The sequence below is a fragment of the Acipenser ruthenus genome, chromosome 9 (genome assembly GCF_902713425.1).
Source record: "Acipenser ruthenus chromosome 9, fAciRut3.2 maternal haplotype, whole genome shotgun sequence".
NCBI classification, from domain to species: Eukaryota; Metazoa; Chordata; class Actinopteri; order Acipenseriformes; family Acipenseridae; genus Acipenser; species Acipenser ruthenus.
Window position 1 is genome coordinate 2,271,505 of NC_081197.1, and position 69,913 is coordinate 2,341,417.

Sequence of the window (69,913 nt, forward strand, 5' to 3'; positions counted from 1 at the left end):
GGAAATCAGATTTCCAGATACGTCAGCGCTGGAATACAATGAGAGGAAATCAGATCTCCAGATACGTCAGCGCTGGAAAACAATGAGAGGAAATCAGATCTCCAGATACGTCAGCGCTGGAAAACAATGAGGAAATCAGATCTCCAGATACACCAGCGCTGGAAAACAATGAGAGGAAATCAGATCTCCAGATACACCAGCGTTGGAAAACAATGAGAGGAAATCAGATCTCCAGATACACCAGCGCTGGAAAACAATGAGAGGAAATCAGATCTCCAGATACACCAGCGCTGGAAAACAATGAGAGGAAATCAGATCTCCAGATACGCCAGCGTTGGAAAACAATGAGAGGAAATCAGATCTCCAGATACGTCAGCGCTGGAAAACAATGAGAGGAAATCAGACCTCCAGATACGTCAGCGCTGGAAAACAATGAGAGGAAATCAGACCTCCAGATACACCAGCACTGGAAAACAATGAGAGGAAATCAGACCTCCAGATACGTCAGCGTTGAAAAACAATGAGAGGAAATCAGATTTCCAGATACGTCAGCGCTGGAAAACAATGAGAGGAAATCAGATCTCCAGATACGTCAGCGTTGGAAAACAATGAGAGGAAATCAGACCTCCAGATATGCCAGCGCTGGAAAACAATGAGGAAATCAGACCTCCAGATACGTCAGCGCTGGAAAACAATGAGGAAATCAGACCTGCAGATACATCAGCGCTGGAAAACAATGAGGTGAGAGGAAATCAGACATCCAGATACGTCAGCGCTGGAAAACAATGAGGTGATTGGAAATCAGAACTCCAGGGGCTCTATGTTCAGCCTCAGTTAGGAGAGTGGGCTGCCAGAACTCGATCTCTCCAACCGTGGAATTGTGGGTCCACTGCCCTGAAGAGGCATGTTCTAAATCTCGGACTGCAGACAATCATGCAGGCTAAACCGTGCATATATTATACTGTCAGGGAAGTACTGGAGGCATGCAAGTGAATTTCAATTCAAAGCAATGTGACCAAGGTCTGCACTCATAAGAAAAACTAATTCATTCCAAAAAGTCATTTTCATGATTTATTCTTACCACTGATGAAGGCTTTTTGGCTGAAACATGTTTGTGACTTTCCTTATGGATTAGAATTTTAATCTCTTTCGTCTGCAAAAAATGAAGCTGTGAAATGAAGAGTAAATAATGAAAATTCATTTGTTTTTCTTCTTATTAGTTTATTTAGCAGACGCCTTTATCCAAGGTGACTTACAGAGACTAGGGTGTGTGAACTATGCATCAGCTGCAGCGTCACAATTACATCTCACCTGAAAGACGGAGCACAAGGAGGTTAAGTGACTTGCTCAGGGTCACACAGTGAGTCAGTGGCTGAGGTGGGATTTGAACCAGGGACCTCCTGGTTACAAGGCCTTTTCTTTAACCACTGGACCACACAGCCTCCTATGTCTGCGAACCTTCATCACATTGCTTTGAATTGATATTCATTTTTGGGTTGACGCACCGATGAGTTACAAAAGAAAATTGGAAATTGAGCGTGGTAGTATCTGTTGTATAAATTGTAAGCGAATTTAAAAATAGCAATTATACTAAAAAGTGATGCATTATGGTGATCTTTGGCTTTGGTGTGAAGTCCAGTTGCAGATTGGATTGCATGCTTCAGATGGAAGCTGGCGGAGGGCAATCCCAGTTTGATACTGGGAACGAGATGAGATCAGACTGGTTTCACAGTGCAGATGGAAACGCTGCATTAGAACCACTGCCACACAGATGATGCCGAGATCTGGTTCCTGTTGCAAGTGCGCCTGCTTCTGCATGCAAGAAAGCACTGACCGTGCACTGCACTTCTGCTTGCTTATCTTGTGCTTTTTTTGCCAGCCATTGTCATTTAGTTCCAGAAATAAACAAAACACATTGCGATCTGATGTATTCTGTACAGCCTTTCAAATGGACTTCACTGATTTCCTCATATTGTGTTCCTCTACACTAAAACAATAGCAGCCAGTGTAGTGCACTTGTTGCTGCCTCTAGAATGTTTTCTCCTGTCTCTCTTCAGGAGCTGAAAGGCTGGAAACTGCACTGTAATTGGGGCCAATTAGGCTTTAATGCCACACTGGTTACAGTTAGTTTCCACATATTGTGTGCAGAACTAATTGTGCTGAAAGCAAACGAACGGGCAGGAAACAAACAAGCTACTAGAAAATAATGACTTGGAGTGTTTCTTTTCAGTACATGTACAGCAGATTTCATTATATTCAATAGCCTCTAAAGCTGCTTGAAATGGTGGTAGTTGTCATTTTCATAGAGACTTGATAATGACATTAATTTGTCTTAATGGTCTGCTCTATTGTTATAAATAGCGAGATTAGCTTAAATGGTCTTGCTTCTGCTGGCTTTGGATGGCTCCAAAGGGCCTTGCAACAAGAGATGAGTAGATAATTTGGTGTGCTTGTCAAATTTCCAATAATTTGTTATGTGGAACATGAGTAATGCCAGTACCATTAATGTTCATTTTCCTCGTAATTCATTACTGCCCTTTTCCCTTTTATCTTTTATAATGTCTCCACCATTTTTCTCTGTTTCAAGTGGATACACAAAGTCTGTCCGTACACACACACACACACAGAGCCAGCTATTAACATTCTGCCCACAGAGGAAGGCTCTTTATGGAACAATGAGACCTGCCAGTGCGAGTTGTTCAGAGCAGAGCCAATAGCAACAGAGATGCTCCATTTAGAAATATCAGGAGCCCTTTCTTTTTTGTGCTTTGGATATTTTATAAAAACCTCTTTTTTTGTGCAAATGTTTCAATGCTGGAAACGTAAACAAGCTTCAAACAGACAGAGGCGGGTAATAAAAGGTAATTATCAGCCATTAGGCAGATAGATGCTGCTGTCTAAACCACTGCTTATCGTGTGCCTTTGCTTCAGACCTGCTCTCAAAGTGGCCCCTTTTAATTGTCCCTTTCATATAACTGACGTTTATTCTTCTTCGGGGAGGGCTGTAATCCATTTGTTTGTATTTCCACAATGTTGTATTAAATCCCCGAGGTTAACATGGACCTAACTGGGCTGCCATAGCATGAGACTTATTAGCAGATGTGCCTTGAGGATGCGTTAACATGAGTCAGACAATAACACCCCAATAGGAGTCCGGAGTAACAGACTGCTCAAAACACCTGGCTGTGTGTATTGTGTGTTTGAAACAACATGCACATTGCGTTTACTGGCACTCCGCTGCTTCATGAATACAGCGGCCCTTTTGTGTCTTCTAGAGGACGAATTGCACGTCCTCCTGTCAGTGTTCATATATTTTTAGCAGGTTTTGTTTCAGGTTCTCAGCAGCGCTGGTGACGAGTCTCCTGCTGAGACAGATTCGTTATCATGTGCCTTAAGAAATACAGTGATTTCATTGTGAGGGGTTTGCACTGGAGCCCTGCTCGTACATACCCTCCAGACTGGATTACTGCTGCTTGTTATGTGCAATTCCTTCTTCAGCAATAAACTAAACAGCTGGGGCATATAGTAATACATTTAAAATAAGCGTTCATTTCATTCAGATTGGAGCCTTTGCAGTCCGCTTTCAGAGGACAGGAGGGGGTATTTCACAGCCACTCTACCACAATACGATCCCAGTGATCAAATAGAAAATATTTTTACAGCATTGTGACTATTGAAATGGTATCACGATTGAGAAATTTCACAACGAAATGAAAAAACAAATCCTCTTAGAAACAGTTCTTTACTCCCGGGCACTGCTCTCTCCTCTCTGCTTGAGATCACCCACAATGCCTCAGTGGAGTCTCTATGCTGACTACCTATTCTAGGAACGCATTATTGAGAAACACAGGTTTTAGTACAGTTGCAATGTGAAAGTGAGGGGGACATGCCCCTGCGCCCCCCGTGTAAATGACATCTATGACTCAGATCAACTCTTAACAGTACAGTTCCCTGTGCTGGCTGGTTCATTCCGTTCTGAAAATGTGGAATGAAAACTGAGTAACGCTGCCGTTACAGCTGCCGTTTTTCAGGATGTCCTTGATATAGAACAGAGCATGGATAAGTGAGAATGAAATATCTTTAGACATATTTATTCAAAAATGCATTTCAGCTCAGTACCTTTTATTCCAGTTTGCCCTTTACAAATTGAGTATCATATATATATATATATATATATATATATATATATATATATATATATATATATATATCTGAAACTGTCAATACATTTAGAAAAACAAACATCTTTTTCTTTTTTAACGGCATAAATCGAAAGCTTTTTAGAACAGGCATTAAAGTTTTCAGTCTGAATTCGCAGTTTTTGCTCTTGTATCTGGAGCAAGCATTTCATCTCAAGAGTTTGATCTCGCTGAGGAACTTGGCCCATTTCTTTTAATGCACACCTGAAACGCAGTTAATGTTCTGTAATTGCACTGCAGCGGCCAGCACAAGCTTTTAATCCAGGCCATTTTAGAGAAGAAGGATCAAAATAACATCTAGGATGTGATCTTTTGATGTTCCATTATTGTGAAGAGTCTTTGTGGTACGGAGATGATTGCCACTGTGGAATGGCTAAATGCATGTCCCGGTTATTGCATTAAGCTGACTGTCATTTCAGGCACAATATGTACAATTGCACTCTGATATAAAAAAAAATGTTTTAGAAAAAAAAGAGAACAAGTTTTTAGCTGACATTCAGCAGATAATAGACCGAGATTGTCCCTGATCAGGTCTTTAGGCTTTGTGCTTTCTTACACGGTAGCATTCAGTTAAGCAACCTGTGCAAAGCATGAGCAATTAGTATTTTTATTCACACACAAATCAGCTGGATCCCTAAATTAAAGCATTTCCTCCATTCTTTAATTAACTCCTATTTTTTTTTGAAAGGAGAGAAAAAAAAAATCATGTTCATTTTACAACATGAAAAACCAAACCCTTTGAGAGTGCCGAAGAGTACTTAAACCATCTCACTTAGCTGTTTAGTTCTAGTTTTGTAAAACTAACAGACCTTTTACTACTTTCAGAAAACAGGAGTTAAATAAAGACTGGAGTACACGCTTTGAAAATACGGCTCATCGTGTATAGAGTAATGCAGTGTTTAATTAACTCCTGTTTGTTTTCCCATGTTAATGTTACATAAGAATGGAGTGCTTAAGAGATCTGGAATCATACACACTAAGTTGTTTAGTTCTAGGCTTGTAAAACTAACAAGCGGTTTTGTCTTCTTTAAAAAAACCCAGAAGAAAGCACATATGCATTATAAAATGGATACATCGATAGCAACGTTAACATGGGGAAGTTCTACACACTGTCTGCATTGGGGCATACTGTTTATGGATCACAGTCCCTGTGGTCTTTAATGATTTCTAATTGAATACATACGGCATGAAGCAGAACATCAGCTCACTTTGCAACCCCACCCCCCTCCCCTTAATTACATTAATCAGGGAAGCACAGCAAACACGGGCACAGCAGATATGAAGCCAAGCTGACAATCTGGAACAGAATGCTTGTCCCTTGGGTGTCACATATAAAAAATGTTAAGCCTTTTTAGTTTAGAGTGTGATGAATCATTTTACCTCATGATGGCCACACGCAACCCGCAGTTTCAAGTGATTATATTTTCGAAATGTGCAGTTGGAAAAGGTCATTTCTGAGCCCACAATTATAGCAATTATGTGGCTTTAAATGCCTATTTCATTATGAGCATTATTAAATATCATTCTTTCCCCTGTGATGATACAGATGGCATTAATATTCATGGGGCTTCATATCTGAAAAGTGCAATTTGTTTATAGAGCTTTCACAGGTTGCATTCAAACATGCTTTTTTAAAAGACATAGGCACACTATGCAAAAACAATGCCATGGTTACATTTATATTATGTCTAATCAAGTGATCTAAACAGTGGGGCAAATACAGCCACTGTTTACTAATTAAAATAAGACCAAGCCTGGCATTCTGCTCACATTCACCGACAATAAATACACAACAGACTCACACACAGTTACAGATGCTGGTTTTCAGAAAGCCCCCTTCTTATACTATTGAAAGAACGGCAGTATTTAGGTCAGCTGAACAGCCCCCAGTATGTCTCATTCTATTAAACAGATATACAGCTGCAATGCAATCATTGTTTCTGTAAAATGACTGGGATTTTGAGTATTCTTCTGGGAAAGCATCTGTAATGTAATCCTGTTAGGAAGTGGAGATCTTTTTCTTGTAGCACAGTTAGGGTCATATTTCCAGTTCTCCTCAGCGCTCTTAGTGTTTTGTTTTCCATTTTGTAAGATGATTTTTTTCTGCCTTCCATTCCTGGTTTTACTACGAGTTTAGTAAGACACACCTGAGGTTGTTACCTGTACACTATGGCTAATCAGGCTCATATTAAAACCTGGCATGGGTGAAACAGCTATACAATAGGAGTCTTATGCCCATGCCTGGTAGTAGCAGCATGTTTATAACCTCTTATCATGGATCCTTAAAATAAAGCATTACCAAAACTGCATGTGTTTGCACTTTGTCATTATTTTAAACGGAAAAGACCACCCAATACATTTTCCAAACCAGAAATAAACAACTCAGAGATTTCATTTAGGAACTGGTAAGTAGATCTTTTTAAAGTGGTTTTAGAATTGTAATTAGTGTTTTTTTCCTTTGAGAAAAAAAAGTGTTAATAACAAATGAATGATCTTTATCACAGTGTTTGTTTGGTTTGATAACGTTGCTGAAAGCACAGTGGGGCCTCAATCAAAGCTGGAGTTTTCAGCAGGGTAACACAGATTGTAGAGAGCCCATGTTTTCTGTAGAACAGCTCAGTGACTGGTGTGTTTACAGTAGTTAAGCGTTGATTCCATTTTAGGTGTCGTGTATGAGGAGCTAAACATTACGAATTCTATTTAGAATGAGTCAAAGTGACAAGCTGGAAAAAAGATCAATAAAACGTTAATGGACTGAGACTATTATGTACCAGGTTAGAAAATGGGCTAGATTCTCAAAGATACTTACCCCCCCCCCCCCCCCCCCAAAAAAAAAAAAAAAATTAAAATAAAATAAAAATAAAAACACACTATAAGAACATAAGAAAGTTTACAAACGAGAGGAGGCCATTCAGCCCATCTTGCTCGTTTGGTTGTAGTAGCTTGGTGAATATATTAAAATGCTGGCTTTTGAACCTGAACTGTAAACACAATGGACTCTCAAAGCTATTTACTCCAAATCATCATGAGCATTATTTTTGTCTGACTGGAGAAAACACAGTTTACAATAACATTAAAACAAATAAGAAATGCAAGACTACTCACAACCCCTGGTATCCAATACCTGGGTTGTTTATTTCTGTTTCAGTAACTTTAATATCATACTAATGATGTTTTGGAGTAATGAGCTTTGAGAATCTAGAGCAATGTGTAATAACTGGAATAAAGCGAAGTAAACAGCATTACAGACACTTTTTTAAATAAATTATTTATTTCATACAAATTTTAAATAACAGGGATTTTGTTTTTCTTTATTAGTTTTCACAGAGAACCTTACACTGAGCAACACTCCACCCCCACTGCCCGCTTATCCCTAACCTTATGAAAAAGTCGTATGAAATTAAAAAACAAACGTATCAGATGTACAGAGCAGTTACTGGACTGCAATCAAGAACAAACATTTACTGCTTGACTTAAAAAAAACCTACTCAGGACCGCTGACCAGTTTTGAATGATGCTTCTCATTTCTTACTGACAGTGTTAGAATGACTGGCTCCTGTAATAATATGCAAGGAAAACAGTTCTGAATCTTACAAGAAAAGTGCTTGAAGAATCACTCACACTGGTCTCTAATTTAAATACCTCATTTACATTATTATTAATTTGGATTTATAATACCCATGTGTCTTCAAACGTGACTTTGCCAACTTACCTAACTTTTTTATTTATGACACTTATTTTTACAGCGGCTTTTTAAGAGGAATCAAATAACACAAACTATGTTAAACTGTGTAAAATCCCTTTGAAGAAACCCATCAGTTATCCTCATCACATGTTGCTTGTTTTGCTATCTGGAAAACTTCCACAGAACAGAATAATATCTTTTAAAAAGACTTGCTAGTACTGCAGCCCTTCTTCAGAGTACAGTACCATGCCACCCGTGCTCTCCATTCACCACGCACACTTTATTAACAAAGACCCGAACCAGTATACCAGCTCTGCTCGAGTTTTAAAGGAGACTGATCGCTTTCCCTGGTATTGCCTATACACTTCCAACTGCTTTAAGACAATGAAATATTACAAAAGATATGATACGGAGTGGATCTTAAGAAACACGACACATGTAGGCACTCGATAAAGCTTAAGATCGAACCACAGGCTCCACCCGCAATCATTTAAATTTAACTGAAAAGCAGCAGGAAGAATCTGAAAATGAGACCCTTGTTTGAAAATGTACTAATGGCTGGTTTCACAGACCCTGATTAGCACTAATCAGGGTACTGTGAAACCAGACACTCAGGAACACTAACTTCTACATCTAGACCTCCGTTACCTGGCTCACTGTGGCCACGAAGACACAGAGAATATGAAACTCACACAGTAATAAACCCGCAGTGCTTCTGCACTCATTCTCATCATGACACAGACACAATGGGACAGGGATTGAGGACTGTCATACTCTCAGCGCTATTGGGAACTAGTGCAGTTCTGTGGGTGAAAGTAAATGCTGTAAGGCTTGAATAGGCTCTGAAGCTTATGGGTTGTTTTTTTTAATTAGATATAAGGCCTTCGTAGATTCAATGAAATGATCGGGCTGTGTGAACATGACATTTTCAAAACCTGTGAACCGGATTAGCATTCTCGTAGTTTTGGGATAAACGTACAAAATATTTGGTAGAAAAATTGCAGACATTTTTTTTTGTGTCTGGGAAACAAAATAAAAACAAACCCAGCACATTATGTCGAGAATGTTTGACGTCGTGATTGTGAACGCTCCTCTGCGGTTCCTCGTGGCGGGGCTGGTTTATATGAGGCTCCCAGGCCACGAGACCACGGTTAACGCCACTTTGTTCCTCTGCTCCTTCAGCATGGGGACCAGTGCGGAGTGGCTCATTCCAACAGTTGAGAGTCCGTTCACAGCAACAATCATATCCCCACACCTGAAACACAGCGCAGACCACACCGCGGTCAATACTGAGCTTTTAATACAAATCAGCATTTAATCCAAGCTAGCAGCTGACTCACCACATATCTGATACGTCCTTGATTACTGCAATTGTCCTGAAACATTCAGTATAATAATAATACGATTTGTAATTATTTTGACATAAAATGTAAGGAATATTTGACACGTTAACATGTAAAATGTATTGTTGATCATTATCACTGGTAAAATGAAACAAACACTTCTCAATTTGTGTGGGCAGTCTCACAGAAGTTCCACCTTGCTTAAGCTTGCTCGGAGACTGTGAATATCCCATTACTTACACTATCAATAGAAAAGTACAGCCACACTCATGCATCTCTTACTTTAGCCTGCCGTCATAGTAGGCAGGTGTTCCCAGCACAATGGTTTTGATGAAGAAAGGCTGGTTGGCGTGGTTCTCTTCGTAGCCTCCCACAATGCTGAAGCCCCAGCTTCCCAAGTGACTCCTCCGCAGGACGATGTCATGGCAGCTGTGAACAGAGCTGCAGCACAGACAGGGAGCCGGTCACAGGGAGCCCAGACTCACATGCTTCCACAAGGTCACAAACTTAACATGAACATACAAATCCATTTCGGCCGCTCTCTTAGGAAGGCAGTGGTTTGAACCCTGGTCCTCAATTCCTCCAATGGTCCAGGTTTTCATTTCAGGCAGGAATTAAATGTTTTATACATGCATTTTTTTTCTTATAAAAGTTTAGCACAGTATTTTTGCAGTTTTGCCATGCTTTTCCCATCGTTCCATGTTTATTAATATCCTTTACCATACCTCACTGGTCGTTACAATGCTTACCTATGCTTTACCATGCTTTCACTATGCTTTACTATACTTTTACTATGGTAAACTTTTATAAGGATAACCATGCATTTAACAATACTTTACCATAGTTCCCAATGATTCACCAATGCCTTTGTGCTTAAACTTTATAAAAAACTTTTAAAACTTTCTTTTATGCAATTTTCTATCATTTCAAAATTGAAACACAGCCTGCAACAGAAACATATGTTTTAGCAAACATGTATTTTTATTTAAAAACATGATATCACTGATACACTGCTGAGGTGAAAGGACCCAGGAAGTCCGGTGCAACACATTTCCACAGAGAATGGCATGGAAACTGAGAGATTTCTTGAAGCTACGGTTGTACACCTGCATCTCATGCTTTAAAATAAAAAGCCGTCTTTCGCAGCTGCACATTTCAGATCTATATAGTGAATGGAAGTGCAACTGAGCCTGCAGGCAACGACATCACTCCAGGAACGGGTGAAACCTCATGGAATTACTGTGTTACCTACACTCTCTTTAGAAACAGCAAGGTGAAGCCCTGCTCTACCCTGATGCTCACCAGATACAGAGAATGCATTAGGCTTTGTAATGCAGTACTGCAGTTATCTGGAGGTCTCAGATAGGTCCTCACCACCTAATCATACAAGCGCTAGAGCTGAATGGAATATCATATACAAAGCCATTATGTTTCCTGCTTGTGGCCGTCTGCTTTCATTCACGGCACGTTTTTCTTTTTTTATAACGACGGAAACATTTTAAAAGACTCATCTGGTTTCTGTTTCCACTAGTTGAATGGCATTTTGTCAATCATTCTGTCAGCCAATTGGAAAGTTAGCTGAGGCTGTTTCAGCAAAGGAGGGGTCACAAGACAGAAAATAAGATCTTAATCTAAATAAAAGAAAAGAAACTGAAAGGCAGATAATGGGCCCTATTTGCAAAATGTACACACAACAGATTACCTTATACAGTAGTGTGCACATGTACTAGAACACCTCAAGATGTGTCATTGATAACCTTTATATACCTGCCTGCATAACAACCTCTGGGAGTGAGCATTTCAATTTCCGCTCAGTAATCACTGATCTAGAAACAATAGGCACTCATGTGTCAAAATGTTAGGCCACTTTGTGCTAAACAATCACTAATTTGCCTATTTTGACAATTTTCAGTTACAGTGGATTGATTTCCCATGCACAACAAATCAAAGCAGAAGTAACGGTGTGTTCTAATCAATTTGCACACTATGGTATAAATAAGGGAAGCACATGGATTTTACAGCACTGGCTAGCACTTCCTGGGTACCTATCCCAACATGGATCACGTGACCCATTCCCTTATTGCAGATCCAATCAGTTAATGAACCCTGTATATATAGTTCAGGACCTGCCTGGCATAAAGACCTGAATGGCAATGGGTGTCTGTGTCTCAGAGTTGCTGTGAGCTGGCGCACTGTACCTGGGCAGCCCCAGCCACATGACCCAGGAAGGGGACCAGCTGGCGTCGTATTCGTTCTCATGGCTGATGCTGAGCAGCTCCTGGGTGGCTTGGCCCTGCTCCTCCACACTCTGCACCTCCAGGGCCTGGAGCAGCACCCCTGGAGAGGCGGCGCTGGCTTTCAGAGTGGCCACGGCCTCGCTGTGGCTCAGCTTGGTCAGGTCTATGCCATTGATGCTCAGCAGGACGTCCCCTGTTCCAGGAATAAGAGCATTGAAACACAGGAGCTGCGGGCAGGGCATTGCAGAGCAGCCAGACATTTATAAAACAGGGTTTCAAACACTGTACCCCTCCTCTTATACCTGTGACATTCAACCTGGCTCAGTTTGCTGTGCCCATTAAAAATCACTAACTTTAATGACTGCTATGTGGGGTGTAAATCACACAGCGTAGGAGCTGTGCCTCAGACACATAAGAGAGCTGGAAGAGAACGGGATGCTGGGAGGAAACAGGGCAGTAGTTCGGTATGCATTGCAGTAAACAAGCTGATGGAGCCCAGAGCAGTTCATTTACATTATTCCTCTTGATTAGAGAAACGCAAGACAGAGCCACAACGAGCCACAACGAGCCACTCGGAATGCTTGTAAACACCACAAAAAGTTAAAAAAAAAAGAAAACAATATTTCAAGCTACGTAACGTTTAACATGAGTGGAAGAGAACAATGGCTTTTAAAAGGACATAAAGTTACCAAGTTCGGAGGTTTCACAATATGATTAATTTGGATTTTTTTTTTAATATATAAAAATGTAGTAGTCGCCAATTATTTGTTGTATTTTCTCCCAATTATGAATTTGGAGAAAATTATTTTATTATTTTTAGGCTCAGCTCATTGCTACAGCTCACCGTGCTGACTCGGGAGCGGCGAAGACGAGCACACGCTGTCCTCCGAAGTGTGTGCTGTCAGCCAACAACTTCTTTTCACACTGCAGACTCACCATTCAGCCACCCAGAGCTACAGCGATGGCTTTGCTCGACAGCCATCATGATCCCGCCCTGACACTGACAGTGATGAGCCCTGACACCCTGCAGCATGGCACCTGAAAGCACTGTAGAACAATGGTCTCAATGCAAACACTGTGTGGACAGCACAGCTGCTTACTGTGCAACAGTGCCACAGTCCGCAGCCTGGGGGACGCGCTCACGGGAGAGCAGCAGGAACACGCTGTGTTTGAAAGCAAACAGGGGAGGTCATTATTTATCCCTAGCTTCAGTCAAGCAGTAGCACCACAATGAAACTGAGCTATAAAATGAGACAACATTTCCAGCTAGTTACACTGACAGATATTCTCAGAGCTTGTATCATTTTACAATGGAAGATTCTTCTTAGCACTTCCGTATGCATATTTTGATGTCCAGTGATAAAACAAATACAGCGTCACTGTAACGATGCAGTCTGTAAACGACTTGCTTAGGGAGACTCCTTCTGTTCCTCCTGCTGCTGCTGAAAGGGTTAAGACCGTGGCTGGTCTGTTTGATGCTGCTCCAGCTCAAAGCGCCTGACATGCTTTCTCTGGAGCTTAAAAGGCAGCTCAGTGTCTTACCGCGTTTAATCCTGCCATCTCTGGAGAGACAGCCATGTGGCTGCACGCTGGTGACGAAGATAGGCAGCTCTCCACTCTTACTGCCCCGGCCGCCAGCCACCGTCATCCCCAGGGACTCGTGGGGCTCTTTCGTCACGTCGATCTGCTTCTCTTGACAGGTTATGCACTGAGACAGGTCCTGCAAAGAGCCCCGGAGAGAACACATCAGGGCTCGGGCAGCTCAAATATTTATCGGGTAATCATGTTGCAATAAATACACCTTAAATAAGGCAGGGTGCTTTTTTTTCAATTTCTTTTACGTTGAATGACACACAAACCAGTTTTATTCTTGGATATACTGAAGCAGGTTGTATGGCTAGCAATCTTTCCGTTTGATTTTCAGTTCTTCTCTGTCTGTCTCTCTTGTACCGCATCTCTGTATATTTCATACTCGTTTCATATTGGTAAACTTTTACAAATGTTCAGCGTACACGGAGCTCATTAATCATCTGTTTAGCTGTGAGAAATGTGATTACAATCCAATGAGAACACTGACTGTACACACTGTAACCAACCAATATAACCAATTCTAGACTGACATATGAAATTAAAACACAAGCTTGCAAAAGCGTGCAGTCTTTATTATTGGTATGGTCAGAGGTTAAAACAATGGGGCAGTGAAATTTACTGAACTTAAACAACACTGAACTACTTCATCTGCTTAACTACCGTTAGTCTGTGTCCCATTCCTGGTTTTAATAAGACTTTAACAAGACACACTTGCGCTTGTTGCCTATAGTGGCTAATCAAGCTCGTAGTAAAACCCGAAATGGGTGAAAGTGCTGTGCAATAGGAGTCTTACTTCCATCCCTGCAATAACAATGTATTTTTAAACTGGTGTGGTGTTGATCCAAACGAATCGTTCTTTTGATAAATCAAAAAAACAGTAGTGGGACATATTGAAACCATGTTGATTGAGAAAGAGGCTCAGAGGGCTTGTAATACTCCAATTGCTCCAATAGGGGGTGATCACTCATGTTTGCTGCATTGGAAATTCGCTAAAATCAAATCCACACACTGCACGGGGCTTCTGACTCCTCCTCGGAAGGGCTTGTGTATAAACACAGCTGAGGATCAGACATTAACAACAGGCTCTGCAATCATCAGCCAATTTGTTGAAGTGAAACGAGACGTGTTTCAGAGGCATTGTTTTGCCATTGGCAGTAATTGAACAGTGAAAACAGGATTACTGAAGGCACTTGTGCTTTCTATTAGTTCTTCCAATACAAACATGTATTTGCAACTTCACTTCGGTTTGTACAATTAGTATTTTTTTTAACCTGTAACCCCTGCAACATAAAATAATAACACTACGAGCAAACGCAGTACTCGGTTAATCTAGCAGCTCAAATACAAGGTGCATATATTATCTGTGAAGCAGAGGACAGCTATTGTCTCCTCAGGGACTTTAAACTGGTAGAATTCAAATAGATTTCTTTTCAACGCTGGTGTAAAATAGTCTTGCGTACAAGCAACAAAAAAAACAAAAACACATCTCAAACGATTAGGGGCCATATTTACAAAGAGTTGACTCCAGTCTGTTTAACTCTTGTGTTCTTTTTTTTTTTTTTTTTTTTTTTAAAAAAGGAGAACAGCTATTGGTTTTACACAGTTAGTATCAAACATCCAACCAGTGGAATTGGAGGTCTTTAAACACTCTCTCCAGTACAGAAGTTAATTAAAGACTGGAGTAAACGTTTTGAAAATATGGCCCTAAGACTGAGCACAAATTTATAATATTTATAATACCAATAACAGAATCACTCAAATAGAGCTTAAAATAAAAGAACCGATTACAGTAGATAACAGTGTTACAGAACACCCTGCACACTGGAGAGTTACATTTTAAACATCAAATAAAAGAACGGATTACAGTAGATAACAGTGTTACCTCTTTAGAAAACCTTGGGTCACAAATCAGCTAGGCAATACATTTCTCATCATTTACTCGGGAGCGTATCCAGATCACGCTCCCTCATGCAACACTGCTGCTTTTCAGTTCCTATTTCAATCAGAGCACCAGCATTGTTGCAGGAGGGAGCATGAACTGGACACACTGCGATGTTTAGAAGAGAAAAAAATTCCTGGCGAATGTTCTCTAGTTTATTTACCAAGGATGTGTGAACAAAAGAAATAAAAAAAACCATAAAAATTATCGGGAATATGCTGAAAATAATTGCTGCGATAGGGATAACATGGGACAGTGTAAAGATAAAGTAATGTGTTTCTTGTACACACTGCAGGGGGTTCTGGAACACTTTGAATAGACTACGTATAAATACTGAATATTAAATAATAATACAAACTAACACTGTATACTTACTACTGTATAAACATGAAGGCCAACGTCTAGATTCCACATGCATATTTCTGATGACGTTTAAAAGATTCTTTGGATAATGTTAAAATGAACATTCCTAATAAGGACGTGCATCCAGTCGCAGGGATGTACGGTAGCACCCTGGTACAGAGTCACCGTGCTGCTGCTATGCACTCACCCTGTGGGTGCTGGGCCGGGCGTGGGGCAGCGTGGCGGGCGACGTGGAGTGCTGCTGGTGAGTGCCTGCCTCCCGTACTGCGTTGGTGCTGGGTAGGGGTGGGGGAGGAGGGGGCTGCTTCCCAGCTCGGCAGACCACCAGGTGGACCCTCTCCCCGCTAGCCTGTGTGAGAGGAAGAGCGTCAGCAGCTGATCAGTGTACACTTACATGCATTTCCAAACACTGAACAACACAAAGCACGCCGAGGACTGAAACGTGGGCGTGTGCAATCCACGCCACTTCTTTTTAAAATCAAACTATATGGATAAATAATTGAATGCAGAAATGTAAGAATTTTCCTTGTTTTTATTTACATTTTTTTTACTGTTTTGGTGATTGGAAATGAATTTTGTATTCTTAAAAGGGACAGGGTTTGGAGTTGTGCCAATGCTTTAAAGAACTAGAGCACACTTTGTAATTTCAACATTCCGATACACTGTCGATCTCAAAACTCGTCTCATTTTTTCCATTGCAAAAATAAAATATTTGTATTCGCATGTTCCATACTTACCTTTACCACGGTATTTCCGCATGGTATTTTTGCAGTTTTACCATGTGATTACCCATGTTTTAAAATCTACCCTGTTATTCTTTAGAGTGCTCACCTATGCTTCACCATGCTTTCACTGTGCTTTATTACACTTTGCTGTGCTTTTACTATGGGACACTTTAGTAAGGGCAGTCTCTACTCCTCAACACATTACTGTTCACACAACAATCTTTCTGGCTCGGGACAAACCAGGACATTTATAGACACAACGTTGCATTCCCACATGGTACAGTATGGTACCTGAAAAGGAGATGCTGAGAAATCCCTGCCCAGTTCCGCTCAACAACAGCAGCAATCCTGAGTGTCACAGGGCTGCACATTGTGACTGACAGCATCACAGTTATTTAGCTCAGCATATGCCCCCTTTCTAGGAGGCTGCAAAAAATACAAATGACAAAGTGTTCTCAAGCCTTCCGGATACTGGCACCCAAAGACATCTGTCAACCTGTTCTTGTGGTCCTGCAAAAGTTACACTGTGTTCTCCAGCACGCCAATGCCAGCATAGCAACTGAGGAAAACAACAATCCAAATAATACAAAAAAAACACACAGTAAAGAGATAGAGAGCAGGTAACAAACTCATCATTCATTGTTGCTTCCTTGTGCAGTCTAAATTATTGCTGTATTTTTTTGTATGTTTGAAAATAAGCCTGCATTTGGTGGACATTTATATTTTAGTACAGGTACAGAACTTTCTTTAAACTACTTTTCTTTAGCCAGTATGCACGCACACACCTGCATCGCTTCGCAGTGCAAAGCCTCCTTTTCGATTCCTTTTCAATTTCTGCGCTTGTAATTTCTCGCTTTGGGGAACCGTTTTTGTTTCTGTAGGACCTGTGTTGCAAGCGTGTGTAAATGTTCCGGGACCGCTCCCCGTTGCCTCACCTGTATGATCTGTGCTGCCCGCTCCCCGTTGCCTCACCTGTATGATCTGTGCTGCCTGCTCCCCGTTGCCTCACCTGTATGATCTGTGCTGCCCGCTCCCCGTTGCCTCACCTGTATGATCTGTGCTGCCCGCTCCCTGTTGACTCACCTGTATGATCTGTGCTGCCCGCTCCCTGTAGACTCACCTGTATGATCTGTGCTGCCCGCTCCCTGTTGACTCACCTGTATGATCTGTGCTGCCCGCTCCCCGTTGCCTCACCTGTATGATCTGTGCTGCCCGCTCCCTGTTGACTCACCTGTATGATCTGTGCTGCCCGCTCCCCGTTGCCTCACCTGTATGATCTGTGCTGCCCGCCCCCCGTTGCCTCACCTGTATGATCTGTGCTGCCAGCTCCGGAGTGCCGTGCCGCAGGTTGTGCCCGTTGATGGCCAGCACCCTGTCGTTGCTGCAGAGCCGCCCGTCCTGCGAGGCCAGCCCCCCCTCCAGCAGGTCCAGGATGAAGACGCCCGGCTCGTCGGTGCGCCTCACCAGCTTGATGCCCAGCTGCTCATTGGAGCCGCGCTTGTGCAGCGTGACACGGAGGCTGTCATCCCGCGGGGAGTCGGGGGCGGGGGGGGGCCCATGCAGGCGGCTGCCGAAGCGCCGCTCCCGCAGCACGGTGAGGTGCAGAGTGGAGCAGGGCTGGGACAGGGTCGCTCGCGCCAAGTTGTGAGGCACGTTGCTGATATCCACGCTGTTCACCTGGGGAAGAGCAGGGAAAGAGCACTTCAACACGGGCGCATTCACACCACACGCTGACATTTAATACAGTCGAGGAAGGTAGGTAGCAAACGCCTCTACTACTGTGAAATTCAGAATTGACCTATAACAGGGATTGAAATAAAGACTCCTATTGCATAGCAGTTTTACCCATTCCAGGTTTTACAACAAGCTTAATTAGCCCCAGTGTCGGTAACAAGCTCAAGCTCATAGTAAACAGGGATGGAAATGAAACCTCTTCTGCAAATCATTAGTTTTTTGGGTCCTTGTTCAAACAATGGGCACATTTATATGCTGAATGTGCCTGTCTCTGTCTGTCTGTTGCACTATACCGTTGCTCCTCTTAATTCCTATTCAAATACCCATGTAGTCGACTCCTATCAATGAATACAATGCATCTACAGGGATGCAGTCTGTGGATCACACTGCTGTGTAATGCAATGTGAGTCTTATTTCCATGTCTGTATAACATTCTGGAATTCAGTCTACCTGCTTATTTATCCGCAGGTCGGTTCCTATCATTGCCTGCCTACAGATTTATATATTCAAGACTTTTTGCTCTCACTCGTACCATTTTAAAAAGCTTAAATCTGCTTTGCATTTCAACTCCTCCCTGTTGGGATGTGCAGACGAGGGCAATGCCAGAGCCTCCTGTCCTGTACCTGCAGTATCTGGTCCCCTGCGAGCAGCCTCCCGTCCCGGGCGATGATGCCGTCTCGGTACACCTCCTGGATCACCATGTTGATGAGAGGCGTCTCGTTACCGCCCACGATGCTGATCCCCAGCTCCATGTAGGGGTTGGAACGCTGGATCTCGATAGTCGTGATCTCCCCTTCCGGCAGGCTGGGGGGCTTAGGAGAGGCTGCAGGAGAGGGGAACCGGAAGCAGTGTAAAGGAGGGGGCTGCTTACTGCTGCTTACCCGATACACAAGAAAATCAAAGCAACGACACTGAAAACGGTTCAACATTCAACAGCAGCACAAAGAGGAACCGTGCAAATCTGGGACAACTTAGACAGAAGCAAAACCAATGGGGTGGAATGCTGATTATGACATCACAATGGTGACACGTCTGTAAGAACATGCTGATTATGACATCACATTGGTGACACGTGTGCTAGAACATGACTGAAGGGGACAGCATGATATATAAATCATTGTCTAAATCGATTTATTGCTGCAGATATAAAAAAAAGGAATATATAGTGCTGCTGCAAACCAGTTTAGTTCCTTATAATATCCATAACACAAATAAACAGAAAAAAGTGCAAGGCAAGCCTAAGTCGCATACTCTGCAGTTCATCCCTCCTATTGAAATGGCAGCCAATTACACTTTATTTATTTATTTATTTTTATTTCTGTCGTTATTGTTCTGGCGGATTCAGAAAAGGTTTAAAGGAAATGGTACAGTGCTGTCCATTGTATGTCAGCAAAGCTGGCATACCACTGGTAGCATTCACTTGATTCCTGTAACGCTAACGTTTCTTGGCTTAGTTCAGAAAGGATGAAGGCTGCATCGACCCCTCAAAGTACAGCATGCTTTCAAAAAGATTACACTGGATGGGATTAGTTTCAAACTGCTGTTTTCTGTACCAAGATAAAGATTTCTATTCTGGAATGCCAGCTGTGTATTCCAAATAGAACTGTCACTGACTTCTAAAATCAGTTGCAGCTTGAATAGTTTAGATGTAACTGTACAAATAGAATTTTTCAACTGACTGCAATTGTGCTGTGATGAATTTGCAACACCACAGCTTACCTTACTTTGCATTTGCTATCGTATGCATTTGCTAGTCTGCTCTTAGCATGATTCACAATACACTTTCATTCAGTAGCATGTGCACAGAATGGCACTTTATAAACTTAACTGTTGTGTATTAGGAGGCTGTGTGGTCCAGTGGTTAAAGAAAAGGGCTTGTAACCAGGAGGTCCCCGGTTCAAATCCCACCTCAGCCACTGACTCACTGTGTGACCCTGAGCAAGTCACTTAAACTCCTTGTGCTCCGTCTTTCGGGTGAGACGTAATTGTAAGTGACTCTGCAGCTGATGCATAGTTCACACACCCTAGTCTCTGTAAGTCGCCTTGGATAAAGGCATCTGCTAAATAAACAAATAATAATAATAATAATAATAATAATAATATTACTGTCCGCCTACTACAGTGACTTTGAAAACAACGATTCCTATACTATACTATGCTGTTCCTATGATTTAATAATTACTTACAGTACAGTGTGTCTACTGAAACCTGCAGGGTTTGAATCGAAGCTTATACAACGAGGAGGTGAAATGCCAGGAAAGACAAAATACAACATGAAATCACCAGCAGACCAGGGGTTAAATTACAATTACGCAGCTGTGCCAGGATCAGCTTCAATTCCAATTACACTGTGATTGCAATTCATTACCAATTACACAATTACAATTACGCAGCTGTGCCAAGGATCACCTTCAATTCCGATTACACTGTGATTGCAATTCATTACTAATTACACAATTACAATTACGCAGCTGTGCCAAGGATCACCTTCAATTCCGATTACACTGTGATTGCAATTCATTACCAATTACAATTACAATGGACCACAGGGAGCACCAGCAACCCAATATTCCCCAGTGATCGGGGCTTTGTTCTCAATGCAATGGGACAATGATCACCGGCACACCTACGCAAGCAAGCACAAGCACACGGAGAGGCACGGACACGGAGCGCTGGGGAAGGATGCAGCAATCACTCTGTGAACGTGTCACAAAGGGGGAGGAGCAGGAAGGGGATGAACCACCTTCCTCCATGCCGAGAGCCCCGGTTTCCTCTCTGAAGTCCCAGCTGGCAGAGTTGGTGCTGTTATTCCAGTGGAGGTGGATGCAGGAGCTGCTCAGGGGTCTTTTAGCACGAGCTGGATAGCAGTCGATCAGGTGCGCACCTGCAGGGTCAGGGACACGCTTACACTAGACAGACACACAGCTCTCCAAGTGGAAAAGCTGGATCCTACTTCAATCCTGCAACCATCGCTCTGGTCGGGCCACTGTCTGGCGATCCAAGGGAGACTAGTCGCCAGAGTTTAATTTTTCTTAGCTCTAGTTGGCAGCATGGATATTTTTCCGGAGCTCACAAGACAGAAGTATGAACCAGCCTGTTATTACGTGCGATCTCTAGCATTCTCCATGTTGTTTCACCTTAGTTCATTATCTACCAGGCTTACTGATAATTCCAGTCCCTTTACAGCTGCTGGGTCTGCTTCTGTAAGAATTCCGAAAAGCAGATTGTTTTTAATTGAGGGTGTTTGAACAATGACCATGAAGGATGTGCAGCTGTAATATTTTTGTACAGAGGTTTTCTATTTCCTTTCTATTTCGCTGATGTCACAGTTGCAGAGAGGATGGAAATACAAGGCAGTTGAATATCCCTAGTGTATTTTCATAAGCAGCCCTCATAGTTTTAAATAGGGATGTACAGCAAGCAGAAACAGCAACAGAGAGGAATACAAAACACACCCTATAAAAGACTAAAACAGGTAAGAAAAGAAATATTCTGAAAATGTAATATAAAGTGTTGCTTTAAACTGTTATCCAAAATAGACAATACATTGTTGACTATTGAAATACACAACATTCACCAGAGCTGTGAAAACTAGGTTTCAGCTTTGAGAATGAATGGCTGTTTTTGATTAGGGCTTCTGCTCTGTTGGCAATTCTGTGTAAATCATTTTCAATTAAAATACAGCACTGCTCCTGGCTGCTGTGCATTGTGTGAAGAAACCTTGCTACACAATGCTTGAGAAGGGTGTGCTGGGAATGCGAGCCAACCTTTGTGAAGCACCTCCTTTCACCAGCACCTGGAGCTTGAGCGCTGTGCAGAGCAGGGATATAAATAGCACTGCATGAGAACGAGGTACCTGCTTACCAAGCCCATCCCACTGAGCCACCAATGAGCAGGGATATAAACAGCACTGCATGAGAACGAGGTACCTGCTTACCAAGCCCATCCCACTGAGCCACCAATGAGCAGGGATATAAACAGCACTGCATGAGAACGAGGTACCTGCTTACCAAGCCCACCCCACTGAGCCACCAATGAGCAGGGATATAAATAACACTGCATGAGAACGAGGTACCTGCTTACCAAGCCCACCCCACTGAGCCACCAATGAGCAGGGATATAAACAGCACTGCATGAGAACGAGGTACCTGCTTACCAAGCCCATCCCACTGAGCCACCAATGAGCAGGGATATAAATAACACTGCATGAGAACGAGGTACCTGCTTACCAAGCCCATCCCACTGAGCCACCAATGAGCAGGGATATAAATAACACTGCATGAGAACGAGGTACCTGCTTACCAAGCCCATCCCACTGAGCCACCAATGAGCAGGGATATAAATAGCACTGCATGAGAACGAGGTACCTGCTTACCAAGCCCACCCCACTGAGCCACCAATGAGCAGGGATATAAACAGCACTGCATGAGAACGAGGTACCTGCTTACCAAGCCCACCCCACTGAGCCACCAATGAGCAGGGATATAAACAGCACTGCATGAGAACGAGGTACCTGCTTACCAAGCCCACCCCACTGAGCCACCAATGAGCAGGGATATAAACAGCACTGCATGAGAACGAGGTACCTGCTTACCAAGCCCATCCCACTGAGCCACCAATGAGCAGGGATATAAATAACACTGCATGAGAACGAGGTACCTGCTTACCAAGCCCACCCCACTGAGCCACCAATGAGCAGGGATATAAACAGCACTGCATGAGAACGAGGTACCTGCTTACCAAGCCCATCCCACTGAGCCACCAATGAGCAGGGATATAAACAGCACTGCATGAGAACGAGGTACCTGCTTACCAAGCCCACCCCACTGAGCCACCAATGAGCAGGGATATAAACAGCACTGCATGAGAACGAGGTACCTGCTTACCAAGCCCATCCCACTGAGCCACCAATGAGCAGGGACATAAATAGCACTGCATGAGAACGAGGTACCTGCTTACCAAGCCCATCCCACTGAGCCACCAATGAGCAGGGATATAAACAGCACTGCATGAGAACGAGGTACCTGCTTACCAAGCCCATCCCACTGAGCCACCAATGAGCAGGGATATAAACAGCACTGCATGAGAACGAGGTACCTGCTTACCAAGCCCATCCCACTGAGCCACCAATGAGCAGGGATATCAATAACACTGCATGAGAACGAGGTACCTGCTTACCAAGCCCACCCCACTGAGCCACCAATGAGCAGGGATATCAATAGCACTGCATGAGAACGAGGTACCTGCTTACCAAGCCCATCCCACTGAGCCACCAATGAGCAGGGATATCAATAACACTGCATGAGAACGAGGTACCTGCTTACCAAGCCCATCCCACTGAGCCACCAATGAGCAGGGATATAAACAGCACTGCATGAGAACGAGGTACCTGCTTACCAAGCCCATCCCACTGAGCCACCAATGAGCAGGGATATAAATAACACTGCATGAGAACGAGGTACCTGCTTACCAAGCCCACCCCACTGAGCCACCAATGAGCAGGGATATAAATAACACTGCATGAGAACGAGGTACCTGCTTACCAAGCCCATCCCACTGAGCCACCAATGAGCAGGGATATAAATAACACTGCATGAGAACGAGGTACCTGCTTACCAAGCCCATCCCACTGAGCCACCAATGAGCAGGGAGCCCTTTGTGTTCAACTTCTAAAAGCAGAAAGCAGAAGCACAGCTTGCATTCCATTAGAAACAGAAGCAACAAAAATCACAACGATCAGAAAGATCTTTAACATATGAAAAGGGTGGAGCAGTGACAGTACTGCTGGTGCTTATGAGAGGTAAGAGAATGCAGGGATTTAAACCCGGGTTACCACTCCTTTAAGTGCGTGCAGTAATACAGTATAAAAGTACGACTGGTAATAAGGTAGGGTGACAGAGCACAAGCAAGTACCTGAAATGAAGTTAACTCTGGTAAAGAAACACTGAAAGTACTGGAAAACTTCTAATAACAGACCCTGGCACAGGTGGTGTGGCCATCGAGCCAGCAAATGAGATAACTGAGGGGAATTACAAAAACAAACAAGGGAAGAAAGACAAAACTCAGAGGCAGCTGTTTAGTGCCTCTGTGGGCTAATTTATAACCACAGACCATTGTAACAGGCAGCTATGCAGATTAAAATGATACATAAGCGAGTCATTTCTATTAATTAGGGTTAGAATGAAATACAATAGATGAGTAGAGTGATAAAACACTCATGAGAGAGAGAGAGAGAGAGAGAGAGAGAGAGAGAGAGAGAGAGAGAGAGAAATACAGCAGAAACTGTACATTTTCTTTGTGTCACGATAGCCCTGCTTCCTGGTCAAAAGTGTCCTGTTTAAAACCAAGGCATGTTTCTAAAAACTGGAATCAAACCATCTTTCTAAAACATTTACATTAAATACCCAGAGTAGGTGGGAACTCGAGATTCAGAGAGAGGATGTTGTTTGTTTGTTTTTAGCCCATTTCTCAAGTCTTGCCAAGGCTTTTCATTTTCCTGTTCAAGAAACATAATGCAAGCTTGTTTACCCCGGCATGTGGGATTGATTTTAATGGTGGAGGAAATGGAAGATGAACTGGGATGCGATGCCACAAAGCAGCAGCTAAATAGGAAGAGCTGGGTCTGCAGAGCATATTGGAGTAATGGTTAGGGCAGCAGTGTGGAGTAGTGGTTAGGGCTCTGGTAAAACTGCTAGTAAGATTTTAAAGACTTCAGTGAAGTCCCCTCCAAGTTAAACACAGAGTTCTCAGTGCAGTCTCACCAGTACCTTTTGCAACTTCATCATAACCTCCTTGGATCTGGACTACATTTCTGACTCTGTTTGCCTTTGTTTGATCACTTCCCCGCACTGTGGTTGTTGACAGCGGTGAGTCTATTACAACACCACGGTCTTTCTCTTTGTGGGCCTGTTCTAATTCTATACCACGCATTTGCTATCTGACATTTCTGTGACCGTCGTCTGAAACAGGAATTAATAAAGAAATCAATAAATTAATAAAGAAATTAAGAACAGCCCTGTGTCTTCAGATCACAGCCAGTGTTTGCCACACAATGACCTTCTGAAGCTCACAGGCGCTCGCAGCATGTTGAATTATTATTCACACTGTCTCCAGCGCCCCTGCTGAGAACACGGGCAGGAGAGAGGACCTGCGGCAAAGGGCAGGTCTTCACAGAGCACTGGATCTCAAACAGCAGACTCCGTGGGGGGCAGGTCTTCCCAGCTACGACGCCAAGGTGCAGTCTTCATGGACGGTAATGTTTCCTGAACAGCAGCATACACTCTCATGCTGTGTTTGAGGATGGTTTAGATTACCAGCCTCTCGCAGGGTTTCCAGGGAGGAAAAAATACTGGCCATTTATACACCAGAACACAGTTCTTCAACTACACAGGAAGACACACGCGATCTACGATTGGAGAAGAGTGAAGCGTTTTCAAGTGGCAGGTCAATGTACTGTAGAGGATTTGTGATGGTCACGTAGAGAGATGGGAAACCCCACCACCAATGGACAAAGCCCCAGTGCTGCCTACACCATTCCTGACAAAACCATTACTTGTGAACCAACTCAAAAATCAATACACTCTTGGATACAATACAGAAAATGATTGGTTGGTTCTCAATACTACCTCTGAGATCTCACTGTAACACTACTGAACTGTACTGATCGGTCCAGTACGGACCCTGGGAAGCCGATAGTCTGGATGCTGCCCTGCCCCACCCTGCTGTACTCGCTGTCCTCCTTGTTGAACTGTACTGATCGGTCCTGTATGGACCCTGAGATCCGATACAGTCTGGATGCTGCCCTGCCCCAACCTGCTGTACTCACTGTCCTCCTCATCGAACTGTACTGATCGGTCCTGTATGGACCCTGAGAAGCCGATACAGTCTGGATGCTGCCCTGCCCCACCCTGCTGTACTCACTGTCCTCCTCATCGAACTGTACTGATCGGTCCTGTATGGACCCTGAGAAGCCGATACAGTCTGGATGCTGCCCTGCCCCACCCCGCTGTACTCACTGTCCTCCTCGTTGCTCTCTTCGAAGGCCGGGTTATCCAGACCGTGCTCATCTGTCCACATGGGCACGGGTGTGGCGGAGGATGCACTGCCCCCAGTGGGCAGCTTGGGGTCTGGCAGCACGGCAGGGTCCGCAGGGTCACTTGCCATGGTCCTGCTGTCCTCCCCCGGCTCTGCCTGCTGCTGCTGCCTCCCTGACCTGCGCCTCTCCAGCCCGGCTCTGTGGCACGAGGCGCCGGGGCACCTGCAGGGGACAGACAGAGTGACAATGATCAGGATACTACTACTAATAATCAGGGTTGGGGTCAATTCCCTTTTTTCAATTCCAATTCCATTACCACTTCCTTTTTCAAATCAATTCCCTACTCCAATTCCAATTCCAATTCCTTCAAAATAATTCCTTCAAAGGACTTGGAATTGGAATTGATTAAAAAAGGAACAGGAATTGGAATTGGGATTTGAGATTAAAAAGGAATTGAAAAAGTGGAATGGACCCCAACCCTGCTATAACAATAGAAGACCCTTACTTTACCATCAGCAGAGCTGATTTTACTGAACTGCTGGACAGCACTGCTTTGTAAAACAGTCTCTTTGGCGGAGTTGGGACAGCAAGCTATACTAAATGATTACTGTATGCATGTGGCTGTATTTGCTTATTTCTTATTATTTTTATAGCAACAATTCATTTTTCTTCCCTTCATAGAAAAAACAAAGTGCTATACTGTTAAAACACAAAGGGGTCTATTCATTTGATATGAATAGTGGCAGCTTCTAAATACAGCTCATTAAATTATGGTTTGATTTTCATAACCTTTGCACGCAAAGCAGGGCCCTACACAGTGTGACACAGTATCTTATTTATTTAAACAGTAGCAGCATTGAGATCCACTGCTGTTCGGATCAACTGAATAGATCTCCAGACAAAGAAATATGAAATACAGAGATGAGTGGTCTACTGTTCAGTAACTGAGACACACACTACCGTCTCAACAAACCGGAATGGCAATAAGACTCCTATTGCATAGCAGTTTCCTCCATTCCAGGTTTTAATACAAGCCTGATTATCCACAGTGTATAGGTAATAAGCTAAGGTGAGCCTCACTGAACTCACAGTAAAAACAGGAATGGATCACACTGATATGCATTGGGAGTCTTATTTCCATCCCTGACAAAGGTGGTTCTTTTTTGATTTTTGACATCTTACTGTCCACAGTTTTCTGAAAGCAGCCTGCGACAAACTCTTAACAGCTAGAGGAGTGAACAGCTGTTCATGACTCTCTTTCAAGCACTGCACAGAGTCTGGTCATGCACGGAGAACCATGTGACTGCTCCAACATGCAGCTTTGAACAAGCCAGAGAGACTTTCTACTTGCATCAACCAGCTCTTAATAAAAAGGGAAAAATAAAGTTCTTGAAACAGGAAACCTGGAATGTTAAATCACCAAGAGTCTCCCCAGTGCTCCTTTTATATTTCTTCTTGTACTGGATTAAAAACGATACAGGATTAAAGTAGAAAACAGCTCTGCACACGAATCTTGAGACAAGCAGAGCGCTAGTTAAAATCACACTGGTTTGACTGCTGTGAGTGTTTACTCACTACAAGTCAGGGTTCCCTTTGGCGGTTTCATAAAATAAATAGTGAAACAGGCTCCTCGAATTGAAGCTCCCTAACATGCTGAGGTGTGGGAGCCGGGGTCGTATGAATAGTGAAACAGGCTCCTCGACTTGAAGCTCCCTAACATGCTGAGGTGTGGGAGCCGGGGTCGTATGAATAGTGAAACAGGCTCCTCGAATTGAAGCTCCCTAACATGCCGAGGTGTGGGAGCCGGGGTCGTATGAATAGTGAAACAGGCTCCTCGAATTGAAGCTCCCTAACATGCCGAGGGGTGGGAGCCGGGGTCGTATGAATAGTGAAACAGGCTCCTCGAATTGAAGCTCCCTAACATGCCGAGGTGTGGGAGCCGGGGTCGTATGAATAGTGAAACAGGCTCCTCGAATTGAAGCTCCCTAACATGCTGAGGTGTGGGAGCCGGGGTCGTATGAATAGTGAAACAGGCTCCTCGAATTGAAGCTCCCTAACATGCTGAGGGGTGGGAGCTGGGGTCGTATGAATAGTGAAACAGGCTCCTCGAATTGAAGCTCCCTAACATGCTGAGGTGTGGGAGCCGGGGTCGTATGAATAGTGAAACAGGCTCCTCGAATTGAAGCTCCCTAACATGCTGAGGTGTGGGAGCCGGGGTCGTATGAATAGTGAAACAGGCTCCTCGAATTGAAGCTCCCTAACATGCTGAGGTGTGGGAGTCGGGGTCGTATGAATAGTGAAACAGGCTCCTCGAATTGAAGCTCCCTAACATGCTGAGGGGTGGGAGCTGGGGTTGTATGAATAGTGAAACAGGCTCCTCGAATTGAAGCTCCCTAACATGCCGAGGGGTGGGAGCCGGGGTCGTATGAATAGTGAAACAGGCTCCTCGAATTGAAGCTCCCTAACATGCCGAGGTGTGGGAGCCGGGGTCGTATGAATAGTGAAACAGGCTCCTCGAATTGATGCTCCCTAACATGCCGAGGTGTGGGAGCCGGGGTCGTATGAATAGTGAAACAGGCTCCTCGAATTGAAGCTCCCTAACGTGCTGAAGTGTGGGAGCCGGGGTCGTATGAATAGTGAAACAGGCTCCTCGAATTGAAGCTCCCTAACATGCTGAGGTGTGGGAGCCGGGGTCGTATGAATAGTGAAACAGGCTCCTCGAACTGAAGCTCCCTAACATGCTGAGGTGTGGGAGCCGGGGTCGTATGAATAGTGAAACAGGCTCCTCGAATTGAAGCTCCCTAACATGCTGAGGTGTGGGAGCTGGGGTCGTATGAATAGTGAAACAGGCTCCTCGAATTGAAGCTCCCTAACATGCTGAGGTGTGGGAGTCAGGGGCGTATGCAGAAGATCACTGGGACTTTACTAGACAGGCACACAGACACCGGGGAGAGTTAATTCCACAGTGTGCTGCCCATGTGATGGTGTATCCAGAAGGAAATCCACGCCCACCTCAAATGCGTTGCACTCCAACAAATCCCTGGATTTTTGATGCTCATTAAAAAGCATAGCAGGTTATATGCTGGGAATGTCAACGCACTACCCTGCACTATCAAGACTTCAAAATGCTGTTCTTACATTCAGGGATATGTTAGACCTGTGGTTGAGGGCACAGTAGTTACATTAACTGAGAGCTGTGAAGATCTTGGACACAAGAAGAATGATGTTTAGTGTTTTACAGACACTGTGTGCAGTGTGTGCGAGATCAAAGCCTTGCTTTGAAATGAATTCAGCATTTTAATTACACCTTACACTCTCAACGGTTTGTGCTCAACCCATCTTGATTATTTTAAACAAACAGCAAGCTCTGTTCTTTAACACTTTCAGTCCTGAATTATGTTTGTCAAGCTGAAGAATAAACTCCTTTATTGAGTATACAAAAGGACAGGACAAAATATTTACATAAACGTAAAACACTTATTGGGACCGAGGAGTCCTGTGAGGTTCCAGCGTGATTTCTACACTACATCAGACTGGGACCGAGGAGTCCTGTGAGGTTCCAGCATGATTTCTACACTACATCAGACTGGGACTGAGGAGTCCTGTGAGGTTCCAGTGTGATTTCTACACTACATCAGACTGGGACTGAGGAGTCCTGTGAGGTTCCAGTGTGATTTCTACACTACATCAGACTGGGACCGAGGAGTCCTGTGAGGTTCCAGCGTGATTTCTACACTACATCAGACTGGGACTGAGGAGTCCTGTGAGGTTCCAGCGTGATTTCTCCACTAGCTCAGACTGGGACAGAGGAGTCATGTGTTAACATACGCCGCTAACCTTGAGGTCCCGCTGACTGGGTATATGCGGGTTTCACATAGTAGCGAATAGCAGTCTTAAACTTCCTTCTTCATGGTATCATAAGGTATGGATTGAGGGACTGTCCACAGCCCAGTGCTCCACAGAAATACATTGTGGATCAGCAGTCTTCATTGAGGACTATCCCTGTCAAAAGTCTACATTTCTTAAACAAACTAGGAAACAAACAAAATCAATTTAATCCAAAAAAGGGACATCTTTTAAGGTCAGGGTGGAGGTTCAGAGTTGTATTGTGTCTGGCATTCATGACAAAGCAACTGTTACCCTTTATTACCCTGGTCCCGGAGAGCCACAGTCCTGCAGGGTTTCTGGGAATCTTTAAATCATCACTGGCTAAAAGACCTGGAAACACACTTTGTGTTGACCAATTAAGAAAACAAGTGGTTCAATTAAGTAATTGAGAACTGAGGTGGAACGAAAAACAGAAGACCCTGCGGCTCTCCAGGACCAGAGCTGTCCACCCCTGCTTCATCACATTCAGCCGTGTGCTGTATAAATAGCCCTGATCATGCAATAAAAGAACTGGTATATTCAATTGGCTGAAGTGGAGGAAATAGACCATGTGGTAATATATTGACATCTTCTAGTGGAAACGATAGTCATTAGGGGTTTATGGTTATGTAGGAGATGTACAGTGCCATGCATGCTGTTCTCTCACCTGTGTTTAAGATGCGCTTCCAAGTCGCATCGTTGCATCACGTCCTGGCAGGCAGAGGTGAAGGGGCAGGATATCACCAGCTTATCCAGGAGTTTGTGAACCAGGATGCTGGATTTCTTGCAGAGTTTAAAGTGGAGCTTCTTGCGGTCCAGGGGACAGAAGTCCTTCTCCTGCAGGAAGTTGCGGAGGCACTTGGAGCAGAATGTGTGCCCACAGGGGGTGTCCAGGGGCAGGAACAGAGGCTGAAGGCAGATATGGCACACCAGGTCATCGTCCACTTCGTGCTGGTAGTTATAGAGGTGGTTCTCTCGGGTCCAGTGCTGCTGCCCGCACTCGAAACACAGGGGGTTCAAGGAAGGGTCCTGCTCCACAGGAACAGCGTCGCCGTTCGTGGTCCCCATGCCGCCTCCCCTCCCCCCCCCCACTTTGGCACAATCACGCAGTCTCCAGTCGCTACAATGCTGGAAAACCTACGCAGCCATCCATTGAGAAGTCTCACGGTGATGGGCTGAGCCTAGGAGCTGGCAACCGTTTCATAGTTCTGGAAGAAATCATAGAAAAACAACAACATTAATATCTTGATATCAATATGTTATCTAGATTAGTTATAGTACTTTGTCAAAGTCTCTGTAATACAATCATGCAAACTAAAAAAACAAATAAGAGTCTTATTTCCATCCCTGGAAATTCTCTTATAGTAATAAAGAAAAAGAAAACAAAAAAGGGACCAACAGGGTGGATGTGAGGCAAGAAGCTTCCTGTAAAATCGGGCTGAATAAACTGCTGGCTCCAGACTGAACAAGGTGCAGAAAAGAAACGTGATCTGCAAAGAGGTACCTGGGCAATCAGCCCCTACAGGCCGAGGCTGTGACGCGGCCGAGTCCTTCCTCTCTGCGCCACATAAGCATTTATGTCAGTTTAACTCAAAACCGCTCTCAGAGAGACTATCGACACCCAAAGAGAGGCTCCTAATGGAGAGAATACTACCCTAGCAGCTCCATCACTCATTTTCTCAGACGTTTCAATCAGTGAATATCTATTGAGCTTTATATAATGTACTAAAGAGGCAACACATTCTACCATCACCACAGCACGCTGCTCCACTGTGCATTATCTTATTACAGTGTACTGTACACATACATCATCAAGAACATCTGTATCCATGTCTATCAATAATAGAATTGTACATACCAACCCTGTACCGGGAAGACACTGTCCAGCACAGACGCAACACACAGCTTACCGATTCATACTGATTCACCAGGAAGCATGTACTGTACGTTGCTTAAGACGATTTATGAATTGAGAGAAAGCCAAGAAACTGATAGACAGACAGACACATAGTCTAGACTGAGAAGACAGCCAGGCAGGCAGGCAGGCAGACACAGATGATTCACACCAGAGATTAACCAACACTGATAAAAGCAGCACCTGTTGCCATAATTTACCATTCTTCAAATATGGACTGCGAGAAATAAATACAAAATATAATCATCATAATAATAAAATTCCAGCACCGGCGCGGAGTGCATTATTATTGTTATACATTTTATTGTCATTCCTTTATCATCTTGCCTCCTTGCTTAAAATTCAGTCCGCGCTCTTGAAACAAACGCATGCTCTGCAGCAGCATTCAATCATTAGGCTGCTAACAGCGGTTAATGGCATTCGTACCCACCCCCTCCCAGTCTCGTTTGTGACTCCGCTGCCCTGTATGAAGGATGAACACGGAGGAGACGAGCCACAAGGACACTCAGGAGACATAATTAGACAGAAATGCCGGCTCACTGTCCCACGGTGCCACTTAAAGTGGGGCATCCTTCCCAAGGACTGGGATGGCTTGACTGGTCTGAGCAGAAAGGAGCTGCTGTGCTATACAGTACCACAGCCAGCCAGCCAGCTTCTGCTGTGCTGAGAACCTTCACTCCATCTTAATGATAATTAAGGATGCAAATATTTTAAATGCAACACTACAGACAAACGGCTACAGTAAGCCATTCCTTATTAAAGGAATTCATCCTTAAAGTGTAGTGGAAGCGTCCGCTGAAATTCAGCTACAACAGCACGGCAAACAGCAGCGTTATTGTTCATCTTTACAAATTGAATTCTGGGTCTGTTTTCAGCAGAGCGTTGCCCCGAAACTTGTCCTTCTCATTGCAGGAGCTTTCGTTTAAAATAAAATAAGGGAATGAAATAAATCCATTAACCTTCCTTACAGTGCACTGGTTTTACTCATACAGTAAGGCACAGGACTCACATCTGACAGCAAATGTGTATTTTGGATTTTTAAAAATTCGGTGCCCTACTGTGATCCAAGGACAAAGGCACAGCAGGCAGTATAACAGTATAAAAGGAATACTATACAGTAAAACAGCACACACATATAGAGAGGGTCCTCAGCATGTGTACTAAAGCCAATCGAATTCTAGCCAATTACAATCCCAAACCTCTACAGGAGCGTATGATACAAGGTCTGGTGAAGATTAGTGCTAAATCATTGTGTTCACCATGTAGAGTGCGACGGAGGGACGGACGTGATCAGTGCATAAGAGGTTCTGTTTTGTGAATGAGGACCCTAACCAGAAAGAAACCGTGCACTGCAGTTTCAGAAAGGAGAGGTGTACTCACCCAGACCTACTGTAGGTGAGATCATCCTCCTCCATCCCATCTTAGACCAGAGATGAAGGATGCGTCCAGTAAAGACCCTGCTTTCAACCCCGAGTTGAGCTCCACTAGGAGTCTGTAGCATGTCCGATTTGAACAGAAAAGTGTCACGCAACTTCATAATGTAACTCGGCAGTTTCCTTTCTTGGGGGATTAACATATTTCCTCTCCTGTGGATTGCTGATTACAAGGATGAAATGTGCTGCCGTTTAAGAATTTCCAAGGAGGCGGGGGCAGATTTATGTTCATTCTGGCAAGCATGTACTGTACGGTAATAATCAATGTTTTCAGCAAATCCACTTCCAGACTACACCAATAGGGCACCGAAATGAGAGTTTTTAAGGATTGATTTTAGATTGTTTTAGAGAAACGGAACCTGTATACACAACCTGCCTAGAACCTCATTCATAACGCAGTCACAAACACATGTTAAAAAGAGCCTTTACTCTGTACGTTACACATCCTCCACCAGCGAACAAAATAAAACAATACAGGATATGTTATTTAAGCCACTAAAATATTATGAAGATTTTGCATTCAAAACGTCATACTGTATCATACAAATACCTTTATTATATTATTCATCGTGACTCTCTCAGCCAATCAAAACGCCAGATTTCAGAACATTCCAGCACACCTTATTTTGCCATACAGTACCATCTTATGCATGGCACATTCTGGCTTGCTGGTGGCAGATGAGATCGGGTTCACCCAATGAATGATCTTGTTGTATCCTTTCCACCTGGGAGACCTGCGTCTCGGACCATGAATGATTCTCCCTGTTCTGCTCTGTTCGCTGGTGGATCACAGGGAGTACAGTACAGTACACTCGGATGTCATCTTCAGGCCTGCCCTGTTTGCACAACAGTAAATGCAAAATGACTGCTGCAATTTCTTTCCTCTAGAGGGACAGGCCTGAGAACAATGACTGTGTCTCTCCAGAGCAGTCCGGGGAGTGGCCACCTGCATAAAAGCAGGCACAAAGCTTGTGCTGTTTCTCAGTTAAAATACTAGATGCGTGTGGAGTGAAGGCGAATGCCCAGCTTGACATTTTGGTGGTGTTTTGTTAACCCTTTATTTCGGCCCGTGTGCCTTTTTGTTTGTATTTTTGTGTTATTTAGTGCATTGAAAGCGCGCTTTAGCTCTTAAACTGCAGCCTTCCTTGCCTTGGAGTCTCTGTCTCGCCGCTACCCTGAAACATGTGCTGTAACATCGTGTGGGATGCCATTTAATAGAAATGATGTTACTATTGTCTTCTGCTACTGTTATTCAATACTAAAAAAGTGAAAAACTGGAAAGGAGAGAAATGTCCTACTTTGACAGAATGGAAATATCGAATGATGTATTACAGCTGGAGAGGCTCTAGCAGACAGATAAAAGAACATTAACATTACTTCCTTAAAATGTGGGGCTCACTTATTCATGAATTACAAAAATAGATCTAGTATATCCATTACTGTCCGCTTACTACAGTGACGTTAAAAAACGCTGTCACATTTGTTATCGTGCTATTCCTATGATGTAATAATCATCACTGAAGGTCTGGGTGTGGGTTTAGATTTCTACATGCATGAATGTTAAAGTTCTAGATTTGAGAATATGTTTATATTATAAGATTGCATGTATGTGCGACACTTGCTCTGTCACTACTAGGTTAGAAAGCAAAGTGTAATGTGTGTTGAGCACCTGACAGTTTACATATTCAGATTGAGCAGGTTTGATGATAAATAAAAAAAGACATGGAATTATTATTATGGGTTCAGTACCTCACAATGGATAATTAGTTGCAGCAACCAAAATACTAATGTGCAAAAACTGCAACCGAGTAAACGGCACCAGATAAAATGTATAGGCTTACGTGTTAGAAAGAACAGCAGTAGAGACTCTCACATTTCCTGGCTGGGTCTGGTACTTCATCAAACCCCAGAGTCCAAGCTGAAGTGACACCGGCCCCTGAGGCAGGAGTCGAGGAAGAAGAAAATTAAAACAATTCTATAACACAACTCCTCGACCACCTGATCAGAAAGCATGCGCCCCTTCACCCTCCCACACGACGCGGCTCTGCTTCAATCAACACATTGCAGCTTAAAAATAGCAAGGCAAACAGTATGCTTGATGCCAGCCACTTCACTGCAAGCTACTGCAGCGCAGTCACACACAAAGTGACCTCAGCACCTCCTGACTGAGCAGCAGCAGCAATAGTCACAGCTGTATTAAAAAGAAACACCTGTACTGTACACTGTAACAGGACCGCCAGAAACTACTCCCCACGTTACTTATTTATTTTGTTAATCAGCTATACTGCAAACACCACTTTTATACAGTCCCTTAAAGGGAAGTCTCATTGTGGCTTTTCTAGATCAACACCACATGTAAAAGAAAATGTGTTGTGAATGTTTTCACTGGAACTACTGCATGTGGGGACCCCAGGCTTTGTTAGCCAAGCATTATACCCTGCGTGGGTGAGTAGGTACTGTGTCTTCACAGCTCACAACTGCGGGGGCTCCGAGACACCCCTCGCTTGAATTCCTCTGGGGTCCCCAGTTTGCAGTACTGATGAGATTACACACGTATTTCAAGGTGATCCAGTGGGATTCTGGGAAAGAGAAGCAACCCGCTCTTCCTCAAGGCAGCAGGGAGGGACTCATTAGCGGCAGGCAGCACATGCATTTACACACGCTGCCTTGACTGTGTAGGTCTGCTGTATAGGTCTGCTGTTTTTATTTGAGCCGACGAGTTGTTCAATTGTAGCAGCCAGGCAGTGATGTTGCACAAGGCACAGGGCAGTGACGTCACCTCCCTAGCAACAAGCCTGACTCCTATGTTGGGAATGGGTTCTTTCAATGCAGCGGGTTTGTGCATTTCAGAAAGGAGAGGAAGACTCATGAAATGAGTTAAGTTGATGATAAGAAATTACCCCTCGCAGTACGAATTAAAACAGTGTGCTGCTTTATATACGAAAAATGAGAAAAAGCAAGTCAACTAAGTTACAAAAAAAATATTTATATTCATAAGTGAAATGGAATAAACCCACTGGGCCGCAGTCAGATGATAAACGCGCCGTATGTGGCCCACGGGCCGCGGGTTGTCTGTCCCTGGGCTCACAGGACTGCCTTGTCAACGAGGCCTCGGTCTCAATGGGTATATCTTCTGTATGAATACGTTTTAAAACATGAAATTGTGGTGGCTCATTAGTAGCAGGGATTTCAGTGCTGCTGCAGTCCATACTGTACAGGCTTATGACATGCACTGTTGTTATGGCTCGCTGCCAAAGTGCATGTTTGTCTCAGGACATCAATCTTTCTGTGCCTTGAGGCAAACCACCTACGTCTCTACACATAACCCTGATTTTCCCCGGGCAGTGACTTAAATAGAAATAGTATATTATCCTTAAAAAAAACAACAACAATGGAACAGATTAATTTAGATTAGAATGTATACAATTTATATAATGGAACGGTGATGATGTAACCCTTACATAATGGAACGGTGATGATGTAACCCTTACATAATGGAACGGTGATGATGTAACCCTTACATAATGGAACGGTGATGATGTAACCCTTACATAATGGAACGGTGATGATGTAACCCTTACATAATGCTTCAGGTCAAAGTCGTATTTAAATTAAGGCAGCATTTTCACCTCTGGGTAAAACAACACCGGTTCTAAAGCTGGTTGTTGATTCTGCACACAGTTCCATTTAGAGTGCTTTACAAAGCATTACCAACTCCCTGAGAGAGGAATCAATAATCAGAACAATGGAGGCTTTGATTCTCAGATGCAAATGCAATGCAAGCTTCTTACTGCACATTACAATAAAAAATGAAATAAAGACACATGTTTTATTTAATGAATTAACATAACAGGAAATGAGACTTCCATTGCATAGCAGTTTGATCCATTCCTGGTTTTACTACTGTACAGTTTAATAAGACACACCTGAGCTTGTTACCTCTACACTGTGGCTAATCAAGCTCGTAGTAAAACCTGGAATGGGTGAAACTGCTATGCAATATGACTCTTACTGCCATCCCCAATATTAGTAGGACAAGAAATTAAAATACACGTTAACACACACAAATAAATCACAAAGTTTAAATATAATAGACTTTTCGTATACTGGAATAAAAATAAAAATGGTTTTCTAACTTGGAGGGGTGTGTGTTTGTATGTGTGTGTGCGTGGGATAAAAACTGTACTGAACCACAAGTACAATAAAATGCAGAATTATTGATTTTTCTTTTGTAATTATGTTATTATGCTGGCTTGAACAACAGACAGAAAACAAATCAAACTGGCTACTGAGCACAAAGCAATACATGAGCTACACTGTCCATCTCAGATCTACCATCCCTAATGTATTCAGTCGTTAAGCCCTAAGGGTGGATTCTAGGAAACGCAGAGCGCTGTTCCTTTGTTCTACATTATGGGTCATATTATCACAAATCCTACAAGCACTGTGCTGTACCTACATTTACATAAAATGGACAGGAAAAAAGGAAGGCACTCCAGTTGTTCTTTGAGAGCAGCAGTGAGCGAGCGAGCATGCAGACTATCAAGCAGTTCTGCAGTGTGTTCCCCTGATTAGCCGTTACTGTGAGCCCCTCAGCCCATGAAAACAATGGCTGGCTGATCAACAAACTACTACCGCACACAAGTGTACAGTATGTGCGGAGAGAAGGAGGGATCACTGCTGTCTGACTTGTTAAAAAAAAAAAAAATGAATTTTCGCCATGCTCGAGGTGGGAGCGTTCTGTGATGTTGCTAAAACTAGGGGTGATGACTTTTGCTTAATAAGAGCAACACAAGCTTCACTTCCACATGTTCCTGTCTTGATCTGTCTAATCAGCGGTCGAAGCCTGTGCAACCTTTTAGCGTGCAAGAGCCAGGGTTGGGGTCATAAAAGTGGTTGAAATGATCAATGATCGAATTACAGATAACTGCGTAACTGAACTGTAATCAAACCGATTATATGATAGAATTGCAATTACACTCATGCCGAGGTTCAACTGCAATTACATTGGAACTGAGTGAATCAGAAATTGCACAATTGCAGCAGTAATTGAGCCCAGGTCTGGCCCACAGAAAGACAATGCTCTTGTGTGTGCACCACATCTTAAATGTGGGAGTGCATTTCATTTACTCTGTAAAAGGCATCTCAAACAATTTTTGTAAAATGCTATCAGTGTAACAAAAACACTGCATGGAACAAAGCAGCCGCCACATGTATGCTACAGTACAGTACTAGTCACCTGATCCTCATAGCCTAGCATGTCACTCAAGACTGCAAGGCAAGCGTTCCAGTCTAAAAGTTCCTGCTATAGCACTGATAGAAGCCAGCAAGCTAGGAGTTTTCAGAGGACGAGTGGAATCAGTCAAGCATCCCAATTCCTCTGTTTTTACTCTGGGACAAATTCCACACAGAAGTGGTCAAACTCGGCACTAAGCCCAGATAACACTTTCCAGTCAACTAAATGAAATCGACTATGTCCATCACAGCGTTTCACGCACTCATGAAGAGCAATGTGTAAGAGAGAGGCCGGAAGGTTTTATATGAATTGTATTCATTTTAGGGGCCCCTTTAAATGGTAAAGAAGTGAGAAATCATTGAAAACCTGTCTCTGAACATTGTGTGATTTGCCTGTGTGTAATGTAAGCTCTAAATCAATGCAGGGCCAGTGAACTCTTCAAATCAAGCTGTGCAGAGCTGGTTTACATCAGCAGTTTGCAATCACCAGCCTTGGCGTTCGACCTGCCGATGCGTGGGTACGGTGCTTTGCCGTCTGTGAGAATTGAGCAAAACACATACCATATCAAGCTGTTAATTATTTTTGCTAAACTGCCTGGAACCTTACAAGATTCAGTAGTCTGTGCCTCCTTAACCTAGCAATTCATGATTAATTTTTTATGTGGGTTTCTGCTGACCTTGGTGAAGTGAAGAAAAGCAGTTCTTAACTGTTAATGGCTGATTGTTGTTAAGAAGAAAACGAACCTCACAAGGCTGTGTCCTGGATTAACTGGGGGTAACCCAGTGCAGTCAATTATCTGACCCTTTCCTTTGACACACTGCAGCTCCTTTTGATAGTGGCCTTGACATTCAGACAGCTTTTCTGCATATTGCATACCCAGATGTGATTAATACTGTACAATCTGCGCTGATTATTCCTCTTGACGAGTATAACAGATTACATTTTCCACTTCAGGTGCGAGCGCTGAATGAAACGCAAGATACGTTTCAAGTTGAACTGCTTTAAAGTCAGTTAGGCACACCTTGTGATGATGTTCACAGTACAGTAGAGTATTTAAACTGGGATCCAATCAGAGCGCAGGTTTCCTCTACAGCACGCCCTGTACTGTACTGTAACATGGCCAGTGCCCAGCTCCAGGGATGCAGTTTCCTACCATACAGCCCCTGTGATGCCCGCCCTCTCCCCGCAGCTGCTTGTTCTGATCACATCAATCAGCCGTGCTCCTCTCCAGGACTGAAGCGCAGCGGGACATGAAGAGAGCAGACAACAACCTCACATGACAGACTACTCCAGGGAGACTGACCGCGCTTCAATAAGACACACAGCAGAATCTCGTACTGTCCAGAGCAGCACCTCGGCACATTCTTGATTTAAATCAGGGACTTCACTCCAATTACAGATCCACGCAACCAGTCAACACACAAGATGCATACAGTACTTAACCCTTTCAACCTTGCAGACCTGTAAACATGTCTAGGACAAATAACTCCACTCAAAATGGATCCCTATATTTTTTAAGGCACTTAACATTGTAATTGAATTAGTTACAGTAGGGTTGAAACCTTAAGAATCTATAAAAATGCAGACCTAATCCCCACATGCAGAGACAGCACCTGAGTTCAAATGCTCGTTCTATAAAGAGATCTCTTACAATTGGCACTGAGGAGGATGCTGACTATAATGAGACCGGAGAATGGTGTCAAGACGATACAGGGGAGCGCGGACCGCTCAATCATAAGGAAATCTGCATCGTTTGACTTCTGAGCACAGGCTGATTGGTTTTACCTTCACAAAGCAACTAGATAGGCTTTTGGAGGCAGACACCGGTATCCTTACGCACAAGGTCAGTAGTTAAAACACAGCCCCTTTAATATACAGCAACAGTAATCATTGATCGCTTCTGTTAAAGGCAGTTAAATGGGGAAATAGCTAATGAAATAATTCAATAAATCTCACTGTATGCAGCTTTGAAAAACACTAGTTAACAAAACATCATACCATTTAACAAAATAAAACAATAAAACAATATCCGGTACTATTCTTGGTTAAAGAAAGCTCTGTTTGCATGCCTTACTCTCATGTAGTCTTGCACTTCCTAGGTCATTTCACCTGGAGAGTGCCAATGTCCTCAACACCTTATGTCCTGTCATTAACCAACCAGCTGCTTCCCCCAATGACTGACATACTTTGCAGCCTACTTTGCAGGGGTATGATTGGTGGAATTGTTTAACTAGCTATTCAGGAGCACAGAGAAGTACCCTGACAATTCTGTGCAGTGACAGCCTGTCTTCTGCAGGTTTGAATGGGATCATTCCTGGATGAAAGGCAGCAGAATGGGGGGAATGGAACGGGCTACAAGAGAAACAGGATGCATATCGATTTCTTTCCAAAGGATCTTTCAACTCCTCTTTCGGGGCACAAAATGAAGAAAAATAAAGAAATAAATCTCCTGCTCAAGTCTGTGCGAAGCTCAAAAACAAGTGTAGAAATAACGATGTCTTGATCTGTTAATAACTAATTCACGAAGGCAGCAGTTACTGTTTCTCTGCATGCTCTGCAATCCTGCTAATCCAAAACAGCGAAAGGGAAAGTCCAGGAGCCTAAAATCACAAACTGTGAAAACAATCCCTGCTTTATTACTTTCTGAGCTTTTCGAATGGCATTCTTAGAAAAGGACAAGACCAGCGGCTTGCCTTTTCTAATTGGGATCCTTTTAAAAGGGAAAAAAGAAACTCTAGAAAAGATTCACTGCAACTGGTCAATCGACTAAACAAAAAATACAAAATCACTGCGCGGGTCGTCTCGTGATGTGGTTGTTTTGCGAGCAGGTCAGGGGTCAATTCATGCTTTTCAATTCCAATTCCTTTTTAAAATCAATTCCCAATTCCAATCCCCATTCCCATTCCTTCGAAGGAATTAGAATTTATATTTTAGAGCTATCATGATTGTTCAACTGCTTTCATTTGAAGCAGAGTATTGCTAACTTTAACTGAAGTAATTTGTTGCCACTGTGAGAAGCTCATTTTAACAGCATACTGCTGATCAATGATGTGTTGGAACTGATTAAAAGGGAATGGGATTTGGAATAGGGAATTGATTTTCAAAAGGAATTGGAAATTAAAACATGACTTGACCCCAACCCTGTGTGTGAGCGCCCTGAAGCCTTTCTGTGACCCCCAGTTTGAGAACCCCTGCGCTTTAGAACAGACCTACTGAGCAGCACAGTACCAACAGTTAACTTCTGCAGCCTGTGTTTATGATACAGCACAGCTTTCAGCACAGCACTGGGGTGCTACAGTACAGTGCTGTACATGAGAGGTTTTCAAGATCGAGGACTAGTTTTGCAGGGTTATTATGGAAGCTACAATAAAAAGGTTAAAGGCTGAAAACGTTGAATAAATTCCACTCGAGAATAAGTGAGTTCTATTTGGTATTTATTTTTCAACACTGCTTAAAAGAACACAAAGCAAAACACAAAGTAAACACAATCAAAAGTGAGAACCTCAAAATAAATATATATTTTTAAATCTTCTATTCCAGCCTTTAGTGCAGGGCTCTCCAACCCTGGTCCTGGAGAGCCCCAAATCCTCAGGTTTTACAGGTGTCTATGTCATCAATAGCTAAAGATCTGGAACACCTGCTAATCTTGACTAATTAAGGCAATAGTTGGTGCAACTAAGTAACTGAGAGCTCAGTTGAACTGAAAACCAGAAGACCCAGTAGCTCTCCAGGACCAGGGCTGGAGACCCCTGCTCTAGTGTGCAAGCAGAAATGGGGCTTAAACATTGCTAGAGGTGTTTCATCCCTGATCATTCTAATGAGCTGCACACCACGATAACATTTCCATTTACAATCTCGTCTTTCACACACACTCTACAGTACAGTACAGTACATGTGTACCTGCTAGGAATCTTACATAACCCAAATGACTACACTGCAATACCATGACTGGATCGTTTCCTAGACTGAGTCAAAGTACAAAGGACAGTACAGTGCTGCAGGTCTGTGGTGCCAAGATTCAGTGGACTGGACACCATTAGAATGGAATGCTCAATGATCAATCTTTAAAGCTGTGCTCTGGGTGATGTCATAGGGAAAAGGGGCTGGGATATTGAAAATATTAAGAAGTTAGTAAGTGGGGGAAGTTCACAAAGCCTTTTTTGTTCTCAAAAGGATAAATCTACACTTTTACAAGCCCTAAAAGCTATTAACCTGATTTTTACAAACCTCATTTTAATTTTTATAGTATTTAATAATGGTCCCTGCCACCCACACACACACATACTGTATACCCCTACGCACGCAGACACACTCCTCAGGTTTCCATTAGTATGACTGACATCTCTGTCTTCCCACTGAGTGATAGGAATGATTGCCCCAAGGGACACCGCGATTTGCTTTTCTCCTGCGTCTCAAGACAGCACGAGGTATGTGTGAACAGCATGACTGAGAGTCAGGCAATCAATCAGTGCTGGAATAAGACACAGGCTGGTTCGATCTCTTTGAAAACAGTCCTCTCTAGATGCTGTTAGGAGTACAGTATCCAGGGCTGCTTTTCTGCTGATTTTGCACCATTGCCATGGAGAGCATGAAGGTAATCGGATTCCTCCGAAAGGATTTAAATACATAAGCTGCTGGCCCAGAAGCAAGTATGATCATCAAACTAAAAGACAGATTGGAAAATGCTGTCAAGCTCCAAGCGCTCTGCTACAGCCTTGGGACTCTAATAGTTTTGCGTTGTTTAAACACTTTGCCAGTGTTAAAAGTTTATAATTGTTCCTAAATGATAAACCCTGCATATGCAAACATGGGGGAAAGCTGTAGTGTTTATACAGCAGGATATGCACAGTGTACGGTTATGTATTCAGCCCATGAAATCCAACCCCTTATCGGGTCACCGACAGCACGAGGCACTGCTACTGTTCTGTATTACTAAAGTGCATCAGCACCACACACGAGAATAACACCAGGCTTTGTGGGGACTAAGCTGAGCTTCAAAGTAACTGTAGCTTACAAAATCATTCCATAAATCACGGGTCTCAAATGTGCAGTTTTGAAAGAAACACGTTGAAATGCAAGGATTGAGTGAGCTTCAACTTCAATGGACAGCAGTGTGGAGTAGTGGTTAGGGCTCTGGACTCTTGACCGGAGGGTTGTGGGTTCAATCCCCAGTGGGGGACACTGCTGTTGTACCCTTGAGCAAGGTACTTTACCTAGATTGCTCCAGTAAAAACCCAACTGTATAAATGGGTAATTGTATGTAAAATAATGTGATATCTGTATAATGTGAAATAATGTATAATGTGATATCTTGTAACAATTGTAAGTCGCCCTGGATAAGGGCGTCTGCTAAGAAATAAATAATAATAATAATAATAATTACTTGTGCTAAGTGTTTAGCAGATGCAGTAATGAGTATTTTCTGTGGACCTGTTTTCAGGTAATCAGGCCATTTCTCCATTTCTGCTTTTCCTTAATGGGTTCATTCCGCTCAGTTATTAGGAATAATTACAAGCCTTTTTACAGGTTTCCCAGAGAAGTCTGACTGCCCTTCCCATTGTGAAGGAGCGAGTACAATGATACACCCCGGTCTCGCCGCACAATGTCTCCAGCTCCTTTCTAAAGGGCAATTACAGCATGCTTCCCTTCCCCCGGGGAAACCCAGCATACAGTACTGTTCACCCTTTCATCAGTAACACTGAATTCCACCCAGCAGACCAGATACTGCTTAGATCACTGTGACCACAGGTCTACAGTACGAATACAGTGCGATAATTCAAGGGGCCGTTAATGAAACTGTAATGTCCGACGCAGCGGTCTTTATCCGTTAGATCATTGAGGTCAGTGTTCCAAGCTTTTGTGTATGAAGACATTTTTGCGAGGGTAATCACCGTCCTGCTCAGAATCGGACTGACTGCAAGATTACGCGTCATTTAAATGTACTTTTTCATTTTTAGTGAAGTCGTGTTTGTGGTGCTATTTCACAAATTGCACCTCCATTTTTAACTAACAGTGCCATGCAGGTGTGCATACCCCCACATATCTAAGACTAAGACTCTACTAGTTTCCCCATGAGGCCAATAAAAAAGGGTATTTTTTTTAATACCCTGATGTCTTCACATTTAAAATACCTGGAGGTGTTCAGATTAACTGGGTAAAGTAAGATAAATCCATTTAATCTGAATGCCTGACAGTGTTAACATTGTGTTCTAATACTTGCTCAGATAAGCCAGCATCATTTTCTGTAAAGCAGGATTCCTGAGTGGCTGTGCATTATATTATTTCATCAGCATTTGCTTTGTTGGCTCGCCAGTTTCCTCACATTCCCGTAAGGTAATTTCAGCAGCTGACACTCAGAACTCCTCCTGCCCTCGGCATGTTCTCGTCTGTTCTCTTCACATTGCTACAGCCCTCAAGAAAACACTTTGAACATAGATGTACGGGCAGTGGCATTTATGACCTGCACTGCAGCTACCGTACAACTCAAACATTAACACTTAACGGGTATTCATCTGTCCTGTTTGGGGTTTCCAAAACTTTATTAACTTGTTTCTCATGTGTAGCTTTCAGCTTTACAGAGTATACACCATCTGATTCTCAGCTTTTACAGTGCCAAACCTTAACCTGCTGTGCTTTTCCACCTTGATCTTCAACCCATCCAATTACTTGGTATTATTATTTTGCATGTGCTATTAGGAGACTGTATTATAATAACGGTACTGAAAGTACTGTACAGTACGAACACCTTGCAACCTTCCTTTCTCCTTAACCTTAATGATATCGCAGGATATCATCTCATATGGGAATAAACTAAATGAACTAATTAGCCATAGTAACAAAGTGTCTACAAATAAAGCACATGTGTGATGGGTTGGTTACATATTGCAATACATAAACACCTGGTTTCCTTACATTAAATACTGCAACATGAATCTACACAGAGGAGGGCTATCGATAGTTGTCGCCTCAGCCTTAATTATTTTAGTAAGTTTAACCTGTGCTTACAAAAAAAAAAAAAAACACACCTTATCCTTCCTCTTGATGCAATGAGCCCGGACCATGCTGCTACTGTAAAACAGAGCTGGTTCCTACATATTGTACACTGTGTAAGGAAACCAATTGTCTGCAGACGGGTGAGCACAGTACCAATTGCTCTGTTGTTAAGTTTTAATTTATTGATTGCGATATTCAAAAGTTACACACACACATAAACGTGCATGGCTAGACAGCAATCAGATATTGATACCTAATGTTCTGGGAGAAAGCTCAGGTCCAGCGATGGTCTGGAGTCAGGCGAGGATTCAGGTAGCTAATGAGTGCCTGTCTTAATTATCTTTCCAAACTCTGTGTGTGCGTGTGAAGGGGAACCTTGTGAACTCTGCTTACACTCTGCTTTCCTAACAATATCTAAACACTATTCACTTCCTGGCGTGAGTTACAATGCTGCTCCAGAGCTGAAAAACATCCCCCCACACCTTGCACTTGAGAACGCTGTGCTCAGGCGTGCTCACAATATTTGTTTAACCTTCGTTGAACCCTACAACTGTATAACGCATATAAAAGAGCAGGCAGATCAGAGACGTGGAAAGGGAAGACAGTTCAAACCCCTGATATCGAGGTGACTGTACCCTGACTAACCCAACAGATAAGCAGGGTGTTCTCTCCTATCTCGTCACAGCGCTGGACCGCTACACAGCACTGATCCATCTCTGCGTTTGCTGGTCTGGTAAATAACACACCCCGTATGCTCCAGCGCTATTAAAGTCTGAACTTCAAAAACCCACACGTACTTCAGGCATAATGTATTATTCGCCTAGCCCATTAAAATGTATGTCAGGTAGCCAGCTAGGTAATTACAGAATACATTTTCATTACATTCCATTTCCTACCCAGCAAGCAAAATCTACAGTGTCTGCAGTCCAAGATCAGAGCAATAGAACAGGGAGAGGAGAACATGGGGTGGGAATGCAGATACAGAGAGAGATCAACTGCAAGGAGATCTTTTCAGACAGTTCTGAATTGGACAGCACTTGGCTGTTAATCTAGTGCACAAACACATACACACACGCACAGAAGCACAGACACTGCATAATGTGAAATCCACATCAGGAGGATTGCACATTCACGGGCAAGCAAATACACTGCAACGCCTGTGTGTGTGCTGCTTCGCTCTGTGTAGGTTTAGCTTCTAGGTAGGTAGCTTCGAGGTAGACAGTGTTTTTGCTAAGCTCTCCCCATCACGCTGCCAGTCTATAGTTAGGGCCCTATGAAATCTGTGTCGCGGAGAACACGGACGGAATCGCTCGGGGAGGAAAACGACTACCTATAAGTTATTCTGAGCAGATAGTACTGTCATGACTACTGCAGAATGTAGGGGCTAGACGCTGCATTTTTTCTCCAAAGTTCTCAAGGTGATATTACTAAGTGCCTTTTTATTAAATTAGAATAAATCAAAATATTTAGGCTTTTATTTACATTGTTTGTCATTAATTATTAATGAAAACATTAAATCTATTTTGAAATGTTATAAATCAGCTTGTGTTGAAAAGAAAAACTACTAAAAGACTACTTTTTTTTTTTTTTAATTTACAATGTTCCTAGTTTGTTTCTATTACATTGTGCCAATTTGTAGTCTTTTTACTGAAAGCACTTTGATTAAAACCGTTTAAAAAGTTGTTTTTTTTGTCATTTTTTCATGCATTTCTATTTTCATCACTGCTGTCAATGCATCAAACACTTGTGGTTATTAAAAAAACAACAACAAAAAAAACACAACAAATTAGATTTTTAAAACCGAAAAATCCAAAATCAGGAAAAAATAAATCCGGAAATTCAAAATAATAAAACTGATTTCACAGGGGCCAATATAGTTTGTACACAGCTCTGTTTCACAGCTGGGTGATCCACGACAAAACGCACTGCACAGCTACGGTAGCTGTAGTCCAAATGGTTCTTGAATTAGGAATATCAATGTGATTTATAGTTGGTATGTATATATGCTCCCCTCCTATCACATTTGAGTTATGTCTGTTGACCAAATAGTCCATCCTTAATAGAATAGACTGTACCTCTGATTAATGGCTACTGTACATTACCATGGCAGCCATCCATTCCCTCACTTTCCCAATCACACAAACCCCATTCCATTTGAATCAATTCCAGCACGTCACTGATCAAAACTGCAGTTAACAGTATTCTGTTAAAATAAGCTTCTCACAATGGCAACAAACTACTTCAACTGAAGTCCTGTTAGTCAAATAAACTGGTATCAAATGACAGCAACTCAACAATCACCACAGTTATCATATCTCTAAAACAGCAAGTCCTCAGAAGGAATTGGAATTGGGAATCGATTTAAAGAAAAGTAATTGGAAATGGATTTCGAATTGAAAAACAGGAATGGACCCCAACCCTGGTTGTGGCATCATCTAGTTTTAAATCTGCACCAATAACATACAGTACAGCAGATTGATGCTATTGATGCAAACACATACAGCACAGCAGATTGAGGCTATTGATGCAGTGACATACAGTACAGCAGATTGATGCTACTGATGCAAACACATGCAGTACAGCAGATTGATGCTATTGATGCAAACACATGCAGTACAGCAGATTGATGCTATTGATGCAGTGACACAGTACAGCAGATTGATGCTACTGATGCAAACACATGCAGTACAGCAGATTGATGCTATTGATGCAGTGACACAGTACAGCAGATTGATGCTACTGATGCAAACACATACAGCACAGCAGATTGATGCTATTGATGCAGTGACACAGTACAGCAGATTGATGCTACTGATGCAAACACATACAGCACAGCAGATTGATGCTATTGATGCAGTGACACAGTACAGCAGATTGATGCAAACACATACAGCACAGCAGATTGATGCTATTCCTTAGTAATACAACATTGAAAGATATCATACTTGTATCATCAATTCAGGTTGCCAAAAAGAAAATGCTTAATGTCCTCAGCCTAATACTCAACACTTCCTTGCTAACTGAGTCCTAGCTAAAGTTGACATTGTGGGACAAGATCAGCACGCCTCAGTAGGTTAACAGAATCATGACAGATCTAAACCGCGTGGGCCATCGCAGATTACAGGAAGCACGATTCGGTATTCCAGCCCCTGGAGGTCGGATATTCTGCACACAAGGTGTGTACACAGCTGCACTGCCTCTCAACAGAGCATTCAACCAGAACTTCAAACACAATCGGAAGGGGAAACAAAGACGAGCACGCAAATGTTTCAGCTCACTCCCTCATCAGTGTTAGCAGGAGGGAACACAAAGCCTTGTTTTCATGAACAGTAGCAGTTAAAACCTGGTTCCAGGAGAGACCTAGTTTGAGGTTACTGTATCAACCCCCAGTCTCCCCTGGTGTGAATCAGAACTACCAAATTAAGAATCAATCATTCTAACATAAGACTACTGCATGAAACACAAGCACTGCCTTGAAATGCAACCCATTCTACCGATACATGGAAACACAACATATGAGCAAGGGATCACGTCACGACATCTGTCTATTATAAAGCAGTATGGGCACGACTCCCATTTGCCTCATAATGCCATTATGCATTATGTGTAAGGCGGAACACAAGGAACACAAGTGGCACAGTCTCTCACTTACAATGTTATACAGGGGACGGGGAGCTTTATATAGATTACGTGGGAAGAACATGCAGAACTGCACTATACTGTACTGGGCAGAGAAAGAAGAAAGTCCTGTCAGCTTCTCTCCTTTTCAAGCGTCTGTTTGAGTGTGTTAACGTCCCTGGTGCTGACAGCCCTGTCTCCTCCCTGCCTTACCTCGGCGGCTGCTGATTAACTGCAGGCTCACAAAGCAACAAACTGACTGATCAGCAACGCGGACAATATTCAGACTCTAGCAAATAAACCAAACCGCTTCGTTACTGAAACACTGCCTGCCTGCGTTCTCAAGTCGCTGCCGTGTGCAAGAAATTCTCTGCCCATACGGACGGCCCTGGCAAATAATTACTATTATTATTATTATTATTATTATTATTTTAAATCGATTTTTTAATTTTATTTATTTTTTTAATTATGGATTTTTTTTGTAGTAGTAACGTAGTTGTATCTTTACAGTACCTCCAAACTGTAAATTTTAGGATGTTGGAAATGGTGCTTTGTGAATAGTTACATACCAAACTAAATTACTCAATCTTAAATGAATACATAAATAAAGCAAATTATTTATCATCGTGGCATCCTTTAAATGTGAACTACAAGAATTTAGTGATGGAGTACGCCAGAGAAAAATCCCCCTCTCTCATCCCAGGCATTCTTCTCTTTTACTTTTGTTTCTTTGATCTCCTCGTTCTGTGTCACTCCAAACACACGTTGTTGTTGCTTAGGACAACTTTGCTTTTTATAATGTGTTCAATTGTTAAAGTTCCCGATTGGCACCACTAACTAAACCTGCTTTCAGCGGGTCTGAACACAGAGCTCAACTGTCAATTTGAGACCCCATTGCACTGTCATCAGAATCTTCTGTGAATATGTTAATGATGGGGCAGGCGCTCTATAACTGGGAAAGACATGTCTTCAGAATACCATGTCAGTGCAGTTTTTTTTCTTTTTACGTCTTCGCTCCATTCATGCGTCACAGAATCAGGGGCAAGCGCCGTTCGCAGTTGCACTGGCACTTGCGCTGTGATCAGAATACAGCTCTACTTGTTTGTTTATAGACAGTAAGGGTTTAAGAGGTTTGTGTTAATAAAAGGTTTTTAAAACATACTTTTCATGTATTTTCTTTGATAAACTTTATAAAATAGGTAGTAAATGAAAAAAAATATTTAAATCAATGATTTATTTTTAAAAATCAAGTCGATTTAAATCAGTGGTTTAAATCAAGTCGATTTAAATCAGCCAACCCTGGTGGTGGAGTTTTTTTTTTTTTTTTTACTATATGCCACCTTCTTGACCAGGTCTCCCTTGAAAAATAGAAGCTGATCTTAACGGGACCTTCGTGGTGAAATAAAGGTTAAATAACTAAATCAAAACAGCACCTTTCAAGACCAAGTCCTCTCAAAGCACTGAGCAAAATATAGCAGACTAAATATAACGATACCATAAATATTAAGCTTGCACCAACTCTGCCGCATCTAACAGCTTTGTACTTTTTGTGTCAGTCCACCAAAATACGAAAAGCAGCATGATCCCAACCTTAGAGCTGAGAAGCTCCAGACACAAATACAGATGACTAATTAAAAAGGTAACAGGGTTCTGACAAAAAGGTTTTCAGACTTTACCATCCCACTGTATGCCCACAAGGTAATACTGTACCTTGCTCAATATACAGACAGTACCTTCGCATGCCCAGTCAATACGTTCCACTGAGTTCAAATCCTCCCACAAGCAACCAAATGCCTTAACCAATAACTGATGCAGCATCGGGAATTACTGACAAACCACTTGCCCCAGCGCTCCCGCACATCTGCAGCATTTATTTCTTGTGAAAAGGAAAACGATAACTGCTGATGCTCCATAAATAGCGAGAAACAACCGAGGTGCATGACGCTCTAAATGAAACGCTGCCAAGGCTTTGTTGCAGGCTTTTCAGTGGCCGGGACAAATGCTTTGAGCCTATGGCAGGTAATGTTATACTGTGCAGCCTTTGTATGTGTTTGTTTAGATATTATAAAGATAGGACTGTTGTTCCAAATTCTTAACCAGAGACATTTACAAACCAGTACAATACCAGGCGTTTCTTTAGTGTGTTCATGGTTTGTTTATATATATATATATATATATATATATATATATATATATATATATATATATATATATATATATCAAACAAACCATGCTGGTCTTTCCACTTAGTTAGAAACCGGCATCCTGTCCCACACTGTCAGAAACAGTTACTGTTCTTTACCACCTGGGTCTACAGTATGGTGAACTCGGGTACGGCTCAAACAGTACCAACTACCCACCACGCAGCTTAAAAAAAAAAAAAAAAAAACACTAGAATTTAAAACGTGTGAGACTATACGTAGAATCGTGTCCAATATATACACCTTAAACGAAAACACTATAATAATAATAATAATAATAATAATAATAATAATAATAATAATACATGTCACAAAAAAAACACAATTTGGTTTCTATCAAAGCAGTTCTGTTTAGTGTGCTCGCACACTATTATATATTATTCTATATTATATTAATATACCAATTTTAACCATAATGATTAAAACAACACAAGAGAGGTACCCGAACACTAGAACCGATACCACACTATCATCATCATCATCATAATATAATAATAATAATAATAATAATAATAATAATAATAATAATAACTCTCAATTAATCACTATTCGTAGATGTACATACAAAATTCAACGTTCTTATTCATAATAATATTTCACACATAAACGGTATGTTGCTGTGTGTTGTTATATAGCATACAGAGAGACAGAGTGTGCAGTGTAAGTGAAATAGCGTAGACACAGATAGAATGTGCTGGTTGGAGCTCAAAATGATTCGAAAATATAATTGCCTCGTTCTCTGATATGTAATAAATGCGAAACAATGAAATGATCGAACTCGCCGCTGTAAGTGCACTTTGTTTACACATTATAATTATATGCACAATTTAAAAAAAAAAAAAAAAAAAAAAAAATCAACGTTACCTCCCGCTGGAAGACCACCCCCTCCTTCAGTTCAACCTCGCACAGTGAACTCCTGCACAGACTTGGGACGATTTTGCAGCTCAATCAAACTCGCTGGAACCGCACCTGATTGCTCGCTGAACTGACCCTCTCTGCCAATCGAAAGCCAGAGAAACGCCATCTATTTTTAAAACGAGCTGGAATGGACCAATGCCAAGACGCCAGAGGCGTGCTGTTCACGTGTGCAGGTTCGGGTAGACCCTGAGCGCTGTGTTAAACTGCCTGATCGGTATGGCATGCCTGTAGATGCTGAACGTGGAAGATCACGGCTTTTACAGTTATTACCACACCTTATCAAACAACTCGGATTTCAAAAAAATATATACACATGTAATATCATGTCTTTGCAGCACATTAAAAATTGACTTGAGTTGACATGCATTATGTTGTTAGCGGCACATCCTTATAGTTTACCGCATTTGTTATTAAGTTAAAATCTTAATTACTATACTGAAAAAAATAAAATAGATAGTTTGTTTTCATTTTTTCTAATTCACTGCGCGCTTTGGATACATTATTTCGTTAGATTACGTTAGGCGCTAGGAGGGCAGCGCTATGTGTGGGGTCCTGGTGGTCTTTCTCTTCTGTGTTTAGGAAGCTGCGGCTTCTAATGTTCAATACTCGTTAGTTCCGGAGTAAATTGTGCTTCGATGGCGGATGAACAGGAGCTGGAAAAGTGAGTAAAACCAGTGCCGCGGTGTCATGTGGGTTAACACGAAGAGCTAGTCTTTAAAAAGGCGAGTTGAAACAGTGTCGTTCTTGTCAGGGTGTTTAAGGGGGAAAAGGAGCGGCCGATCTGAGCTGTTCACCGTGAATCACCATAGCAACCGAGACATCTTTGATCGCGCCACGGTATAATAAATCGAAAATCCAGCCTTTACACGTCAGGCAGTCAATATGACAGTAGTGATGAAGCACGGCCTAACACCCGGGTTCACAAGACATCTTAACATATACATCCACGAAAAACATGCACGTTTCATCTCGACTCGAGGGCTGTCCTGAGAACTCGCTGTTTCTAGTTATATTTGGAGTAAAACGAGTCTCCGGTCAGTATCACGAGGGATGGTACATTTGCGTCTGGTTTTACAGATCCCGATTATACTAGCATTAACCTTGGGTTACTCTACTTCATTACCTTCTTACTTCGGTAAGCTAGTCCACTTAATTACTGTACCCAGGATCCGCGAAGCCAGACGTTACACGCAGAAGTTTTGATTTTTGACTTTTTGACGGCTGCAGTTAACTTTTTCAGAGTGAAGAAGATAACACAGAATATTTTAAGCAGCGATTTTATCGTTGGATAAAATAGAAGTTCGGATTTGTATCTGTCAGCTGTAGTTGTGATAACACGCGCAACATTAGTGCAAAAAAAATCTTTTTAAAAGGTGTGTAATACTATTTATTATAAACTGAGTTTCAAAAGTCATGTGAACACAAATGCATTTAATGCAGGCAGCTTTCATCGACAGGAAGTTGCAGCCAGCACAACGTTTTGAAACATGCCTGATGCCAAGGATAACACTCAGTTACACCAAAAGGATAAGCTGTATTGTATCGGTAAAGAAATCGCACAAACCAGTTTTCTTTCTTCCCTTCTTACTAAAATACTGAGTATCAATTTGACCTCACAGGTCACAGTGAGACAGCGGTATCATCAACAGCTGTATTTAACCACAGGGTTACACCTGTTTAACTTTTTAACATCAAGTGCATTGTACAGAGTGTGTTAAACCGACGTGTTCCAGATGGGTGTTGAAGATATTGTATAACCCTTATACGATCCTACAGTTTGTACTTGTATCAGATATTCCATGATTGCCCTGAGTGTTTTGGAAGCTGTACACATTTGTGGTTTGCTGCACTTTGTTTAAGGGGCGTCCCTTAAACAAAGTATGTATTATTTAAAAGTGTGGCTGCTTCAGTTTGTGAGTCCGCTGCAGTGTAATCCGGTCTGCATTCATTAGTGAAAGTGTTTAGGGTTTGCACTGGCTCCACTAAGGCAGCCCAGAAGCAATTGCCACTGAAACAGTCAGATCTGCGAGAGTTAGTAAAAGGCACATCACTGTTTAAAAAAATCTCCGCTTCAAATAGGGATCGAAATAACAGCTGCACCACCCTGGTGGTCATTGTGTTCAATTATTCAGAACGTTTGGTAACTGATGATGTAAGCAGAAACAGCCCCTAGATGCTATAAAGTTTCCCTTAATAATACCGATGTCTGCATACTTGAGATTGGTGGTTACTGTGTCTGCGGGCTGTGAGCTGGCTTCTCTCTCTGGTATAGCCCAGTGGATGGAGAGTTTCACTGCTGTAAGGGAAAGCTGTGTGCAGACAGAGCTGTGTGAACTGGAGGGCTTGTTCCGAGGAGCTGGAGAGGGATCCCTGGTGGAGAGGAGGGATTACACACTTGTGGTGATTGGATTCAATTACAGCAGTTGCTTCTTCCCTTGATTGATGACTCTTACAACTTCAGCTGCTTCTACCAGGTTTCTGTCTAGTTGCGGATTTCAGTGTTTGTGCTGAGTAAGAATTCTACATCCTGTTGGGCAAAATTGGAACACATTCCCCTTCTACTTATCACTTTGCTTTTACTGCAGAAAAATAATGTTTGAATACTGCAGTGACTGCTGCTATAATCGTTTTATAAGAGAAACTGCCGTGTCTGTCTTAACAGAATTGCTGCCAGTTTGGTGTCTTGAGTGCTGAGATTACTGTAAACTAAAGAGACAAACCCGGTGAAGTGTGATGCCCTGTATTTGTCTCTGTTTTCTAATTGAAGGCAGTGAATAAAACATGTGCAGTGTATTACCATTCATTGACCAAAAACACACTAACTGATTATAAAGAATCATGTGTGTTCTTCGTGAGTAATCCTCAAACTCTGATCTTTCTGAAGGCTAGAGTTGTAAAATAATCCTAACCAGTTCTGATTTCCAGAATCCAGCCAGCCAGTGCAATGCAAATGTAAGATTGTGAGCTGAGGATCAGGTGCAAGTAAATCAGACTTGCAGTGCCCAACAGGAATAAGCTTCCTTTATTTCTTTTTGAACAGGAAGGCTGTGGAAGAGCTTCTCAAGGAGGCAAAGCGTGGTAAAGTTCGAGCTGAGACCATGGGACCTGCAGGCTGGTAAGATACTGTAGAAGAATACCTCACTTCTGTACTGCATGTCCCCTCACTGATGATTCACTGACCAAGGAAAGCCTGTGGCAGCTGTCGGTGACAGAAAGCACTTGTACTTCTTATTAAAGGCAGCTGACACTGGCAGTGATGACATTTGACATCCTACTGTACAGTACAAGTCACAATTCTAAAAAGATACAAGAACAAACTAAAAGCGCCTGTCTGCCTACCTGTGGGATATCAGACTGCTGTATGCTGTATGCATATCAATGCAAGTGGTACTGTGCAGTAAAAGCCTGTTCAGTTATAATGAAACTCGATCTGGACAGTAGCACAACATATTTATATCAGAATCTGCGATTGTATGAACACATCTGCCCACCTGTCTGAATGTCAGACTTTTCCCAAGTCCATACAGTGTATATGCCTTAGGTGTTGGTGATCTCTACTTTTTCATGTTCGCAGTAGCACTGATTCTGACATGCTTGTTTCTAAATGACAGCCTGTGCTTTCCAGGGTTTCGCTTTAAATGGCCTTGAAAGAGTAAACTTGCTCTGTTCCACAGCACCTAATTGATCTATTACCCCTGCAAGCGGCAACCTTTTTATATAAGAAGCTGAACAGTCTTGACAACTTAAAATGCATTATTCATAATACAAGGCACGGCTCCTCTAAATGCCACTAATTGAGTGGCTTTAGCGTAATAAACTGTGCAACACACAGAAACATTAATCATACTGGCTCAGAGGGGACTTCTTAACAGTCTCGTTCTCTGTAAACAGCAGGAGAGGGAAAACAAAGATAATCACGGGGATAACTAGGTGGTTGTACAGCATTGGTTTTGACAGGTAATGTCTTGGAGACTTCACAAGTTAATCATTACAAAGAGAGAATAATACTGCAGACTAGTCGGCAGGAGGGTGTATAGGGCATTCATTCCATGTTGTAAATAGAACAGCATTATTTACAGACAGCTTGACCCAATGCTAATATCAAACATGCCCTGTAAACCTGTTGTCATCTCAAGCATTGCAAAGCCCTTCCCTAATGAATACATGTGACTGATAGTTCTGTTCTCTGCAGCCTTCTGGCTATCAGTCTAGTGCTTTGTGGTTTAAAGTGTTATATTTGTTGTGTAGTTTTTTACAGGGTCTCACAATGTCGTTTTAGGCATTAGTCAGTCTGTGACCCCTACATACATTTTAAGCCCACCCTACAGGAATGCTTACATTGGCGATGCAAGGAGGCAGAAGTTGTTTGCTTCTTCAAAATGACATCTTACATTGCATTATAGCATTAAAAACCGCTAATCAACAGAATGGAGATGATTAAAACAGATCACACTAAGATTTACTAAGATTTACTAAGATTAAAACAAAGAAATAAAAAACAGGCGACCGACTGATCTAGAATAGCAAATGTATTATCAAAATCTAAATCTGAGAACTGAGCTTCTTCTAACAGCACATGTGGCCCTTGGGTTAACACCAGATGCTCATCACTGCTCTGAGGGTAATAACCTTGCCTTTACTGGGAGGTGTCTTGGAGCCTTGGTTTGGTTATGACCCCTTCGGTTCTTTAAAAATATTGGAATTGATTTTGTGCAGTATTGGTCTCCAGCCAGCCTCCCACCCCAGTGTTACATATCCTGAGTTTGCTTTTATTTTAATTTGCTTAAAGGGTTTGAATGTGATACGTTTGATGTTGTATAGTTATTAGATATCTCTGGAGTACAACATTGTGGAACAAAGTAAGAATATATTTCGATACATTAGGAGACATTTGCCAAATATACGATGAGGCATAGATTAACAATACAAAGCAAGACACAAATATTCCAAGCTGATTTGTATTTATTTGTTCTTTTGGTTGCTTCCACGCTGTAATAATGTGGACTTTAACAGAAGCACAAGACTCAAGAAACAAGTTTCAGTTATTGACCTGTAGATTAGGGTTAAATCAGGGTGACACTTGTATTGTTGTATTTTCTTGTTCATGGATGGAGTATGATAAATCTACTGCAGAAAGTTTCAGAAAGTATTAGGAGGAGTCCTCTGAACTTACACTAGATGGCATGCAAGGAAAGTATTAGAAGGCTTAAGAGATCCAAGACAATGTGCTCTGCTGTATAGCAGTGAAGGGCTGAAGGAGTCGTGGCCATATATATATTTTAAATGAGCTATTTGAATTTGGAAGGGTATTGTGACTGGCTTTGTGGTTCACTGGTTTCTTTCTTAATTTAGGTTTAGTAATAATTGGGGTTGAGGGTCAATTCCTGTTTTTCACGAAGTCACCAATACATACCTCACTGCAGTAAACAGTGGCTGTCCAGCAAAGCACAACGCTCTGACAAGCTCATTAACACAGTCATTCTGCACTTCCTTTTTATTAAAGCACGTGTAAAAGCTGCATAAATGGATTACTTGTCTCTCAGTTCACTTTCTTGTTTTAGTTTAATGTGTCTCTTATTTTTCAGTCTGTTCTTTTATTGTCAGTGTGAACATGTACCTCAATGCAGCAGTGTTTGCAGCGCTGTGCATCCTCTGCCTCATCTGACCCACTTCTGCTATTTTTGCTTTTTGCATACTTCGAAACATTTGTTTTCTTTTGAATATTCATAAACTAATTTACGTTTTCTCTCCATTCCTCATCCACTAAAAATATTATTCTCGTTTACGTACAGTATTTCAATTTAGTTTTTGATCAAGCTAGTAGTTACTACACCCAGCAATTGCCACAATAATCAGACTTTGATTGGCCAACATAATCAGGTGATAATGTGTTTGTGAAGTGACAGGAACCACGTTTGAAAGTTATTTGATCACCTGACATCTAAACGTCTGCTGTATCCTAGGATATACAGTTTAGAGCTGCTTATTACAATGTCAGAGTCAAAATAAAACAGCATTTTAATCCAAATATTGTGTATTTCCTAGAAAATAGTACTGGAAAAATATCGAATAATACATAAAAATTGGGTATAAATCAGTAAAAACCGATGTCCAGTTAAAAAAAAATAAAAAATCGTGTAATTTTTCGGTAAAATTAAACCGGAAACGCGAAACAGTAATCATGAAATAGCTTATACTATAAGGCAGACCACCTTTCTGAGGTTTATCTGACACCTTGCGAAACTGGAGTTCAGTTCATAGTATCTACTCTTTAAAAACACGTTGAATACAAGCATATAGTTTTTCACTTATAAGAAACTAAGTCAAGTAATCTCAGTAAACCTTCTTCAGTCTGCACTAGCCAGACGCTTGTTTCTTTCACCTAGTTTCTTGCCTTAGAATTGTGATTGAGCCTTTTGAAGTTAAGGATGGTTTTCCATACAGTTGATCTGATTTTCTCTCTCTCTCTCTCTCTCCTAGGGTGAAGTGTCCTCTGCGCAGCACCAATAAAAGGTTTCTTCTGAATACTCTCAGAAACACATTTCCTTCCCGAGGACTGGGTAAAGGCAAGGGAACGGGAGGTAGAAATGAGAGGGATTCATCCAGGAGCCACCATACAAAGGACAGGTCGAGGAAACAGAGCTACCACCCTTACAAACAGGAGCCCCACTCAGGCAGAGAGAGGGACAGCTCCCCAGTGAGGAACAAAGAGTCCAGCAGTGATCTCCACAGGCAGGGCTCCCCACCCAGGAGAAGAGACAGTCCTGCCCTTCAAGAGAGCTCCTCTCACAGGGAGAAACACTGAACCACACAGCTCTTCAGTGAGGGGACACACCGGGACAAGGAGGCATTTTTTTGTATTTTTTTTTTGTTGTGTTGTTTCTAAAGCTGAGGGAACACGAAGCCACTTTATGGTTTGGAACTTGGTTTCAGGCCACTGCATGGCACACCAGGGGAGACTTGGGGTTTGATACAGTGTAGTTGCCTCAGACTAGGTCTCCTGGAACCAAGTTTCAAGCTACTGTTACTAATATAAGTGGCTTTGTGTTCCCTCGGCTTTAGATAAAGATACTGCGGGGATGAACTTTCAAAGTTTATACGAATATTCTTTAATATTGAATTGGCTAGAAATCAAAATATACCTAATTACAGTAGGTGGCACACTCATAAAATTACAATATTCTTTAATTTTATAAAACAAAAACATAAGTTGTATCATAAAATTGCCAATCAAACAAACGAGAGAAAGACTGGTAGTTTTTGCTACCCGATCCATTGAAAGCAGTGTTTGTTTGAATATTCGAATGTTTGTCCCAGCACTCGGTAAAGAAGGTGTTTTCTCATTGGGAACTTTATGCTCCTGCAATTCCTGGTTTATTGATTTCGGTTTGATTTCATTTTTTGGACTCCAGATCCCATACTGCCCTATTCCCATTTTTCTTGCATCATTAAAATAGTTTTGATTTAAATTTTTGCTCATCAACATTGATGGCCCCAACTTGGAAAGGAAAAATAAACTGTGCAGTAATCTGATGTTCTTCACAAGATGGAAGACTACAGATATATTTTTGTCATTTTGAAAAAAATTAAATAAGACAAATCAATAAGTTCTGTGCATTTTCAATAATGTAATCCCAATATAGACTTGTATTAATAAGTGAATATGATTATATTCCTATCTAAAGGGGCTCGGGCATCAGCCAAGCTCATACTTCTCTGTTTGGCCAGTCGACACGCTGCAAGATGAAAACACTGTAGTTTAATCTTAAGGCAGTGCAAACTGAACAGAATTTATATATTGTTACGAGGGGCGGCTTTTTCAAGAGCAAGCCCCTTGAAAATGAAAATGTAACTGCAGTTTTAGCAGTGCTTGTGTGAAAGCATGTACAGTATTTGTAAAATAGATGTGTAGAGAATGGCCCTGTTTGTTTATCCAGCTCTGGGTTAAGTGCAAACAGGCTTGAATAAACTACACAATATGCTGCAATATTAATGCAATAAACAGCAGTATAATGTGGTAGCACTATGATGTTCAATGTATTTATTTTTGTAAAAGAAAGCATGTTTTGTTTACGTATCTGTTGCATTTTTGGTGTTTAATGGGACAGTGTATGTGTTTGAGTTTTCCAAAACAAACTGCACATGGCATTTAAATGCTTGGCATTTCCTCCCCCTGGTGTCTCAGACTGGCTTGCTAAGAATGCAGAGCGTCTTCATTGCGTCTCTCGTTGGCTGTGATGAGGGGCTGAGACCTAAAGGCACACTTTCTATTGTCACCAACAGAAGAGGATTGAACATCAAATTAAAAAGCCAGTCCTGATTGAGCCATGTAGCGTATCCTTACCATTTTAATGGACTTTGAGTTCTGACAAGGTTTTGTTTAAGAATTTCCTGTTTAGTTTTGCAATCACCAACTCGAGGGTTTAGGAGAATACAGTGTGTTCCAGAATGTATATAGATGTAGCCATGAGAGGGTTATGTTTGGTATGCTTTCAGAATGACTGTTTAAAAAAAAAAAAAAAAAAGGTGTGGGTTTAAACCACTATGTTTCATATCTTGCATTAAAAAGCTTTCTGTGATCTTGGTAATATGCTTTTAAAATAAACAGGAATACATTGAAATGAATCTTGTGTTAGGGGTGTAGCGAGGACCGTGATGCTTCCTTTACATGACATATCGTATGAAGGTAGGTATCATTTGCATTGACCATAAACACAATACAGGCCATTGCAAAGAAATGTGATTAATCAAAGATGCTGCTTCAGTATGTTCTTGCATAACATGTTCATTTTGTGTATTTTGACTTCTGTTTTCTAACACATTCCTGCTTTTTCTTTTTTTCCTTTTGAACCGCTTAACAGCTTTAAATGGGACACTCTACCTGTAAATCAAAAGAGCCGTTCATTGGACAGCCCTGTCCTATATAATATCCACTGGCTTTTTCCCAGAAAGAGGGTTTTATTAACCCTCGTAACTCCAAAATGAAGCCCAGTGGAAAGCAGCTTTCAGCTGGAGAATGATTGCAGGTTTTGAGGGTGGCAGTACAGTAACCCCCCCCCATTGTGTTCAACTCCTTCAGAAAGAGCGGTTCATTGTTCAGACCACTCTCTGTCAGCCTCTTGCAATACAGAGACAGTCAGGAGACCTCTAAAAGGGACACATCACAATTAACACTTTCACTCCGGCCCTTTGGTGTTCATTACACAGGGATTTCTCTGCAGTTAGTTCCGCCAGTGCTTAGATCATTAAAATAGACCCCAGTCTGTAATGGTAATTGAAGGTTATCTGAGGAATCTAGTAATTACAATATAGAGCAGTAACCTAGAAGGAATCCAGACTTGATACTAGAATCTGTTGCAATGCTGGGACACTGTTCAGCGCTGCCATGTATATAAAAAGCTAAAAGCGCTTAACTTGCAGCCCTTGTGATTGAATCTTTGATATTGGACCCTCAAAGGGCTGGCTTCACAGATCCCTATTAGCACTAGTCTTGGAATTGCTTACCTAAAGTAACATTGGATTCGTGACTTCAAAAGCCTTCATAAGAACCAGGAAAGAAAGTAAAAACTTTGAGGAAAACGGTGTCAGATGTGTCGAGTGTGTTGCATGGAGTCATGTTTTTTTCCCATGGTTATACTGTGTGATTACCATGGATTGCCATGCTTTACCATACCTTGTTATAATTTACAATGCTTGCCCATGCTTGATTACACTTTGCTGTGCTTTTACTATGGGATGCTTGTATAAGGGTTGTTAATCTGTAACTTTAAACAGCGTAATGGCACTCTTCTCCCTTAGGTAGTCCAGGATTGGTTCTAAAACCTGTTGGAAATCATAATGTATGTAAAAGTGAAGACTGATTAAAAGATAAGTAAGTGCTACTTGCTGTTTTGGCAGTGAGGAGGTACCTTTTGTCGTCACAATCCCATTTGAGTTTAATTTTAGAGTAACTCATTAATCTCAGTTAATTGCCAGTCCCGTTGCATGTTGAGTTAAAGAGTTTCAGTGCGGCTTTCTCTCTGAACAGATTGGATTTGAAGTAAATCAGCTGTGTGACATGAAGACTGAATTGGTTATGGAGTAGCTGTGGTTCAAGCAGGGGAAGGCAGATTAATGCTGAGTGTTTTCAGGTCACTTAATAAAGCATTATCATCAGCTCGATGGTTAAGTGCGACCCAGGCTAAGTGTCTGCAAGTACAGACTGCTCATATGAATATGCAGCCTAATCATTGTGCTTCATACGCACTGTTAATCATGCATTTGTTGTTCAATATGTACAGCCTCAGGGTAAGCTCTAATATTTGTTTACATTTTGTTTTTCAACAAAATGTATCAAACTGAGAATACTAAATGACACGGATACTCCAAATATCCTTGTGTGCTGTAACAGAGTTTGTACTGCTAAAATCATCTTCAGTGTTACAAAGAACAAAAAAGCATGCTCAGTGCAGTGCACTATATACAGTACTGTAGTGTGCTTATGTACTAAAACAGCTCATTGCTTCTGCAGTTTTGATTTGCTGTTCATATGAAATCGAACCACTGCAACTCAAAATAGGCAAATAAGTTATTGATGACTTTAATAGGCCACACATGCAATTAACTTAAAATAGTAAGAGAAAAGGAACACAGATAAAATGCATGAGACTTTTTAGAAGTTGTTTAAGATGCCTAATTAAAGCACAAAGTGGTCTAACATTTTCACACGAATGCCTATATCACTGATTACTGACCGAAAATTGAAATTCTCACCTTGAGGATTAATCAGGAGTAACAAAAAACTACATTATGTATATACATATACAAATGATTATATATATAGATAGATAGATGGATAGATAGATAAGGTACAAATGATCAGCCTACATACACATCATATATATATATATATATATATATATATATATATATATATATATATATACATACACACACACACACACACACACCCACAGAGTTCTTTAGAGATTTAGCACTCTGGAAATGCTTTTGTTACAATGGTTGACAGGTTTGATGTGTGATAGGAAAATCTCATTAGTGGCAACAAAAAAAAAAGATTCTTATTCTCTTCATGAATACCATTCCCCGCTTCCTGGTAGAGCATTTTGTTGCAGCAATTGTAACAAAGTTGCATAATGATCATGAAATATCTACTGGAAGCTAGTTAACAAAGAGGGGTTTGTGGGTTTTTTAGATCAGTGGAATAATGCAGCAGGAGGGGTGCTTTTTCCAGAAAACAAAGCTTTTTTCTCTATTTGTCTACCAGTTCTGTTACTAAAGCATTTGATTTGTTCGCATCCCTTTTTAAATGCCTCTAATGGTGTAACTTTATCCACTTTGAAAATAGCAGCTCAGTCGTGCCTACCTTGAAGCAGGCCTTGATGAATGGAGTCTTTGGTAATGGTTGTAGAAAGTCATTTCATTTTGATGTCCTTTCACGACAATTAAAAGCTACGGAAAATGTGTGTCGCTGCGTGCTGTGCTTTCAGAGAAGTTGTTTGCTCTTGTTCAAAGTCTGAGAAACAAACACCCTAAATTGTATTAGACACTGTATAGCAAGTTGAATTAAACATTCGTCTTATGGATCAGGGTATAAACGCATTTTAGTGTTTGTTTAAAATGTTTTAGACTGCAGTATACTATTGACCCACAGGGTTACAAAAATGTAAATGCGTTTATAATGTGTTGCATACGTTTTTTATTTCTGAAAATATGATTTTAATTAAAGACTGGAGTAAAAGATGAAAAAAATATTGGCCACTCTTTCTTACAGCTAGTTCTGTAATCAAATTCTGCAGCTCTCCAATTAATCCAACAACATATTTTTTCACCTGCTACACATTTAAACAAGGTGTTTATAACAGGACTTTAAAGAGGGACTATATTTTGGTCCAAAACTCAATTAAACCTTGAAGGTATTATGCTTTACTGACACAATTTGAAGACAAAGAGGTTTATGTCATACAATTAAGTGATGCTAACCTTTTAGAATGAATGAATTAGGAACACGATTTAAATGCACCATACTATACATTCTAAACACAGCTATTTGAGACAGACACGCATTTCACAGACATGCCTGCTGCTTCCGGGTACCTTTGCACTTCCAGTGCTATCTGTAAACCTCACTGGAATCAAACCATGTGCCTTTTAGCAACTGAATAATTATAAGATGTTCATCTTGTGGAAAAGGGGACCATTGATGAAGTTGCTGACGCTAAATAAGAAATGGTGCTTGCTTGTTAAGCAGAGTTCAGGAGGAGAGACCCAGGGCTCTCCCAGTTCCCAGACAGTTCATTTTGGTTGTCTTGAGTTGCAACTGGAGTTTCTTCCTTAAGGGATAAAACATGCAATACCGACGATTTGGAGTAAAAAGAGAATTGAGAATCTTGATGTAAGTGTCTTAAATAAGTTGATTTTAAAAGAGTCCATGTGTCCTAGCTGGGGAACGAGACGCTTTAGAAGCAGATGCCTGATACCTCTGTCAGGAGGAAGAAGGGGAAGCAGAAGGAGGTGGAGAGGGAGAGGAAGAGGGCGAGGGAGAGCTGTTGGACACAAATAAGAAGAACAACCTCAGCTGTTACCAGTAAAGTCTGAAACACGTGAACATCACTCCCTGGGAGAGGTGCAGCTGTCAAAGCAATAAGGTAAATGAGTCTGCAATGGCTTCGCAGTGGAGCTCTGTGCTCTGTTTAATAGGGAGCTGCACTATAGCCCTGCCCCATCATGGCTGGCTCATACACCAGTCGGGGCTGACTGGGTGGTCTTCAGTTCATTGCAGCGGATGATACAGAGCCGATACCAATCAGGACACTGCAGTGGAGACCCCCAGTGACCTGCCCGGCAGCTTTCCTCACACCCCCATTCACTCGTTTACACAGTGCGCTTCTCTGCTATTTTATTTATGGGATTACATAAATGAGCCATTAAAAATGTAAATCTTCAAAACGGTGGAATAGTGCTGGTCTTAAACAATAGGCCGGGGGGGTCTGATACTACAGTACATGAAATGTACAGAATCAGTGGCCGCCCACAGACACACACAAGTGCTCTTGTGTCTATGGCAACAATTGAGAATCAGAATAAAATGGAGCATTTCGGCAGCACATCAATAACTTCGCAGGGACTGGGAGCTCAGATCTTTTTGAGCAAACATTCAAATAAAAAAAAATACTAATAATAGTGATAATAATGAAGTTAGAGTCAATAGAATTGACAAAGGAGAGCTCCACTCTCCATTCTCCCTCCGTGCAGGTGCCAAGACAATCAGATCCTCGCACAGTTCTTAGTTTATCCTCCTCTTCTCCCTGCACAACCAGAACAAACAGCTTAGCTGCTAAACGCAGCCTCTCGCATTGCTGTGCAAGTGCTGACACCTCCCATCACTGCTGTTTGCTTATCCAGTCCAAACTAATACAGCCAGTGTGATCTGGTAGAATGGAATTGTCTGTAGTACAATTAAATGTAACTTTTTTTCAAGCAGCTAATAAAAGCCTTGCATTCTTTAGGAAAACAACTGCTGTACATAAACGACAAGGGCCAAATAAGCTGTTTTCCATTTGCAAATCTGCCCATTTCTCTGTCTATTAGATTGTCATGCACAGTTTGCTAATCCAGCAAGTGGAAGAATTCAAATTTGAATTATATAGGAGCTGGCTATTCTATTGTCAAATTCAGTATCATATTATATGATTATTGTCTTACATTGCAAGTGTGGGTATATCTAGTGTGAGATACATTTTTTTATACTATACATTTTGTATCCCACACTACATGGAGTTACATGCTTCCTGGGACTAGTTTAGTTTAGCTGAAGGTTCTGTCTAAAAAGAACGGCTGCAACTGGCTTCAAATGAATCAGTGTCGAAGCACAGTCTGTTGAAAACGGAAGAAAAGATCAGTCGGATAAAATATTCACTGAATTAATTGATTTAATGTAAAAAAAAAAAATGTATGCATTGTATTGCTATGTATTTAATCATATATACTTGTGGTATAAACAGAATGTTGACGGCAAACGTTTTTTATTCTCCGCAGGAGTGTCTGCGTTCTGCTGCAATACCCCTCTCGGTTATTCGGCTGTCCTCGTTCGTGAAGTAACTACAGTCCTCTATGAACATTCATGCTGTATCCCCTATTTATACTATATTTGCTGTATCGTGTTTTACCAACACAATTCTCGAGTGCTGTCAGCCCGCTAAACTACTGGATTCTATGTGCTCCATTGATTAAACAGAGCTTGTATCTCATATTATTTTTTCACAGTACATAAAGAAAGATATGCTTGAAGCACATAGTTTCTGACGACCAATGCAGAATGAATGGCAATTCAAATAAATATTCATTGTGTTCTTGTATTACAAGGTAAAGCACACAACCCTGGCATGTGTATAACAGTTTTGTACAAAAACCTGAAATCTTGAAACTGAACACAGGCAGTTTTTTAATTCAATTATATAAGCTATGGTCAAAAGTTTAGCATCTCCTAGGATTGAGACATAATTAAAACAAAAACTACATGAACATCATTTAGGTCTTTTGTTTAACATCATGTAATCAAAGAAACTACAAAATGATATTGCAAAAGTCTACCGGAATCCATAATAGTAGTACAGTACTTCATGTTAGATTTTGAAATGTCACATTTTTCAATTTGTCAGTTTTTCATTAAGTATATGGAAAACTAGAAAGCGCTATGTAATTCATATGCTAACGTAACATTATTCAGCAGCTTTCATTCGACTTTATGAAGCAGAATTTGTTCATTCTATAGGGTGATGCAAAACTTTTGGCCAGAGCTCTACATTGACAATATGATTCCCCCAATGCCAACAAGCTGATACTGTAAATACGTTAAAGTGTTTAGTGTGAACAGCACTCAGAATTAGTCATTGTTGCATATTCAAGCCAAATGGAATGAGTTTTTACTGCAGTTCATCAAGCTTTGTGTAAGCTTCAATTATGTATTTATATTTAAAGTCATTCGCCAAATAAGTGTTTCTATATAACTCCCTCCAGCTTTATCGGAACCCTTTCTTGTCATTGTTAACCACTCACAAAGGCGGTTATTAGTCCCAACAGTACTGCGATAGTGTTGTCCAAGGCAACTCAAATCTGAAAAGCTTATGATTGAATTGTACCTGTCATATTGAAAACTTCCCGAGTTGAAGCGAATGAGCTACCTCATTAATACATGTCATACCATACCAGGGCCTAAGAAGGCTGGCCTGTCACTCGCCAGACTGCAGCTGTTGTTGTGTTGAACAAAATGGATACAAATGGGTATTATTTTAAAGTGAAATGCTTCATTTCAGGCCTAACAAGCACACTGTCCTCTCTGTAACCCTGTGTCACACAAGCCACCATCTCCAGTAGAGGGCTGGAATTGGACAGGAAACCCGCATTGAAGCGGTGTCGGCAGCCCACCAAACTGACAAGCGGAGTGGCAATGCTTGAGTAACCATGGCAATGGGGAAAATAGGAAGGCCCTTTTCTTCTCCGCTCATCTCTGCATGTTGCCACAGGCAGACCCTGAATAGGCTGCATCTGCAGAAGGTTTTAACACGGTACTCAGATAAAGAAAAGGACCCAAAAATGGGCACTGACCCGTTTACAAAAAATGTTGCAAATTTTTACACATAAGAACTGGGGAGAGCGCTGCCACTTCTGCACCGTCATAATGAGAAACAACTACAAAAAAAAGATGAAAGAGGCCCGGTGGAGGCTATTGCTGTCAAATATTGAAGGGGGGAAAAATAGCAGAAGTAAATGACAGCTTTAATGCAGATGTAGGGAGACAAGTGAAAGATGTGTCAGAAAATTGCTGGTGAATGAATGAGGAAAACAACAAGCAAAACAAAAGCCCCCCTCATAACAATGTGATCCATAGAGATCGGGGAAAGAAAAGAGGATATCAGGTTATGAAAATCCTGTAACCTTTGATGCGTATTCAAATGGAGGACTAGACAGGTGCCCCTCATTCATGCTTAGATTTCCATTCATAGAACATGAAATAAACTTCACGGATATGACAGAAAGTTCAGTCTATGTATGTGACCAGTATTGGAACCTTGAGATATCGCTTTTAACGGGGTGTCGGAATTTACAAGCACGCTTTAAACATTTCATCGGATTGAATCCCATTGTTATACACTGAAGCATGCTTTTTTTTTTTGGTTTGTGAAACACTGCAGTTGGAAGTGTGTAAATGTTTAATAACAGAATGAATATTCTAATTTGACATAATGTAAGAGACAGTATTCCTTTCCATTATGAAGTTGAACTGCGGTCCTGCAGTGGGTCCCTACTCCTTTCCATTATGAAGTTGGACTGCGGTCCTGCAGTGGGACCCTACTCCTTTCCATTATGAAGTTGGACTGCGGTCCTGCAGTGGGACCCTACTCCTTTCCATTATGAAGTTGAACTGCGGTCCTGCAGTGGGACCCTACTCCTTTCCATTATGAAGCTGGACTGCGGTCCTGCAGTGGGAGACTACTCCTTTCCATTATGAAGTTGGACTGCGGTCCTGCAGTGGGACCCTACTCCTTTCCATTATGAAGTTGGACTGCGGTCCTGCAGTGGGACCCTACTCCTTTCCATTATGAAGTTGGACTGCGGTCCTGCAGTGGGACCCTACTCCTTTCCATTATGAAGCTGGACTGCGGTCCTGCAGTGGGTCCCTACTCCTTTCCATTATGAAGTTGGACTGCGGTCCTGCAGTGGGACCCTACTCCTTTCCATTATGAAGTTGGACTGCGGTCCTGCAGTGGGACCCTACTCCTTTCCATTATGAAGTTGAACTGCGGTCCTGCAGTGGGACCCTACTCCTTTCCATTATGAAGTTGGACTGCGGTCCTGCAGTGGGACCCTACTCCTTTCCATTATGAAGTTGGACTGCGGTCCTGCAGTGGGACCCTACTCCTTTCCATTATGAAGTTGAACTGCGGTCCTGCAGTGGGACCCTACTCCTTTCCATTATGAAGCTGGACTGCGGTCCTGCAGTGGGTCCCTACTCCTTTCCATTATGAAGTTGAACTGCGGTCCTGCAGTGGGACCCTACTCCTTTCCATTATGAAGTTGGACTGCGGTCCTGCAGTGGGACCCTACTCCTTTCCATTATGAAGTTGGACTGCGGTCCTGCAGTGGGACCCTACTCCTTTCCATTATGAAGTTGGACTGCGGTCCTGCAGTGGGACCCTACTCCTTTCCATTATGAAGTTGGACTGCGGTCCTGCAGTGGGACCCTACTCCTTTCCATTATGAAGTTGGACTGCGGTCCTGCAGTGGGACCCTACTCCTTTCCATTATGAAGCTGGACTGCGGTCCTGCAGTGGGACCCTACTCCTTTCCATTATGAAGTTGGACTGCGGTCCTGCACCCTCAGTTAATGGTTGTTGTAGAAACCCAGCATTGCACAGCTGGTGTATTTTACAACACATTCTGTTGTTGGGTTTTTACTGGAGCAATCTAGGTAAAGTACCTTGCACAAGGGTACAGCAGCAGTGTCCCCCACCTGGGATTAAACCCACGACCCTCCGGTCAAGAGTCCAGAGCCCTAACCACTACTCCACACTGCTGCACATGCTGGATTGCCCTAATATATATATATGAAAAGGGTTTTGTTCAAAACATTCTGTTTGCCTTGTATGTGCTGCCTCTGGGTGCTGTTGTCCGTAGACATGAGGTAAACCTTCATTGCTATGCTGATGATACTCAACTCTACTTATCTTTGAAGCCAGGTGATTCTTCAACTGTACATGTTCTGACTGCCTGACATTCAGCAATGGATGTCTGAAAGTGTCTTAATGTTACACCTTGATAAAACAGAGGTAGGTCAACTAAATAATGTAGATCCATCTGTTATTAGAGTGGACATCTTCCCT

The 69,913-nt window shown here is 42.0% G+C and overlaps 2 protein-coding genes across 5 annotated transcripts; one reads left to right on the forward strand and one right to left on the reverse strand.

Annotated features, from left to right (window-relative positions):
• Positions 1-7,448: 7,448 nt before the first annotated feature.
• LOC117962336 (ligand of Numb protein X 2-like) lies at positions 7,449-52,135 on the reverse strand. 4 transcript variants are annotated; one of them, XM_059030695.1, is made up of 12 exons: positions 51,978-52,135; positions 34,907-35,001; positions 30,385-30,925; positions 25,831-26,072; positions 20,559-20,699; positions 18,439-18,638; positions 17,387-17,758; positions 15,544-15,705; positions 13,007-13,184; positions 11,426-11,657; positions 9,510-9,668; positions 7,449-9,139 (listed from the first exon to the last, which is right to left on the reverse strand). In XM_059030695.1, the coding sequence occupies exons 3-12, from the start codon at positions 30,783-30,785 to the stop codon at positions 9,004-9,006; spliced, it is 2,223 nt and encodes a 740-aa protein (XP_058886678.1). In that variant the 5' UTR covers positions 30,786-30,925; positions 34,907-35,001; positions 51,978-52,135; the 3' UTR covers positions 7,449-9,003. The 4 variants fall into 4 exon arrangements, with proteins under 4 accessions (XP_058886678.1, XP_058886679.1, XP_058886682.1 ...); XM_059030696.1 differs by lacking the exon at positions 34,907-35,001; XM_059030699.1 differs by lacking the exon at positions 20,559-20,699 and having other exon boundaries at positions 51,978-52,134.
• Positions 52,136-52,534: 399 nt separating this feature from the next.
• LOC117407518 (protein POLR1D-like) lies at positions 52,535-60,652 on the forward strand. Its single transcript, XM_034012643.3, has 3 exons — positions 52,535-52,692; positions 55,072-55,146; positions 58,512-60,652. The coding sequence occupies exons 1-3, from the start codon at positions 52,667-52,669 to the stop codon at positions 58,834-58,836; spliced, it is 426 nt and encodes a 141-aa protein (XP_033868534.3). The 5' UTR covers positions 52,535-52,666; the 3' UTR covers positions 58,837-60,652.
• The last annotated feature ends 9,261 nt before the right edge of the window (positions 60,653-69,913 follow it).

Coding starts and splice junctions, on each gene's coding strand:
- LOC117962336 (XM_059030696.1), bottom strand. CDS start 30,785: ATGGGGACCACGAACGGCGACGCTGTTCCTGTGGAGCAGGACCCTTCC. Junction 15,706..17,386: donor TGGCAGCACAGATCATACAG/GTGAGGCAACGG, acceptor CCTCTCACACAG/GCTAGCGGGGAGAGGGTCCA. Junction 9,669..11,425: donor ATGTGGCTGGGGCTGCCCAG/GTACAGTGCGCC, acceptor TCTGTGCTGCAG/CTCTGTTCACAGCTGCCATG.
- LOC117407518 (XM_034012643.3), top strand. CDS start 52,667: ATGGCGGATGAACAGGAGCTGGAAAA. Junction 52,693..55,071: donor GATGAACAGGAGCTGGAAAA/GTGAGTAAAACC, acceptor CTTTTTGAACAG/GAAGGCTGTGGAAGAGCTTC. Junction 55,147..58,511: donor ACCATGGGACCTGCAGGCTG/GTAAGATACTGT, acceptor TCTCTCTCCTAG/GGTGAAGTGTCCTCTGCGCA.